This window comes from Notamacropus eugenii, chromosome 6 (assembly GCF_028372415.1).
Source record: "Notamacropus eugenii isolate mMacEug1 chromosome 6, mMacEug1.pri_v2, whole genome shotgun sequence".
Taxonomy (NCBI): Eukaryota; Metazoa; Chordata; class Mammalia; order Diprotodontia; family Macropodidae; genus Notamacropus; species Notamacropus eugenii.
Genome location: NC_092877.1, coordinates 133,441,791 through 133,513,879, shown reverse-complemented (window position 1 = coordinate 133,513,879; position 72,089 = coordinate 133,441,791).

The following is a 72,089-nucleotide window of genomic DNA, read 5'->3' as shown; positions in this document are numbered from 1 at the left end:
TCCCCTCTTTTCCTCTCCATTGAAAAAGTTTTTTCTTGACTCTTTTATGAGAGATAATTTGCCCCATTCCATTTTTCCTCTCAATATATTCCTCCCTAATCCTTAATTTTATTGTTTTAGATATCATCCTTTCCTATTCAAGTCACCCTGTGCCCTCTGTCTATATGTATATAATCCCTCCAACTACCCAAATATTGAGAAACCTGTCAAGAGTTACAAATCTGATCTTTCCATGTAGGAATGTAAAATTCAACTTTTGTAAGTCCCTTAGGAGTTTTCTTTCCTGTTTACCTTTTCATGCTTCTCTTGATTCTTGTGTTTGAAAGTCAAATTTTCTCTTCAGTTCTGGTCTTTTCATCATGAATGCTTGAAAATCCTCTCTATAATTGAATGACCATTTATTCCCTTGAAGTATTATATTCAGTTTTGATGGGTAGGTGATTCTTGGTTTTAATCCCAGTTCCTTTTACTTTTAGAATATATTCCAAGCCCTTGATTCCTTAATGTAGAAACTACTTGATCTTGTATTATCCTGATTGTATTTCCACAATACTCAAATTGTTTCTTTCTGGCTGCTTGCAATGTTTTCTCCTTGACCTGGGAACTCTGGAATTTGGCTACAATTTTCCTAGGAGTTTTTCATTTTAGATCTCTTTCAGGAAGTGATTGGTGGATTATTTCAATATGTATTTTACTCTCTGGTTCTACAATATCAGAGAAGTTTTCCTTGACAATTTCATGAAAGATGGGGTCTAGGATCTTTTTTTGATCGTGACTTTGAGGTAGTCCCATAATTCTTAAATTGTCTCTCCTGGATCTATTTTCCAGGTCAGTTATTTTTCTAATGAGATATTACACATTGTCTTCTATTTTTTCATTCTTTTGGTTTTATTTTGTAATTTCTTGGTTTCTCATAAAGTCATTAGCTTCCATCTGCTCCACTCTAATTTTTAAAGAACTATTTTCTTCAGTAAGTTTTTGAACCTCCTTTTCCATTTGGCTAATTCTGTTTTTTAAAGCATTCTTCTTCTCATTGACTTTTTGAATCACTTTTGCCAATTGAGTTTGCTTATTTTTAAAGGTGTTATTTTCTTTAGCATTTTTATTTCAGTTTTCCTTTAGCAAGACATTGACTTCATTTTCATGCTTTTCTTTCATCACTCTAATTTCTCTTCCCAGTTTTTCCTCCACCTCTCTTACTTGATTTTCAGAATCCTTTTTGAGCTCTTCCATGGCCTGAGACCATTACATATTTATTTTGGTGGTTTTGGATGCAGAAGCCTTGACTTTTAAGTCTTCCTCTGATGTTATACATTGCTCCTCCTCATCCGAAAGGATGAAAGAAAATACGTGGTCACATAGACAGTAACCTTCTATTGTCTTATTTTTCTTCCCTTTTTGGGGCATTTTCCCAGCCAGTTACTTGACTTTTGAGTTCTTTGTCAAGGGGAGAGTATACTCTGGGGACCTGTAAGATCTCCATTCCTCCAAGCTGGCACCATCAAGGGAGAGGTTTTTACTCCTCTCCTGGACTGCACTCTGATCTGGGAACAACCACAACCTTTTCTTTTTCCAGATCTGCTAATAGAATTCCCTTTCCAGAGCCTACACAAATTCTACCATGCCAGCACTCCTCCTCACCCCAGGGCCACCACTCAGGGCTGAGATCCAGGTCAGATGTGCAATTGCCCCAGGGGCTTTAGACTGAGGATTCCTAAAATGGATGCTGTGCTGCAGGGACAACTGCAACCCTGGGACTACTGGGCCAGACAGCATTCCCTTCTCACCCAGGTGAAAGTGCTATCTTGCTGATCTTTGAAGTTGCCTTTGGCATTTGTAAATTGAATCATCCGGGAACTGCAGCTGCTGCCCTAGATTCAGCCTACTCTAGTCCTGTCCATGTATTATCGAGCATCCAAGCCTGGGTTGTACTCTGCTCTGAGCCCAGTGTGATAGACCTTTCCTGTTGATCTTCCAGACTATCTTGACCTGGAAATCTCTTTCACTCTGTCATTTTGTGACTTCTGCTGCTCTAGAATTTATTTAGGGTCATTTTTTACTGGTATTTTAGGGGTTTGGGGGGAGAGCTAGAGTAGGTGTGTCTTTCTCTTCTGTCATCCTGGCTCTGCCCACCCTGAGCAGCCTTTAAAGATTGCACTGTTCACCTCCTGGTCTGAGAAAGGGACTAGTAAAGATGCCCTAAAAATTGTCTGTTTACCCAACCCTGGCCCAATTACCATGGCAGGCAGTGAATTCTGCTCTGTGGTCAAAACACACACACACACACACACACATGCACACACACACACACACACACACACACACATACAAATGTACAAAAACACCTGCAAAGACAATTTTGCTCACCGTCGGGACAGGGAATATGTGCAAGTGTATAGACAATACATAATCCAGTAGAACTGAAAGACAAACACCTCTTGTTGCAAAAGAATTAGGATTCAAGTTGGAGCTAGATACATATTTTTCTGAAGGGGCCACAGTGAACGGGAACATCATAAAGTTGTCATAGGTTTTGTAATTAAAACTAATCTAGTCAACAAACTTCTATACCTGTCAAAAGCCGTGAATGATAGGCTCATGTCAATGTAATTACAACTTGTAGGAAAATGTCATGCTATCATCAGTACCTATGTTTCCACCATGAAAAACCGTGATGAGGTCAAAGAAAAATCTTATGAAATTCTAGAGACCTTTATCATCAGTTTGCCAAAGGTGCACAAGCTTCTAATTCTGGATGACTTTCATACTAGAGTAGGCTCAGATTACCAGACTTGGCAGGGAGTCCTTGGGAAGCATGGAGTTAGAAAGGGCAGCAGCAACCGTCACTCACATGATAGTGCATCTCATGATCTTTTCTCATCACACACACTGTCTTCAGAATACGTAAGTGCAATAAAACTTCATGGATGCATCCTCACAGCAAAAACTGGCATTTAAAAGACTATGTGATTGTAAGGAGGAGAGAAAAGACAGGATGTGAGAATGATGAAGGCAGTGTGTGGTGCAGAGTGCTGGGCTGATCTTAGACTTATCCTCTCCAAGCTAAATATTCACATTCAACAACAGCGGAGATCGCAAGGAAAAATGACTACCTGGAGAGTTAATATCAACAAATAGGCATGCTTATGGACAACAGAAAAAGAGACATTAGACTGGGAGAGATTGAAGATAACTTAGAGTAGGGATACTTGATGAGTCCATCTGCTGGAAAAGTTGGAATGCAGTGGAACGGCTTTGGCACATAGAAGAATTCACTAGGGTAAAGAGAAAGGTCCCCACTTCTCCTGAGATGGGCTGACAGAAAAGATGATAGCATAAGTCATCTGTGAGAAGTGATGTGAGAAGGAAGAAAGAGGTAGCTCTTGATAAATAGTCTCATTTTTTTTCAGTGAAATTTGAGGCCAGATTCTCACCTAAAAGGATGGAGGAAGGAGGAGTCAAGGAAGGTTAAAGGAAAGATAAAAAAGGTGTAAAAAAGTCTTTGTGACAAGTGTGATAGTGAGTAATTTTGGAGGTATAAAAGGATTGCCTTCCTGTAGTGAGGGCCTGTTTGAGATTTTGTAACATCAGTTTGTAGTGGATCCAATCAGCATGTTTTCACAATGTTCATTAGACTTATTTATCAACATATGAATATGAATGAAGGTAATAAGTAGATTGTAGGAGTAATCCAAGGCTGAGACTTGGCAGGCTAAGATCAGTAATGAGACAAGGAGCAAGAGAATTGAGAAAAAAGCATAGAGTAGAGGTGAACTGCTTTCCCAAGGGTCAAGTTGAGCAATGGGAGGCAAGTGAAATCAGTTCAGGAATGATGACGTAGGAAATATCTGAGGGCTCAGGAGGTTTGAGGTCATAGTAAAGATGACGGCTAGGGGTTTAGGTTTGCAAGACAGGAAAAGACAAAATGGAAATCGTTTCTGATCAGATAAAGAAATTTCAGAACTCAGTACCATGGAAATTGAACACTTGTGCGTGATAGTATAATCCAGGTTCTGACCATCTCTGAACCAGTTGCAGATGTGTATGACACAATATACACACATATTTGCATGCAATTATATAAGTATTCATTTAAATGTCTGTATTATTTCTATGTGTGTATGTAGGGTTAGGGAATGCATGAATGTTCACACACACACACATACACACGCACACGTATGTGTGCGTGTGTATGTGTGTGTACCAGTCCCCAGAAGATAGCTATTTGTTCTGCTGTCTCTCAAAATATATTAGTATATATATATATATATATATATATATATATATATATATATATATATATATATACACATATATTTATAGTATACATATATATGTACACACATTGCATGTAGTATGTGTGCATACCCACCCCATATAACACACACAGTATATACATATATAGAGATATATCTATCTCTACCTATGGAATAGGTAGAACCACTCTCTTTAAGTACCATTATTGCATCATAACAAAATTAAAGACAGAGTTTATCATCTAGGGGCAAGAACTCTGTACTGCTTTTGTCAATAATCACTTTTTAGCAATGATACCACCTTTATGAAATATTGCAAAACAAAAACAAACTAAAAACACAACATAACATATAAAATCAATTGAAGAAACTCTTGTAAGAGCCTTAGAGGGAATGAAAGCTTTTGCCTTAAAATTAATTAATGTAAATATGATTAGTTACTAAGCTAGTATTGTTATTTGTATCAATATGTAATTTGTTTTTGGCGATACAACTTTTAGTATTCTGAAAGTTATATGTCTGTGTAATTCCACAACTCCCTTCCATTCCTACCTTCCTCACCTCATTTCCCAATCGATCTTCAACAGTAAGTGTAATAGAGGTAAAGAGAAACAATTTTAAAACCTTCATGTAGAGAAACTTCAACGCAGTTGGTGACCGGAAGTCACAAAGGTCTAAAGGTGTTGTTTAATGAGGGCATTAAGTCTTTCATAAATGCTGGATAAAACTCTATATAAATGCAAATCAGTTCATTGTAAGTGTGACAGGAGAACAAAGCTGAATCTACCTTTTACTTGAACTCTCCCTGTTTGTTTTCTCCATTCCTGGCTAACTTGACAATCTCACAATTTTGCAATACCTGGCTCTCTTTAACCCTGCTGACATCAGTGCTCAGGTGGATTTATGCTTATCCAGCATCCAGTTAAGAGAAGATAGTCCTCTTGCTTCTGCAGTCAATATTGAGATCTGAGACACAGCTACCATTTTTTTGTAACCTGGTTGTGTTTGCTTATCTTGGTTTCTTTTTTGTTTTGTTTTCTAGTAATGAAAATATTTTTGGAAGAGAGAATGAAATGAAGCTTCTTCCTTTTTTAATGGCACAGGATGTATTTGTGACTTCAATTCTGGGAAGGACTGAATATGCAGTCTGAATAGTAAGGGCTTAACATTTCAACTCATTTTTATCAATGACATGTATGACAGTATATATGACAGTATACAATACAATAACCCCCAAAAGACTAAGGTAAATTTTAGAAGAAAAATATAGTTAACCTCTTACATAATTAAATATTTTGGTTTTGTAGTTGGAAGATTGTGGCCTACAGTAACAATGCACATAAAAGAAAACGCTTATAATAGAAAACCATCAGTGTCATTGTCAACCCCAAATGATATGAGGTAAAATGAGTCTCTAAAGAGTCATCTGATTGATCTATCATTGTCCTTTCATTTCTTTACTCCTTTATTTACTCATTTTCACAAGACCTGTGATTTCAGGAATGGAAGGAACTTTCAGCAAAGAGCTTCATTTATCAATGCAATTTTCTGCTATTTTCAGTCTTAGAGAATCATTTAGTAACAGACAGAATGACTTGTCTCTGATCGTAGATCCAGTATGTGTCAGGCAAGATTTTAATCTTATCTCCCTTGACCTTGAGCTTATGTTTGTATCATTATATCACATTACTCATTCCTTTATTTACTTAAGTTTAAAATATTAAATATTAGGTATGAGTGACAATATGGCAGAGTGGATAAAAGGTCACCATGGAATTAGGAAGAAATGGGAACAAGTCTTAGCTCTGACTTATACAAAATGTCCTTTATTAAATCACTTAATCCTTTCAGTACTGAAGCCATTTTGTAAGACTGTGAGTTAGAGAAGAATAGTTGTGCATTAGTGGAGTGAGCTTTCAAGTTGGGAGTTACACACACTTGTGACCCTGGACAAGAAATTCAATTCTGTCATAGTAAGAGCAGCTGCAGTAGCAGTAGTGGTTGCAGTGATATCAACAGGCATGTACTTGACCTTCTTTCTTCTTCTGTCCTCTAACTGTTCAAATGAGAATAAACTATAGGAAAGGTATCCTTCAAAAGTCACTTTATAGTTTCACTACTCTGTGTGCCAAGATTGCTAAACAGTTTTTAAAGTAATGAACTCACTTGATGTCTTCTATGTGTAATCTCATATTCACAGTTTTATCTTGGGTTTCTTTGGCTACGGAGTTATAACACTGCCCTTGATACTTTAATTTCAAAGCTCACAGCAGTCAATATCCATTGTCTATCCTTGAAATCAGAAGTTGCAGAGAATGTCCGGATAGGAATGGAACCAAGGACAGAGCTACCTTTCATAAGATTAGTTCTGCTGCTTTGCTTTCATCTGTGATTATTATGCTTATTAATGGCTTTATCGAATACTAACAATGAGCTAGGTATTGCACAATAACTATAATTTTATGTATGTGAATAGCACTGCTGTATGGTGTTGTTTGCTGTGTTGAACGTAACACTTTTAAAAGGCACGCTCAATAGTTTTTTTCTTTCCATTTTTTTCATCACCATGCAATAGTTTACATCTCTACCCTATATAATAAAAGAATTAATCAAGTCTAATGCTAAAATGCCAAAATATTTTGTTATTTTTTTTTAAAGAAAAGACCCTAATTTGAAATTAGGCTCAGGAGAAGTGAGTTTGATACTTTACTCCAGCCTTTATAAGCTGGAGCAATGGACAAAGTCTCACAATTTCTACCTGCCTAAGAGTTTTCATTTTCAATATGAGCACAAAACTGCTTCCACAGATAACTACAGGAATGTGTTAAAGAAAATGCTTCATAGTTCATGAAGTACATGGAAATGGGAGCTGTTCTTAGTGATAATGATCTCATACTAAAACAATCCAATAGATCTGAGATGTCATCATTGTGAATGTTCCCCCTGATGCTGCAGATTAGACCATTCATGTCTGTGTACTCAGTGAGAATCTTCTTCATGCCCTGTCATCATTTACTGGTTGGTTGATGTGTTGAAGGAGACCAAATTGATATCAGTATAGATAGAGTTAAGTTATAATATATCTAACTGTGGCTACTCAGACCAATATGAACTCAGAATGTACTACCACAGGTCAGGCACAAATAGCCCATATGAACATTTAAGATCAATATTATTTCTAAATTTGTACATTTCACATTTCTTTTGAGCTACTGCCATTCTGCTTTATTTACTATGGAAGGAATAGGGGGATGAGTTGAAAACTCAATGTGCTGAGAGCTTTCATTTTTTTCTTAAATCAGAAAAGATGGTAGTATAGCACATGGACTACTCATTATTTATACTTTACTCCTACTACTTGAGGGGGAAGCTTGGTGGCATAGTGGATAAAATGCCAGGCCTGAAGTCAGGAAGACTCATCTTCCTGAATTCAAACCTGATCTCAGACACTTACTGCATTACCAAGGGCAAGTCACTTAACCCTCTTTGCCTCAGTCCCTCATCTATAAAATGAGCTGGAGGAGGAAATGGAAAGTCATTCTATTATTTTTGGTAAGAAAACCCCAAATGGGGTCATGAAGAATTGGACACAATTGAAAAAGGACTCAAGAACAACAATTTGTCACTTGATCAGCAAATTTCTTTTTTTCATTATATTTCTTCATTGATATTATTTACTTCAGTTCTTTCTCACAATTCCATAAATAATTGTGTTTTGGTCTCTTACACCCACCATATGCCTCTCCATCCATTACTCTGTGATTGATATTTTAAATGTGTTAGAGACCCTACTGTTCTGTTCTGAGTAACCAAGTGATATTAAATGTCAGTATTGTAAAATGGTTCTTTGTTTCAAAGAGACCTTCGGGGTCATAAGTGACAAAACACCATTTATATATGTCATAAACCCTTGTTAGAATCTAAACTCTTTGATATCCAGTGTCCCCAATTTACTTTACATGTGCTGTCTTATAACAAGATGCCTCTCCCAAGAGAAGCACATTATCTCTAAACTTATCACCATGCTACTACCTTTAGCCTTGATTGAGTCTACTTCCCTCAGCCTCTTCTCTATTTTGACTGGAGGATTAGAGTGTTGAATATCAAACTCATTCCAATGCCATACTTTACACAGGGCAGAAAATGGACTTACGGGCTCATTCCATTCTGTGTTTGCTTCTCTGACTGGATTTATGTCCACAGAACAAGATGCACTGGTACCAGGTACCCTCATCCCTGAAGATATTTAGAATCTACTTCAAAGGTAGAAAACAGGGCACATGGTAGCATATCATTTCAAAACCTGGCTTATAGTTTTTGCTTTTTTTATTCATCCACACAGGATTAACTTTTTTTTTTGCTTTTTTAATTTAAATTTATTTATTTTAAGTTTTCAACATTCACTTGTACAAAATTTTGAATTTCAAAATTTCTCCCTGCCTTTCCCTCTTCCTACCCCATCCCCTTCCCTTCTATTTGCTTGTAGATCAAGATAGATCTCTTTACCCCATTGCCTATATATCTGATTTCCTAGTTGCATATAAAATCAACTTTTAACATTCATATTTAAAGCTGTGAATTCCACATTCTGTCCCTTTCCCCCTCTCCACCTACCCTCACTGAGAAGGCAAGCAGCTCTATCTAGGTTATAAATATGTGGTCATGCAGAACACTTCCATAACAGTCATGTTATGAAAGACTCATTGTTATTTCCCTCTATCCTGTCCCACCTTCTGGTTATTCTATTCTCTCTTTTGACCTGTCCCTTTACCAAAGTGGTTGCTTATCATTACTCCTTCCCCCAATCTTCCATCCCTTCTATTATGTCCCCTTTTCATATCCCTTTCCTTCTCACTTTCTGGTAGGGCAAGATAAACTTCCATATCCAAATAAATGTGTATGTTATTCGCTCCTGAAGCCAAATCCAATGAAGGAAAGGCTCACTTATCCTTCTTACCTTCTCCCTCTTCCACTCTATTGTTAAAACTCTTTCTTGCCTCTTTTATGTGAGAAGATTCTCCCTCTCCCTTTCTCTTTCTCCAAGTACAATCCTCTTCAACACTTAATTTTCTTTTTTAGATATCATCCCTTCATATTCAGCTAACTCTGTACCCTCTCTCTCTCTTTCTCTGTCTCTCTGCCTCTATATCTCTCTCTATCTCTGTCTCCCTGTCTTTGTCTCTCTTTTTATATACATACATGCATATATATGTACATGCATGCATGCATGCATACATATACATATAGACACATCCAACTATCATAATATATCCTAATACTGAGAAAAGTCTCATGAGTTACAGATATCATCTTTCCATGTAAGAATGTAACCAGTTCAACTTTAATAATTCCCTTATGGTTGCTCTTTCCTATTTACCTTTTCATGCTTCTCTTGATTCTTATATTTTAAAGTCAACGTTTTTCCCAGCTCTGGTCTTTCCAATAAGAATACTTGGAAGTCCTCTATTTCATTGAAGTTCTATTTTTTGACCCTGAAGCATTACACTGAGTTTTGCTGAGTACGTGATTCTTGGTTTAAACTCTAGCTACTTTGAGCTCTGGGATATCATACTCTAAGTTATTAGATGGTTTAGAGTAGAAGCTGCTAAATCTTGTTTTGTTCTCATTGTGTTTCCACAATAGTTGAATTGTTTCTTTCTGGCTGCTTTTGATATATTGTCTCTGACCTGGGAACTCTGGAGTTTGGCTATAATATTACTAGGAGTTTTCCTTTTGGTATCTCTTTTAGGAGGTGATCAATGGATTTTTTTTTCATTCCTATTTTACTCTCTGGTTCTTGAATATTAGTGCAGTTTTCCTTGATAATTTCTTGAAAGATGATGGCTAGGCTATTTTTTTTTCATCATGGCTTTCAGCTAGTCCAAAAATTTTTAAATTATCTCTCTTGGATCCATTTTCCAGGTCAGTTGTTTTTCTAATTAGATATTTCACATTGTCTTCTATTTTTTTTTCATTCATTTGATTTTGTTTTGCAATTTCTCGATTTCTCATAAAGTCATTAGCTTCCTTTTGCTCCATTATAATTTTTGAGGAATTGTTTTTTCAATGACATTTTGAACCTTTTTTTGTCCATTTGGCTCATTGATTTTTTGGTCCTTTTTTGCCATTTGGGTTAGTCTAATTTTAAAGGTGCTATTTTCTTCAGCATTTGGGGGGCCAGTTCACACTCCTCTCTCAGTCAGGTGAGAGACCCTTCCCACTGACCTTCGAGGCTGTCTTTGGCATTTATACATTGAGAACTGTAGAAACCACAGCAGTCACCAGTGATTCAGTCCCCTAAATCCTGCTGTGGCTCCTTCCGTGCTGCTGAGGGCCACATCAAACTGTACTCTGCTCCCAGTCTGGTGCGATAGAACCCTTCTGTTGATCTTCCACATTGTTTTGGTCTGGATGTTTCCTTTTATCTTTTGTTTTGTGACTTCTGCTGCTCTTTAACTTGTTTAGAGTTGTTTTTTACAAGTTTTTTGAGGGGTTTGAGGTGGGGAGAGTTCTAGAAGGTCCCTACCCTCCCAGGATATACTTTTATTAAATAAATAAACTTTTATTTCTCAGCTTTCCTGGGAATAAAAGAACAATTAGCACATCTTCCACATCTAATATGTCAATACTGCCATAGTTGATTTTCAAATATGGAGCCATACTAAGTATTTAATTGAAAACTGTTGCAATTAAGAAATTCTAAAAGAGGTATAGAGTCACTTCCTTCCTTGGGGCCTTAAGTTTTTTATCTGTAAAATAAGAGATTTTGAGTACATGAAATGTAGGGTCTTTTATTTATTTCTTTTCACACTATATACTATAAAAATAGAAGTCATTTCTTATGCGATATAACAATTTAGCATTTAGATTATTTTTCCAATAAAAACAATTTTACTCTTTGGTAGAACCAACTCTGTTCAAAGAAATTTTATGAAAACCCCCAATAGGCCCAAAGCTGCTTCTTGTTACTTCATTGTTTTTATTTATTTATTTATTTTTAATTGTGAAAAAACTGACCTTTCTTCTGTCCTGAATGCCAAAATTTAGTAGACAGAAAACACTGTTCTGAGGGGTATTCCACTGGTAGCTTTCTCCCATGCTTATTTTCCTCAGTTGTAAAATGCTCTAGTTTATATATATATATGTATATATGTATATATGTATATACATGTATATATAATATACACATATATATTCATAAATAGGCAGATATTTATGTGTATTAGGAACATATTCCCATAGCCAAAAGTCAACATCAAGTTGGAGAACAAATAACATGATAAAGAAGGTTCCTGAAGAGAACTTCACGTAGACTTTTTTTTTTTCCTGTTATGAACTCACAACTTCTTAAATCTTCATTATAGTATTTAGACTAGAGGAGAGGAGTATAGAATAATTAGTTGTTGCTGTTTAGTCATTTTTCAGTCATGACTGACTTTTCATGACCCTACTTGGGGTTTTCTTGGCAAAGATATGGGAATGGTTTGCCATTTTCTTCTCCTGCTCATTTTTATCCATGAGGAAGCTGAGGAAAATCATGTTAAATGATGTGCCATGTTTCACACAGGTAATAATTGTCTGAGGCTGGATTTGGTGAGTTTTCCTGACTTTAGACCCAGCACTATCTATTTCACCATCTAGCTGCCAGGGATAATTAATATGGTGGTTCTGTACTAATAAGTATGTTATTATATTATGGCATATAACAATCAACATTTAGGGCCCACTACATTTCCTCTGAAACATGATTGAACAACAATAAACATATTCTCTGGCTCTGAGTAAAATGGTAGGAACAACCTATATGCTTATTTTCCCATTTGGTGAGTAAAATTCTAACAAAGACAAGCTGAGAAAATTTTCTGCAAAGCATTATAATAATTTATTAATATTGATGTAGTAAACTGTTAGTAAAGTGAGTCACTCTGGCCATCCCAAAAAGCCAAGGACGCAAGCATCATCAGATGTATTATCTTAACAACAATCAATAAACTGACCTTCTCAATGATCAAAGATATTAAGTGAGGTCTAACAGGGTCTTTTAACAAATGTAGGTCTTTCTTCTGATTGACCTGACAGTATATATTTTGGACCTTCTCTAGCAAAGGTAAAACATTTTCTTTGTTTGGTAGACATTTTAGGAGTTATCTAAGCTCCTTCGTATTGCTTCCTTATTAGGAGATGGGAGTAATATTTATGTGATATGATTAGTCTGCAACTGGGAAAAGTGGATTGGCCTTCAGTTGTGGCTGATCATACCCCTCTCTGGCAATTGAAGAATGTGCATTGTTTTATGGAACCCAGCTGCCTCTAGTAATGTTAGTCAGAAAATCAAAACCATCCTGATCAGGTTCTCCCTGGTTTAGCCTCCTCCTAGAAGATTGAGTCATTCCTACTTTTGACAGTGAGACCAAAGGACAAGAGAATTGAGCCTGGGGAGGACCTACCTCAAGTTTCAAGTTTTCTCTGCCTATCTGTAATCAGAAACAAGGGTAAGCAAATAAGTGACCTGGAGGCCAGGAGTGATCACAATACTTATTACACCTTTAGAGACTCTCTTCTGTCTAGAGTAAGAGATGAGGTTTTGACAAAATGAAGGAAAGGATGGATTATAGGGCAAAATTAATTACAAAATGAGACAACATAATATTACTTTTCTTTACTCATCTCTATAATTTTCTTTTGCCAAGAAAATCTACACTTGTATCAAAACCATCCTCAAATAAGAAATAAAAAGGAAACAGAATTTTTCCCCCACAAATGATGTTCTAGAACAGATGATTTTTTTTGCAGTCACAATAGAATGAGAGGTAAAATTAAAAAAAAATATAACTGTGCTTAATGTCTGTTGATTATTAAAAAAAAAAAAAGCATTTAATATGCTAGGGCAAAATCCTGCCTTAAAACTTTCCCCTAAGAAATTACCTTCCTCTAATGTATTATAATCATTATAACAGATTTCATGGGAAAAATTAAAAATAGATAATATACAAAATCATAACCTCATTTGTTTGTCATTTAAAGTTTTTTTTATATTTTCAAATCTATTTACATATGATTCTCACACGCTATGATCCAACCATTCTACATGACTTGATATTAATGACTCATAGCTGCCCATTTTCCATCTCTGTCTTTCGCACTAGCAAACACCTAAAATGATTTCTAATCACACTTTCTACCTTCCACAATCAATGAGAAGAAACTAGATGGCCTAGAATTGTGTTACTCTTAGAGTCAAAGACCTGAGTTTGAATTCTACCTCAGTCATACACTATTTGTTTGGTTAAGTCACTTAATTAATAACTTCAATATTCTGAATACAAAATGAGGTCATGATAATGGTAGCACTTACTTCTTAGGGCTGATGTGGGAATTAAATGAAATAAGATAAAATACTTTGCAAACCTGAAAGCACTAGGTCAAAGATAACAGTTGTTATTATTATTTTATGAATCATTCTCTATAGGTAGCCTTTCCTGTTCCTCACACTACTGGCACCTTTGCTTCCAAGTATTTAATTAATATATGTTTTGTACATATCTTTATTTGGACACAGTTTCTCTCTCATTAAAATATGAATTTTAATTACAACATTTAAAATTCATTATTTCAGTTGCATGAAATTGAAAAGCTTTTGTAAAAAAAATACAGCTAAGACAATAAGATAGTAAGGGAAGCTATAAATTGGGGGGGAATCTTTGTTCAAAATACCTCTGTTAACACTTAGATACATAGTAGATTATGTAAACAACTCACAGAAATATATAAGACCTATATAGCGAATGCGTCAAAGGATATGAATAAATTGTTATCAGAACAGGAATTACAAACTGTCAGCCAAATGAAAGAATTCTCTAAATCATTAATACATAAACAACTGTAAATCACGACCAACCTGATCTTTCACTTCACAGTTAATATACTGCCTAAAGTGAGAAAAGATGGAATTAGTCAAAGTTGGAGGAACTGTGGACAGACAAACACATTTTTGATGGTGCTGTGCTTTGGTCCAGCCATTCTGGAAAGCAATTTGAAATCATGTAAAATAAAGTTATTAAAATGTCCATACTCTTTGACCCAGAGATTTTAATGCTAGGCATACACCCCCAAAATATAACTGACAAAAAGAAAGACTCCATATTAACCATATATTTATAACAGTACCTTTTATAGCAGCAAGCAACTGTGAATGAAGTAAATTGCCATTGATTGGGAAATGGCCGAACAAATTACAGTACATGAACATAATAGAATTTTACTGTGCTATAAGAAATTATAAGTGAGATGAAAATAGAGGAATATGTAAAGACATGCAAAATTAGCTAATGCAAAATGAAGTCATCAGGGTCAGAGAAACTATGCACAGAAACTACAAGAATGTAAATGGTAAAGGGCATTGATAATGGAACCATATTACAAAATCATAATGATAAATTTGAGCCCTAAGGAAGAAATAGGAGAAGACACTTCCCTCAACTCATTTGCATAATTTTGGAATTTTTTCCAATATTTGTATTGGTTTCATTACTTTTCCCCTCTTATTTTTGATTTTTTGTTATGAGATTATAATTTTGTTATAAGAGATTATCATTTGTAATAAGAGATTATCTCATATAAGAGAATATCATTATTCACCTTTGTTTTTATATCTCTAATCTTTAACACAGTGCCTGGACCATAGTATGAATTTAATAATTGCTTATTGATTAACTGATTATAAATATTAAACAGCAGATAAATGCATTTTTGAAAGATTTATATAATTCACATCAGTGAGGCAAAGCATATAGTTAAAATGGATTTGTTAATTCATAGAGATGATGAAACTCTTTGGGTCCTCCTATTTGTGGATAACATCTTGCTGATCACACCAAGTCCAGCTATATTGCAATAATTCTGAAATGATAATTCTAATTATTTAAAATGATTTGCTCTAATGCGTCACATGCAACAGCATGGTGTAGGGATAGAAGATTGGATCCAGAACAAGTAAAACCTTGTTTTGAGCCTCACTTCTGGCACATGTTAATTGTTTGACATAACTCAAATCACTTAAGATCTCAATACTTTAGGTCATACTATGCTCTAAGATTTTAAAGTTTAGAATAATTGCCTATCTGAATCAGTTTCATCCCCAGGTATAAAAATCATGAGTCTTTTCTTCCTTCACAACAAAGAACCAGTGGATGGATAGAGCTGGACTGGATTAAATTTAGGAAATCGCATGTTGATTTTAATGATTTCAATCTTCTTCCTAACGCAAATGCAAACACACACACTCACATGCACATGTACATACATATATACATACACACATATGTATTCATGTATACATGAAAGCTCCTCCAGATGTGCTATATAGCTATGGATCATGAAATTTTCCATATTCTGAGTAATCAAAACCACAGATCATCCAAAGGGCAGTGGAAAGACATTAATGAATGAGAAGTGGTTGCAGCATATTAGCAGAGAAGAATTAAGTAGAAGATAAATCGGGCTTATCATGTGAGAGGAAAAAAAAATAAACTTGTTAACAGCATATGTGTTCTGGAATTTAAACTATGTTGAGAAATCTGAAGAAAGGTCTAGTGTGTGTTTGATGTGGAGTTCATGGATAAAAGTCATAGATTGACTCTTTCATCTTAAATGAAAAACTTACATCAATGAAAGAATCAATAAATTGAATATTTAGATATCTTCCTACTAGACTGGAAATTTTGTTAGGGCAAGAGTGAGTTGCTAAATAAACTTTGTATTTCCCCTGGCATCTAGCACAGCACTCTGTAGCTATTGTATAAATCCCCCATACAACCCTACACTTCACCACATTAGAGAGATGTAAAAGCTGCAGTGATAGAGAATGCCTTCATGAAGATCAAATATCTAGCAAATGGACCTGAACAACTTTTATTAAATATTTACTATGTGGTCAACACTGTGATAAGAGCAAGGGTTACTAACAGAAAAATAAGAAAGTCTTTACTCTTGAGAAGTTCACGTTCTAATATTCAGTTTCATGAAAAATGGAAAAGTGAAGTAATATTTAGAGTGTGTCAAGGCCCCAAGTAACAAACTGCATGATGACAAAGCAAATGACAGAATAGGACTAGAGGTCTGGTCTCTAAAACACAGACCAATCCTCTCTTCATAATACCAAGTCTTATCAATATCACATATGCCTAAACCTCTTATGCATCTACTGTTTTCAGGTTTATTTTCATTCCTTCAGGGGAAATTTTTTTTAACTTTTCTAGGAAACATTCCAAATCTTATCTAACTCGTTGCATCAATCTCAGACTCCAAAAGTCATAGGAAAGGACAGAAAAAACAAACAAAAAAACAACAATGTGTGTTATTGTGAGGAATACCAAGGAAATTGGCAGAAAAGACTGTCCATGCAGAAGCAAAATATCATTGCTTATGAAAACTGATTTCTCTACAAAAGAACACAAACAATAAATAATGATACTGTAGATGTCACATTATCTATCAGGGATGTTGTGGTCAATAAGTGGTTTGGTTAAATGACCTTCGGGATATACTCCCAGATCCATAACTCTGTGACTCAGTTTCTTCATCTATAATACACACACACACACACATACACACACACACACACATGTATTAGAATTGGTTACATTAAGCTCTGGAAACCTACCTTGACATTCCAACCACTAAGCCTTCAGGTACTCTCGGTTGTGACTCTCAACAATGACAGCTAATCCCAGGAAAAATTACCTAAAGAAAAACATTCTGTAACTCTTCAGTATTGAGGGAAGAGTCAAGATGCACACGGGAGAGGGAAATATAAATATGGCACACTATTTTTCTATTTGGTCATACAATAGCCATCCACATCAAAATAATGACTAACCAATTGAGAATAATGAATTGATCCTTTGGCATGAATTAAAACTTCCAAGGCTGCAGACTGAAGGTCTAGGCTATCTAGTTCTCAGACTTACTGAAGCTGACATAAGTGAGATTTTCTTTTTCATGGATTTGGATTCCCAATTATTAATAAAAATAATTTTAACTGCCTACTTCCTGGAACAACATATTTCAGCTTTTCCATTTCTTTCTTTAAGATACTGTCCTTGCTGTGTGAAATGCTATGGCCATATTACATCTGAAAGAGTACTGTTAAGGGGTGAGAAGTCCTGAGGTTAAATTTAATTGTGATACAGCTTAAATATGTGACTGGATACAGCTTAATTACCCCTAAAATTCAGTTTTCCCATCTGTAAAATGGAAATAGTGATACTTGAACTATGAATACTGAGGATTCATTAGAAGCTTCAAAGCACTGGGAAAATTTGAATTATAGTTATTAGTGCAAAAATTATATAGGTCAGAGTCCACTTGAAGGCTTTGAGAAGTTATATGTCTGTTTTTGCTGACAGGGGCTCTTTGGTAGAAAGAAATGAGAACCAAGTAATTCAGTCAATCTGCCGTGCCATATTATCTATCAGTCCTCTGGAGGGGCTCCTTTGGTCAGTAAGTAGTTTGGGTTATATGAGCTTTCAGATACACTCCCAGATCTACAACTCTATGACTCAGTTTCTTCATCTATAAGAAACTCTTTATTCTCTTGACAGAGTTTTCTAGTTGCCTAATATCATAAGAAATCTCACTCACATTAAATTGGGCACTTCCCAATTTGGTGAATATTATCAATAAATTAGTTTGAACACAGAGAAGGGCAACTTAGACATGATGACATATGAGAATCCTTTGGATGACATAGGGCTCTTTAGCCTGAACAAGAGGAAAAAAATAACATCTTCATTCAAATATACATAGCTTTAAATATTTCAAGGGCTGTCAAGTGTTTTGTTCAGCCTCAGAAGAAAGTGAAGATCACATTACAAATTTCAGGATGGCAGATTTTTTGACTTGTTGTAAGAAATAATTCCTTATTTTTCATAGAATGTCCTGCCCACAGAAGTAGTGAGCTTCCAATAATATACATCTTCAGATGAAATCTAGATGACTACTTGTCAAAGATGCTATAGAGGAGACATGACAAGGAACTTGTAGAGGAGACTAATAAAGATTATACAAACTCTAAAATCTCTTCCATCAAAGAAGTTCCATGATTTTAACAAAATATTGCCCAGGCTATAGTTACTATGAGAAAAGAAAAAGTCAGATAAATGAAAAGTAGACTAGAATTAGTAGAAAAATTTCTGGGCAGGTAGAAAAACACTAGACAGGTAGAAATTGAGGAGAATTTTTTTTTAAAGATGTAGAATTAAGATTGTCACCATTTGATGGGAAAGACATAGCAAGAAGCAGAATCCCTTTTAATAAAGGCACAGAGGCATGGATATGGTGAAGGGAAAATTGCAAGAAATGAAATCTGACTGATCAACTAAGGTGAGGTTGGAGGGATTAGTTAATAAATGACTTTGAATGCCAGAGTGAGTAATATGAATTTTTATCACCTAGGTAACAGAAAATAATTGGAGGCATAAAGTAGGCAAATTACATGCTGAAGCCATGAAAAAGCATGCTAGGCAGGGAGCAGTCAAAACAACCAGGGAAGGAGAAAACAAATACACAGACGCAGGTGGAGGGAAAAGAAGCAGTGAGAGTCAGAGAGAAAGAGTCCTTATCAGGTAGCAACTACCCCTAGTGACTGAAGCAACAGACTGGAGGAGACAATAGTGATTCCAGTTTGTAAGTGATTATCAGAAGTATCATTCAGTTTACATTTGTAGGGGACAATTTATTAAAAACTATGATAGATTCTTCAATAAGAATGCACATTCACAGACTTTAGCTGAGAAAGGACAGATATATAGGATATTAGGCAGGATAGTAAGTATTATTTTAGAGACATGAAATATAGATAAATATGCATATTTACATATATTTGAAAGGAAGGAATAAGTGAAAAGGAAAATGCAAAAAATGCTGGGAAAGAACATTGGCTCTGAAATAAGGGGACTTGCAGTTGAATCTAGCCTCTGACAATGTGTGATCTTGGACAAGTCACCTAAAATCCATTAGGCTCAATTCCTTCATCCGTGAAATGAAGGGGTTAAGCTAGATGATTTTGGAGTTGATTTTTTACTTGTCTGATTTTGTTTTTCAAGTCCTAGATCTATGGGTATATGATCTTGCAAGTAAGAAGAGAAAGCAGAGGGATCCTTAAAGAAGAATTCTTCTTAGCTTTCTAAGGGTACTCTCTGGATAGAGAAACATTAACTCATAGGATTCTTCAGAAAGAATCCTTGCCTAGATTTGAAGAGAACTAAAACATTTCAAGAATACCTTATATTGCTGGGCAATGTATGTCCACCAATAATCTACCAAAAATAAACAAGCATCTTGAGGGGAAAGGATGCTTTGTAGTATATTGTTTTGCACATAATAAAATCCTTAGTCAATTTTTAATTGAATGATATTGCTCTCTCTCTCTCTCTCTCTCTCTCTCTCTCTCTCTCTCTCTCTCTCTCTGTTTCTCTTTCCAAAAAATGGAAAATTTGTATGGTTGAGAAATGTTGAGAAACACAGGTGCCATAGAAAAAAATAGCAATATAATTGAAATAAAACAAAATTGTGTAACCTACATAATCGCTTAAAACAATATTGTGCTATACATGTCATTATATGGCTGAAAAATTCGAAATACAATCATTTGGACTGGTGTGATGGTGTGTGGCATGAACCATATGCAATAATTTCTGATACTTTTTAAAATTTATTTATTTGTTTTCAACATTCATTTCCACAAAATTTTGAGTTCCCTTCCCTTAACCCCATCTTCTCTTTTGTCCTTTAAGGTAAGATAAATTTCTTTACCCCATTGCCTGTATTTCTTATTTCCTAGTTGTATGCAAGATAAATACTCAACAGTTTTAGGAACAACTGTTCCTAAAACTTTGAGTTCCAACTTCTCTTCCTGCCTCACTCCCCACCCATCCCCATTAGAAAGGAAAGCAATTCAATACAGGCCATTTCTGTGTAGTTTTGCGAATGACTTCCATAATAGTCGTGATGTGTAAGACTAACTATATTTCCCTGCATCCTATTCTGCCCCCCATTTCTTCCATTATTCCTTTTGGCCTTGTCCCTCCCCAAGAATGTTGACTTCTAATTGCTCCCTCCTCCCATTGCCCTTCCTTCCATCATCCCCCTACCCTGCTTATCCCCTTCTCCCCAATTTTGCTGTATTGTAAGATAGATTTTCATACCAAATGAGTGTGCATGTTATTCCTTCCTTAAGCCAAAGGTGATGAGAGCAAGCTTCATATTTTTCCTCTCACCTCCCCTCTTTTTCCCTCCACTGAAAAGTCGTTTACTTGTCTCTTTTATGAGAGATAATTTGCTCCATTCCATTTCTCCCTTTCTCCTCCCAATATATTCCTCTCTCACCCCTTAATTTCATTTTTAGATATGATCCCATCCTATACAACTCACCCTGTGCTGTGTGTGTGTGTGTGTGTGTGTTTGTGTAATCCCACCAACTACCCAGATACTGAAAAAAGTTTCAAGAGTTACAAATATTGTCTTTCCACATAGGAATGTAAACAGTTTAACTTTAGCAAGTCCCTTAGGGTTTCTCTTTCCTGTTTACCTTTTCATGTTTCTGTTGATTCTTGTGTTTGCAAATCAAATTTTCTTTTCAGCTCTGGTCTTTTCATCAAGAATGCTTGAAAGTCCTCTATTTCATTGAAAGATCACTTTTCCCCTGAAGTATTATATTGAGTTTTGCTGGGTAGGTGATTCTTGGCTTTAGTCCTAAATCTTCTAGAATATCATATTCCAAGATGTTCAGTCTTTTAATGTAGAAGCTGCTAGATCTTGTCTTATCCTGACTGTATTTCTACAATACTCAAATTGTTTCTTTCTAGCTTCTTACAATATTTTCTCCTTGACCTGGGAACTCTGGAATTTGGCTACAGTGTTCCTAGGAGTTTCTCTTTTTGGCTCTCTTTCAGGAGGTGATTGTTGGATTCTGTCAATATTTATTTTGTCCTCTGGTTCTAGAATGTCAGGGCAGTTTTCCTTGATAATTTCATGAAAGATGGTGTCCAGGCTCTTTTTTTGATCATGGCTTTCAGGTAGTCCCATAATTTTTAAATTGTCTCTCCTGGATCTATTTTCCAGGTCAGTTGTTCTTCCAATGAGATATTTCACATTATCTTCCATTTTTTCATTCTTTTGGTTTTGTTTTGTGATTTCTTGGTTTCTCATAAAGTCATTAGCCTCCATCTGTTCCATTCTAATTTTTAAAGAACTATTTCCTTCAGTGAGCTTTTGAACCTCTTTTTCCATTTGGCTAATTCTGCTTTTTAGAGCATTCTTTTCCTCCTTGGCTTTTTGAACCTCTTTTTGCCAATTGAATTAGCCTATTTTTAAAGGTGTTATTTTCTTCAGCATTTTTTGGGTCTCCTTTAGCAAGTTGTTGATCTCCTTTTAATGATTTTCTTGTATCTCTCTCATTTCGCTTCCCAATTTTTCCTCCATCTCTCTTACTTGATTTTCAATATCCTTTCTGAACTCCTTTTGAACTCCTGCATGGCCTGAGACCACTGAATATTTACTTTGGATTTTTGAGATACCTTGACTTTTATGTCTTTCCTTGATGATAAGCATTGTTCTTCCTCATCTGAAAAGATGGGAGAAGATATCTGTTCACCAAGAAAGTAACCTTCTATAGTCTTATTGTTTCCCCCCTTTTTGAGCATTTTCCCAACCAGTTACTTGACTTTTGGATCCTTCATCAAGAGTAGGGTATACTCTAAGGGTCTGTAAGATCTCAGTTCCCCCAAGGTGGTACAATCAAGCCTGTACAATGGTCTGGGAGCAAGAAGAAATTTTTGTGCCTGGAATCTGAGTAATAGAGTTTCCTTTTCACAACCGCCTCGCCTTCAGTTCTGTCAAACCAGCACTGGGGGCTAGGATTCAGGTAAGCTGTATGGGCAGGGCCACCATTCAGTGTGAGAAAAAGATCAGCTGCTTAGATCCCCCAGGAGTATTAGGTGGGGGCAGGGCCTCTACAGAGTGCCCCCAGGTGTTTTACCATCCAACAATGGATGCGGTCTGCTGTAGGAGCTGCTGTGGAAGCTGCTGCTGCCCACCCAATGAGGCCTCTGGGGCTTCCTCCTGAGGCTGGAGCTATGGGAAGGCCCTTCTCCCTTCTCAGCCAGCTGAAAAAACCCTGTCCCTGACCTTTGGCACTGGTGGCCTGAGGGATCTGGGAATCTCTCCTACTGAGACTGGGTATTCCGCCCTTGAGGCCTGCTCTCATCCTCCTCCCAGAGCCAAGTCATGTGGCCAAGGCTGGGCTAGGCTCTGCTCTGCATTAGGTGTGACAGACATTTCCGTTGGCCTTTCTGGTCACCCTGTGCTGGAAATCTCCTCCACTCTGTTGTTCTGTGGCTTCTGCTGCTCTAGAATTTGTTGAGAGTCTTTCTTTACAGGTGTTTTATGAGCTGTGGGGGAAGAGCTAGTATATTTGCCACTTTCTACTCCACCATCTTGGCTCCATTCCCATTTCTGATACTTTTAACCACACTTAGTTTCGTTTTATTAATTAACCAACCTCAATAATTTTTTTTTTAAATTTCATTAATTACCTAGTGTCTGCTTTTCTTTTTTCCCATAGTTATTTATTTTTAATTCATGAACTAAAACAAGCATTTCTGTAGCATAGTATAATAAAAAGGTGATTGCACATAAAACTTCAACTCTATTATTTACAACATGTTATTCCTTTAAATTTATGATTAAGTTACATACATTTCTCCTGTTTTTCTTCCCTAATATTCAGGAGGGTCTCATTATCAAAGGCAGGGTTACAGAAAGAATACCACAATTATATTCAGAGGACATGGGTTCAAATCTCCATTCATCTACTTGCTATCTGAATAGTCTTAAGTTACTGAGTCTCAATTGTATGATATATAAAATGAAAAGGTTGAATTAAATGAAACTTTTACGGTTCTTTTTACCTCAGAATATTAAAGTATGTTCTATCATTAAAAAAATATATCTCTTATATATACATGTTGACTTGCAGCCTACAGTAAACCTTTTGCTTCTTTCATTTCTTGATCATAAACATTGTTTTCCAATTTTTTAGTCACTCTCATTTGTCTTCCTTTATATTGAAGTCATGAAAATAATTTTTAGCTAAAATTGGAATCTTAAGTTCCTCATAAAATTTCTCTTCTTTTTACCTACTGCATCAGATGTTGACATGAAAGGTGCAGTTTTCTTCTCAATAGTTCCATTCCTTATTCTTTTCATGAATTCAAGAAGACAAAATGTCCCATTAAATATCCCATTAAATGCTTCTTGTTATTTTTTAATTTGTTTTGTTTTGTGTAGCACATATGAAAACCACCTCCTTTACCTCTTTTACTGATTTCTCCTAGGAAAGAATGTTAACTAGTATCCATTTGGTAGGACCCTCTTTTCTTTTATCGCATTTCATTTTATTTGTCATGACACCATTGGTAGAGATTTGGATTCATACTAAGGCTCTGCCACTTACTACTTGCGTGACGTTGTTCAAGTTAGTTATGTCTCAATATCTTTATCTGTAAAATGAGGGAGTTGGACAAGCTGGTTTGTGAGATTTGTGATAGATGCAAATTTATAATTCTGTAATAAACATTTGGCAAAGACCTCACATTTTGAATGTTAGATTTTAAATTAATTTTTAGCACGTTAGACCTCTGTAGTTTTTTCTGTGTACTAGTTCATGAAATAGGGGAGTGTAAATATGGAGAAAAATAGCACTCAATCTTTTCTAGGTAACTTTTCAAAGAGCTTCCTTAATCTCAATACAATATTTCACAGAATCACTTAATTTCAGAATAAGAAGGATCCTAAGCTTCCATTTAGCTTTCCAAACCTGAAGAAGAATCTCAAATACAATATATGAAGCAAGTCATTTTCTAGTCTTTGATTGAAAACATCCATTCAGTTTTTCTATAACTTCCTGCAATGTAATCTAGTCTGGGATAGGAAGAAGCTTTTTTTGTTTGGTTGGTTTTTTTTTGGTTGTTTGTTTTTTTCCCTTGGTTTTGTTTTGTTTCTGCTGACATATAGCCTAAATTTTCAACTTTAACTGATTGCTCCTCATTCTATTTTCTGGGGGTTAGACAGAGTATGTCTAATTTTATTTCTCCACAACAACCTTTCAAATAGTTGAAGGCCATTATTATGTTTCCACTTAAATTTTCTCTTCACTACACTAAATATTCCTAATTCCTTCAGTTTTTTCCTCTTATTTATTAGCATAAGAGGAAATTCAAGGTTGTGTTATTATACAGCAGTATGGTTTTTTTTTTTTTACATTTCCATATATATTTTCTCCCTATGGATGTATGTTTGTGTTCATACCTCTAAATGTCTTCCTTTGATAGCTCATTAAGGTATGGAGGTGATCCTGCTGTCATGAAGATTTTGCCACTTGAACACAAACTTGGACAAATCTACCAAGTAAGAGATGTGTCAGGCATTGCCTATTTATATATTTTTTGGTGTAAAAACCATACCAGATAAGGTTATAGGGGCTTACAACTTTACCTACAAAGAAATGAACTTGCTGGCCACAGAAATCTCAAAGACTACCTAATATGAGAATCTATTATCAGAGTCATGTGATGTAATAGAGAGAGTGATATATTTGGGATCAGGAAAACAAATTCAAATCCCATCTCTGTAACCACAGACAAAATGTTTAACCCCTCTGAGACTCAGTTTCTTCATTTGTAAATGTGCATTACCATAACCACAATACCAATCCCCAGGGATATTGGAAAGTAAAGCTATTCAAAATTTAAAGTTCAATAGAAATGTAACTGTTATCATAACTTAAATACAGATTGTCCAAGTTCTCTGTTTTGGAAGGAAATATCACCTATAGAGTGTCAAGATATTAGGAGACACCCCATTTCCCAGAGCTAAGGCCCAGCAAGCAGGGTAAGCCCTGAGCTTGGCATAACACCAATTTTTTGCACTCACTCTCTGGTTGATCTCAGCTACAACAAAAACCCACAACTGGGACTTATGATTTATCTCTTTCCCAGAGGATCCTGGCCTGAGACCTGGGGCTATGGTCAATATGCTGCAACAGAAAGTGATCAATCACATCTCCTGACGTTCTGAACAATCCTGGTGCCTATAAGTGATAAGTGAACTAAGCCATTTACTACACACCTGTTCTCATCACACTAACTTTGGTTGTGTATTGGACTGAATGACCCTTATGACTTGTGACAACCACAAGGCTCAATGATTCTAATTATCTGGAGACTGTTCCCATGGGACCTGAGAAAACCTGTATTGTCTGAATAAATGCTTATACACATGGGACAGCTTTGAAAACTGTTAACTCAAGACCGAAGAATGATTGTGTTGGGTCTCCCCCTTTCTGTGGTTTTCATGTTAAAAATCTCAATCCTTGCCACAAGCCACAAGCCCTCCTTCTCAGGAAGATTTCCACTTGCAACATTTTCCTCACTTTGAAATTAAGCTTCTATTTGATTCCTGATTCTTCTGTCTCTGTCCCTTCTGTCTCTGTCTCTGTTCTGTTGTTGAACTCTGGCCACCCACAAGTTAGAGACAGGTTTTGCTTTGGTTGACATTTAAATTGCTGTCAAAAGTGAGATTGGACAAAGAACTGGGTCATTGAGCTTTCTGGTACCAGTAGGAACAGAGTAGGCACTGGAAGAGATTTATTCCTCTGAAGTCCAATAACTCCTCATCTGGTGAGCTCTCTGGCCTTGTTCATGCTCTGCTTTTGTTCTCAGGCCTTGGATGAGCTCACCTTTGTTTCTGAGGAAAATTCTGGGACCCTCTTCTTGACCCAGCTCATCATGGATCACTCTGGTAAAGATATCCTTTTTTTTTAACTGAACACCTCTTAACTGGTTTTTCTGCATGCTTTTGCTCCTTTATCCCATGACCCTATTAAATTTGCAATAGCATGTGCCTCAGTAACTTTTCTTCCTCAGATAAACTAGCTAATTGTGATTGTGTGCTTTGTTAAAACTGACTGTGTCATGTTTGTTCTGTGAGATAACCTGCTGTTCGTATTTCTCTTGTCATTTTGTCTATCTTTATAAAATGTAAAATGTCTGTGTTCTGTTCGTGTTATAAGCTAGATTCTGTTGCTTTGAAAGATCTAAAGTGTAACCAGTCTGAAAAGCTTTAAGGGCTGAAGCCAGAGAATTCAGAACACTGGAAAAGATTAATAAACTTTCATAGTTGAAGCAATTGCCTCAGTAAGTTGGACTACGATATTTCACTGCATAATCACCACATCATCACACCCTATTTTTTCAGTCCAAAAATTGAATTATAATCTTTCATCACATAATTGTCACATGGTATAACTCTGTTCTTCATGCTGCTTAAAAGGTAAACAAAGCAGCAATGTATTCACCACAGACATGTGGATGTGAAGTTATCTCTCACATACTGAAAGCCATGAGCCTAGAATTCTTAGCACATGTACATTGTCAGTATGTTTCCAAAAGCCAACTTGAATGGATTGTTTAGAGCTCTGCAGTAGTAAAGGTATTATCATTCAACCTAATGAAGAGCCATAGCCATAAAGGGCAAGTGAAGCTGCCATGAATAAATCATCTTATATGATAAGACTTGCATCTTCCTGTGCTAGCTAAACTGTATAGTTTGTTTGCCAGCAATACAGTTCAGTAATAGATTATTTTTCAGTGACAACAGAACAATGTTTTTAAAGCTTTACATAATGTTCACACACCATTTTTTTGTGAAAAAAAAAGCACCAAATCTGTGACAATTATGCTGTGAAATATCCAACTCCCACTTGGGCTTTCCAAGGGAGATTAGGTTATAAGAAAAGAGGGGAAAAAAAAAAAAACCAAGCAAATCTGTAAGACACTTTTCCCCTGCCATTTCAGTTTTGTCTATCTTGGGTTTACGGAAATGAAGTTATATAATCAAACTTGTGGAAATGCTAAAGAAAAACATCTTAGTAGATTAAGGAGTTTGGAGATTAATCATTTTAAGATTGTAGAAGAGAGCTCCTGAGACTTTGGATAATTCCAGGAACTCACTCCCTTCTAAAATAATAAGTTTTGGGGTGCCACTCTGAAGATTATGTTTTAAGAAAAAAATAAGGATCAAATTTAATGTTTCGGAAGTAAATGGCAAGGTCAATAACTTCATCGTTCTAAGGCAATGAAGGAAGGCAGCTAGTTTGGAAGTAATCCTATAGTGATGAAAGAAAAGAAACAGGTATACAGTTTTCACCTTGTAACAACCTCTTTTTAATTCCACCTTGAACCTCTGTTTAAACTACAGATCCCATGTGATTCCCCCAGGTCAGAGACCGTCTCCCTCTATTAACCTCTCTTATCCCAGATTAGATGGCCAAATACAGATTTTAAAAAATAAATGTTGGAAAATATAGGGAAACTTGAATTACATTCTGTCCTAACTGGGGGCAGCAGTTGCAGCAGGGCCCTCCACTGGCAATGTCTCCTGCAGCCCTGTGCCCTTGAACATCCTGCAATCCACCCCTCTAGGCAAGCCTAAAGTTATCACTCAGGTGTCATACATCCTGGTCTCAAAGCTGCAGTTGTCAGGGGGTCAGGCCTCACAGCTAACTTCACCCCGTCACCAGGAACTACCACCAATGGGAAGATCCTAGCAGCAGCCATCCTAGCTCCTGTAATTCCCATTCTACCATCAGCCAATGTCTCCAATACAAGCCCAGTCTTGGTGGGCTGTGAGGCCAAGTAGGATCTCTTGGTGTTTTTGTTTTAGTATAATCAAGAAATATGATGTCTCCATTTGAATTTGATTAAAGAAGATCTTCCCCACCCATTGATGGGCCTGCCCATTGAGGGAAGCTTGATTAAAGGAGTTGTTTTGTAGGAGAGTCCCAAGTATCTTTTGTTTTTTTCTGTTGAGACACTGAGTCAGAAGTTCATGCTCTGTGGCTCTGAAAAGTATATAAATACTCTGAGGGTGAGGTTTTACTTTGGGGATGAGTTTTTTGAAGAACATTAGAGTGCCAGATGAGAGTTTGGGAAGCCATTAAGCAGCACCCTGGCTTTTAAACCCAAATGTAGGTGCTTCCCTCTCTGGTAAAGATGTATGCATGTTAATGGTCAGGCAGTTTGGAAGTGCTATCTGTGGATTTTTGATTTTTCTGAAATTTTTAGTTTGATCTTCTCTGATACCTGTGCTTGATTAAAGTGACTGTTAACCTCTCAGAAGTTGCCTTTCCTTTTAGGGAAGCAGATCAAAGAACCTGTGGTAGTAAGTACCCCTGTGTATGTTGTGGTGGTGACTGATACCTAGGCCCAACTTTTGTCTGGGAAGGTCTTGGTGACCCTGGGGCAGCAATAGGAGGTGGGTGCCAGTCAACCTTTGCCTTTGATGAACCTATCTTTCTCTGTCTCAGTTGCAGAAATTCGTTAGCAATATAATCTTAGGCAAGTTTTGTTGTCTCCATGTGCCCCAGTTCCTTGATCTGTGAAGAGAAAAATAACAATTGTGCTGACCTCCCAGTGTTGCTGTAAAGATCAAAAATAATATAATGATTGTAAGGTGCCTAACATAGTGACTGGCATATGTTAAGCAGTACATTATTATTATTATTTCTTTAATCAAATGTAATTGTTTCAAACCTGAAAATTCTAAAGGTAGTAAGATCAATTATTTTTACATTTGCTAATTTGGAAATGCAATTGATCTCATCTGAAATTTTGTGTCATGTTTTAAATATGTGATTTTTTGCATTATTATTATATTTCTAATTCTCTTATATTATGAAATTTGAGAGACTACTGTAACAGAAATATTGTTAGACAAAACAACCTTTTTATCTGGATGTTGTTACACATAAATTGGGCCTTTAAAAGAATGTGATACATAAAAAAATATATTTGAAAACTGTTAAATATTTAATGAGGTTTATTTTGCTATACAACAGATAATAATAATAAGTTTACTATAATACTGAATTTTGATTTGAAATTCTTGGCTATTATAAAAGTATATGGGACAGTTTAAAGGTGGAGCTTCAACATATTAATGATGAGTCCACTATCAGGTATTTGCTTTATATCTGAAACCCCTGAATATGTGTAGATTTAATTTATTGCTAAAGGATAAATGAAATGTTAACTGTTAGGGAAACATCAGAAAAGATTCAAGCTTTAAGTTGTGATTAGTGAAATTTTTCTATTTAAGGTAAAAATTGCTGGGACCAGAATTTTGTTTGGAGCTTGGATTACAGGGATAGTTGCCTGAATTGTCAGGAAGTCAATATTAGAAAATGGCATGTGCTACAATCTGGGAACTGCTAAAGGTAGATGTCTGTGCCTGGAAAAAGTTTTGGGGAGGACCACGGACTCGGCCTGGGTTGGATCCTCCTGACTCTATTTCCATGCTGTGCTACTTCCTTTCTGAAAAGGAAAATTCCCAACTGGTTAATTCTTAGCCTTGTTTTTAACACCCTGTGACTACATGATTGCCTGTCACATATGACTCATGTTTCAAATCAAATAGAAGTAAGAAAGTTTTTCCCCTTTGTTTTGATTTATGACATTGTTATAACTATGTCCCTCTTTTTCCTTTCACAGTAAATTTTTATAATCAAGAAATATTGTAAATATAATATTAAATTTACTATATAAGACATTGATACTAGAATATTTTGAGTAACTATAATAAAATGCAAGTATGAACCTCTCACAATTTAACCTATATTTGTGGTCAAATTATACCATAATGATGGTATCCTCCTAAAATAAGACAAATATGTAATGTGAAGGTTTTCTAATGAAATGGAATAATAAATTTTGAGAAAGCAACAGGATTAGACTATTTCCCTAAGAACTATATAGTGCTGTATATGATTGGCTTCCAAATTTATTTATCCACTAACTCCACTCAATTTAGCTAAAAGGAGAAAATGTCAAGATTTTAGGAGACACCTTGTTTTTTAGAGCTAAGGTCCAGCAAGTAAGTTGTGCCCTGAGGTTGTCATAACAGCAATCCTTTGCACTCACCCTCTGGATGATCTCAGCTACAGCACAACCTCATGATTACAACTTATGATTTCCCTGTTTCTCAGGAGATCTTGGCCTGAGAGTTGTGGCTATAGCCAACATCCTACAGCAGAAAGTGATCAATCAGATCTCCTGACACTCTGAACAATCCCTTTGCTTGTCATTGCTAAGTGAACCGAACCAGATACTGCACTCCTGTTCCCACCACACTAACTTTGGTTATATACTCTGCTGAATGATCACAAGGCTCAATGACCCTTATGACCTATGATGACCACAAGACTCAATGATTCTAATAACTTGGAGACTGTTCCCATAACACCCAAGAATGTCTATATTGTCCCCAAAATGCCTGCATATGCGGTCCTGCTTTGAGAGTTGCTTATTAAATTTGGAATCAGGAGAGACTTGGGTTTGAAACTAGTTTTTAAGAATAGCTGAGTGTCACAAATGAAAGGATAATTACATTTGGAGTCTAAGCATCCAAGTGTAAGATCTTAGCTCTGATATTTACCACTTGTACAACTTTGGGAAAGACATTTAATCTCTCTGGTTCTCAGTATCCTCATGCAAAGGTAGCCAGATCTCTTCAATGGTCTCTTCTAGCTCAGATCCTAGAATTCTAAATGATGCCTTCCTTGAACTCCAGTCCTCATTTACAAAATGCAAGCAATAACATCTCTAATGCTTCTCAGGATTTTGAGTTAAAATAACATAAACCACAAAGGACTGTTTAAGTTTCAGTTAATGACATTACCTCTGTGACTCGGAGCCTTCAGTTTCCTTATCTTTGAAATAATCATGAAATGGTCAGAGTATGCTGGATGCCACATGACTTCCCATCCATTGTCCCTCTAAACACTATGATCCTGTATTTGAATAAAGGCCATTGAGGTCAAGGGAAAAAATACACACACATAAACATACATACATATATGCATGCATGATGCATGCATATATACATACATACATGTGTGTATGTGTAATTTTTCTGTGTATATGCATATGTATATATGTATATATATTTGTATATGTATAGGTGTCTATGTGTGAATGTGTGTACATACCTATACATATGAGCATATATATATATATATGCTCATATGTATAGGTGTGTATGTATTTGTGTGTATGTGTGTGTATGATGATATATTTAAATCTGTGATTTTTTTCAGTGTAGGGAACCAACAGTGCAGAAAATGCAGATCATCAATTTTTTTTTCAGCTTGTAGAGAGTAAACTGAGGAATAAACACTGAGAGGGTCAATGACTTCCAGATGAGCGTCAATGAGTTCCATTACTATGTGTCAGAACCCAGATCTTCCCTATTCCAAAGCTGTGCCTTCATCCACCTTGCCGTACTACCTCTAGCATTAGTAAATGAAAGAGAGCACATAACATTGCATAGCATAAGGACAAATTAGTAGGACATTACAAAAATGTTTCATTTTAAATTTATTTTATTAGATGTTATAGATACTCAAAATTGCTTTATATACAAGTATTTTTAACTTTATATGTCCTTTTTGTCCTTACAAATGCATTTTTAAATTTTATTTATTTGAATACATGTTACCTTAACTATCACTGCATTTTTAAGCCTCTTAGATAAAACCTCTACATTCATGACTAACTCTCGAGAAATGACTTTTTGCCAGACAATGTGCCTGAATATCTAAGGGAAAATGTAAATTTTTCTAGCTTTAGGTGAGGAAGAAAATGTTTCTCTCACCTGTGCCTGAAAGTCAAATAAAAGGATGATGGATTCTGGGCATTTGACCACAAATGTATAGGATATTGGTGCCAGTCACCTAGAATAGCAGTTTGAGAGTCAACAAACATTCTGACCCACATGACCAGCTGCTTTTCTTTTTCTACAAATTTCACACCCTGCGGTGAAATCCTCCCAGGCAGGATTATATGACAAAGGATTAACATGTTGAATTGGATAAGAACACTACATACCAAAGCAATGCAATTTGCAGCTCCCTTCACTTGCTTCAGCTTAATGGGCTCTTTTGTTATTTTGCAACCTGGCTTAAGAATGATTCTGAAAAGTACATCCAATCACAGTTTGAGCAGTAGATTCCAGTTCCATTTCCCCCCCTGCTGTATTTTACTGTTTCTATGTTATCGCAAACAGGATGCACAAGTCAGCTGTGAGACCAGTTTTCAGATATGTTCGTAACATGAAATTTCTTATGGTGTTTTTGTTATTTTTATTTTCATGGTAGCCAATGGATTAGCATTGTCTCAAGGTTAGATTCAATTTAGATCCAAAGACTGGAGGTTGATTGTCTCTTAATAGTATTAGGAATAGTTTTGGTAGCTTTGACTTTACTTTTAGGAATATATAGCTTCATTTTTTGAAAGTGTCAGCAAAGACAATAATTGACAACTTTCACACTGCCCTCTTTCCTGCTTTCTTTATACAGTATACAAAAGAAGAGAAAACCTAGGCTTCTGAGCTGGTGTTTCCTAAACTAGCCTTTCTAGTATGGCTGCAAAGGCAGTAGCATAGAGAAAGTGAACACATAGACACGCACTCACACACACACACACACACACACACACACACAGTTAATTTGCTTTATGACAGAGTACTCCAACTCTGTACAGTATGTTTGTCTAGTGCCTTCCCTTTGTGTTGGTGTAACTCCAGCTCCACAAAAGGCACTAGGTTATACGCTGGATATATAGAGATATACAGAGACAAAAAATGAAATGACCCTTGACCTCAATGACCTTGTGTTCTTCTGCATATGATAAAATACTTTCATAGATAAGTACAGGATCTCATCTGTGTGAGTATGACCTTACTGATGCAGATCAAATCCTTCCGTTCCTGTTTATCTTGAGCTGAAAATGTTTGACCAACATGTTGGAATTTTGTTCTTTTAGCATTGAGGAGATGTGAATAAAGTTTATTGGCTGAGCCTTTATTATCCCTTATTCTTGCTACACTTCCAGTCTTTCCAAATCCCAACCCCATCTCTCAGATAGCATCCTTTCTACCATTACTCCTAATCAATTTTTCTTTTATAACATATATCACACTTACTTACATGATTCTAAGGTGTTATGATTTGCCAGATTGCTCACTTACATGGTTCAAAGGGGTTTTTATATACAAGAATGCTGCTACCAAGCTCTTGTAAATATCTTCAAATCACAGGATGTCCCTGACAGCTTTCATCTCACATTTCCAGGTGTAGCCCTGAAACAGGGAAAACATTTAAAAGTATGAATATTAAAGATAGTCTCAGAGTGATTGAGAATAAACCCACTGTCCAAAATAGAAACAAATTTATTTGAGCTATCCTCTATGATTTATTTTTCACACTCACTCTTGGAAGCTGGGTAAATATACCTCCAAAAACTAGATCAAGTCCATCTTCCATACATTAAGTAAAGTGGTTGCATAAATTTATAACTATTAAATGTGGGAAGTAAGGAAGTTCTGTTGCCAACATTCCTAGGTTGTGACCTAGCATGGACAGGTTAGAGGTCAGAAATTAAAGTGCAGACCCAAAGAGCGGTGTGAGGAAGGGCTATCAGAGAGGAGAACATGGAGTCACATGGCCAGGAGATGGTGTTGTGGGAGATCCAAACTTCAGAAAACAGTATAAGAAGCCCCATCTTCCTGCACATGTTGTAGTCTCCCTGTAACCTTACTGAGGGAGGCTACCCGTCCATTCAGGAGGAATGGATACAAAGACTAATAAAAGCTTTCCTGATTTCACAACAGGTATTATTCTTTACTTAAGGTGAGTATGTTTCTCACTAGTGGGGGTTTGTTAAACAGACTCACTTCTAACATTAACTGCAACATAGACTTCACAAGACATGAGATCAAACGAAATAGATTATTTTGTGCATAAAGCCAAGATGGCAAAGTAAAGAAAGTGTTCAGCTAACTTCTCCCAATATATTCCTCCAAACAACTTTAAAATAATGTCCAAAATCAAATTTAAAATGACATAGTCAACAAAAGGTTAGAATGAGTCATTCAGCCCAAGGTAACTTAAGAGTTGAAAAAAAGGGCTTATAACAAGCAGGTGAAAGCTGACCCAAAGTGCATGTGGATAAAACACCAGTGGTGGGACAATGTGGTGGAGACAGAAGCAGCAACAATTTTGGCATTTCTCAAACATGAGACACTGAAGAGACCTGGCAGCTCTTCAGTCATATCACTGGGCATAGGAACAGATATTGTTCAACAAATCCATTGCCTATACTCACTTCTGAGTCATAATTCAAAGGCAGAAAAGAGCACTTTTGATCAAGAAGGTACAGAAACCCTGAGGGACAATACCTCTTTTGATCTCAAGAGATCAGAATACTTAAGAACAGTATTACTTCCAGTACCAAGGGAACAGGGGCTTTAAAGAGAAGTATCCCAAGGGATCAGGAGCCCTTTCTTGGGGAGGACTAAGGTACAGATTAAGAGAGCAGATCACACCATCTTGGAAACATTAAAAGTTTCTAAAAGCACAGAAATTGTTCTGAAAACAGTAATGCGAAAAAGTCTAAAACTTGAAAAAGTGCCCTTCCTCCTCTCCATGCTGGGAACATAATGCACCTTTATCATAAAGGTCAAGATCAAGAAATAGAATATAAAAATGAGCCAACAAGAAAGGATCCAACTATAAAAATATACTGTAGTGACAGGGGAGACAAAGAAACAAACTCAGAAGACAACATAATCAAAAGAGTTAAAAGCAAAGTCTCAAATGAAACTGAATTTGACACAATCCAAACAATTACTCTTGGAAGAGTTGCCATATCATATCACAATAAAATTACATCTAATAAAAGGTCATGGAAACATAGATTCAAGAATTGGAAACAATCTAATCCTAAAGAATGAGTGAATCAAAGAAAACACTATTGAACAACCAATCATTTCCTTAAAGCGAAAGACAAAAATGAGACAACATTCTAAAATTTGTGGGATACAGCCAAAACAGGACTTAGTGGAAACTTTATTTTTTTTAAATATGTACCTCAATAAAGAGAGAGAGAGAGAGAGAGAGAGAGAGAGAGAGAGAGAGAGAGAGAGAGAGAGAGAGAGCGAGCAGATCAATGATTTGGGCAAGTAATTACCAACAAAACAAAACAAAAACAAACAGACAATAACCTAGAAAAACAACAAATTAAAATTCCCAGTTAGACACCAAAATGGAAATCCTGAAAATCAAAGGAGAGATTAATAAAATGAATAGCAAGAAAGGCATTGAAAAAATAAGTACTGCTAGAAGCTTGTTTCACTAAATAAAAAACAAAAACCAATAAAATAGATAAATCATTGGTTAGTTTAATTTAAAATATATGTGGTGGCAAAGAATTGGACATTGAAGGGAAGCTTATCAAACTGGGAATGGCTGGACAAGTTGTGTGATATAATTGTGATGGAATACGAATATGTTATATAAAATGAATAGCAGGATTATATCAGAAAAATCTGAGATTTCTATGAACTGATGCAAAGTGAAGTTGTAAAGATGATTAATTATGATTAAGCTACTCTGATTAAGGTAATGACCCAAGACAATTAAAAAGATCCCTTGATGAAAAATACTATCCACTTCTAGAAAGAGAACTAATCAACTACAAATTAATAATGAAGCATGCTCTTTAAAAAAAATAATTTTCTTGTTTTAGTTGTGCTTTCACATGTAGAATCTGTTGGGACTGGAAGCTCAATTCCGTGTGGACAGTCTCGGGCAGGTAAAAGTGGGACTTCTAAATCTTAGAGTCTTACGAGGCCCTCCATGAACAGCGGGGGTTCGAGAAGGTCAGACCGAGCTAGCTCGGCTAGCTCGGGTATTTCCGCCTCTCCCCCGGAGATACCTGATGGGTGGAGTCTCCCTGCCCTCGAGGTCGTCCCGGATTGGAGCACACCTAGTTACCTAACAGCATGGTATTGAGATGCAAACTGTGTGGCTGAAGATTAAGTAGGATTGAGGAAGCCAGAAAGCTCTCTCTTAGCACGTGTGGAGCCAAAGAGAAAAGTAGGGCTCCGCTTCTTTTCTTTCCCCTCTCCCCTCCCCCTCTCTCCCCCGCTTGTACTTCTACTTCCATTCCCTTAAGCTTAGCCTTCTTAGGAAATCTCCCCCTCTTCGTCCTAAGAAAGAAGAGCCCCTGCACTTGTAACCGAAACCCTGTAATAAAGCTCAACCCCTGTTTGACTCTGGAACGTCCTTTCTCTCATATGTGCATCCGGCGTGGTCAGCCGAAGACCTCGGGAGGTGAGGTAAGAAAGACTCGGGTAGCCCAATACAGGCCTCTAGGCTTGCCAGTTGTCGCCCCAACAGGGATTGGGAGCGTAGATAATCCTGGGTGCTTTTGGGGTACACCCGGAAGGGGCTGTGAAAGAAGCGAGTCCCGAATCCTAGATTCGGAAGGAGAGAAAGGGGAGAGAAGCTTCCCAAACCCCTGGGAAAAGGGCAGGGATGAGGAATCAATTGCCAGTAATAAAGCCAGAGGAACAGGAGGTCTGGGCTGAGAAACTTCACAGGGAAGGCAGGGAGGCGGGGGTCACAATAGAGTTAAACGACCTCCGAGAATTTTGTAAGGAAGGGCCGGAGAGGCCAGGGCGGGATTGGAATAAGAGTGGAAGCGGAGAGAGGGGAGGGGAGGACCTTGGCGAGCAGAACCCTGGCGAGCAGAAAGTTAAGGAGTGTAGAGAAAAAATAGATTCGGAGCTCCATCTAGCGGATGGAAAAGGCGAAGCAGGGGAGAATACGCCGTGCCTTCCCTCCGCGCCTCCTTATAACCTGCTCCATTGGTCAGACAGTTCAGGGCCACAGTCCAGTTTGGAAAAAGGAATAAGAAAGGCTATAGAGAATGGAGAAGATGTAGGGACATTTCCTGTGTTAGAAATAGCGGACCCCAGTGTCCCCGGTGGGGTTCGGAGGAGCCACATACCTATAGAGTGGAAGAGAGTGGCGACTCTTAAAGAGGCTTGTACCAAGCATGGCCCTAATTCACCCTTTGTTATAGCCATGCTTGAAACTCTCAGCGGTCAGTTCATTCTGACTCCTAATGACTGGAAGAGCTTAGCTAGAGCCTGCCTTACCCCTGGGCAGAAAGAAATAAGTACAGGGAGGGGCCAGGATCAGCTTCCCATAGCTATTGCCCTTCCCTTAAGGCACTGGAAGGTCAAAGAAAGCCAGAGACCAGTGTGGGGAATAGGAGGGTGCCAAAATACCTTAGAGACAATGCACCCAGTAAAGTGGGAGGCAGAGGATCGCCAAGGGACCGTATGGCCGTTGGTGATTCCAGGACTTAGTTTTAACATCTGGGGCAGGGACATTATGAGCCGCCTTCGGGATGAAGCTATCAAATTTTTAGTAAGGGCCATTGCAGTTGCACTGGAGTCCCCACCCTTGAATTGGAAGTCAGACACCCCGATTTGGGCCTTGACTCCAGAAAAACTCCAGGCACTACAACTATTGGTTAAGGAGCAATTAGCACCCTGGAATGCTCCTGTGTTTGTTATAAAGAAAAAATCTGGGAAAGTCAGGTTCCTTACAGATGTTAATGAAGCATTTGTAAGCACCTGGCAGCAGCTATACCTAAGTAAAGAGCCACTATGCATTCTTATCAATTTTACCTTAAAGGCGATCCTCGCTAAACAAAGAAGGGGAGATAGAGATCGCCTAATACAATCAGAGCTAAGATTAAGAGGCCTAATACAATCAGAGCTTGATACAGCTGTCTCAAGAAACTCACATACTACTCCAGCTATGAGACATTTTGTGACTTTTCCAAGACAACCCCGCAAGGAAAGTAATACCCAGGCTGGATATAAAGACACATGGGCCATGGTAAAGGATATGGCCTCAGGGAAATGGAAAGGTCCGTATAAGATACTAATATGGGGTCCAGGGTATGTTTGTGTCTCCACAGGAAAAGGTGATGCGTGGATTCCCATTAGAAGGATCCGTAGGTGGGAACCGAGGTCGGAGACGACGGAGACTCAGGAGGCGGAGACCCCGGAGAGCCCAGAGACCCCGGAGAAGGATCATACACCACCTGAGCCTGCTGCTGACAGCTTTAACCTTGCTGCCCAGAGAGGAAGCAGCCCTCATCACAACCGCAGACACTGCTGCTGACAGCTTCCCATCTAGGCATCCTTTTTTCGCCAGCTGAATGAGGACTTTGATATCACAAACCCAGGACACTTGGGTGGGGAGGAGGTGACCAATTTTCCACCTGTATAGATCCATTTGCAAGATTAAGGGAGTGGTGGTGTAAGGCGCCTACACCACCTGCTTCTCTTAAAATATGCTTTGGGATTTTAGTTGATTGCACTTCCTCTGTTGTAACTCAGCCATTTAGTTTCATCTTTGTTTTATTTGATGCCTCCCTTTGTCAGTTGTGCTAGCTGCAGATTTCTGTGTGAATGAAGTCTTGTTGTAAGGTACTCATATGCTAAAGGCCTTCCTAATCCACTCAGCCTCCAGCCACTGTTTGCTCTAGAGCCAGGTGCGCTCCGCGCATAACAAAGAAGGGGATATGTTGGGACTGGAAGCTCAATTCCGTGTGGACAGTCTCGGGCAGGTAAAAGTGGGACTTCTAAATCTTAGAGTCTTACGAGGCCCTCCATGAACAGCGGGGGTTCGAGAAGGTCAGACCGAGCTAGCTCGGCTAGCTCGGGTATTTCCGCCTCTCCCCCGGAGATACCTGATGGGTGGAGTCTCCCTGCCCTCGAGGTCGTCCCGGATTGGAGCACACCTAGTTACCTAACAGCATGGTATTGAGATGCAAACTGTGTGGCTGAAGATTAAGTAGGATTGAGGAAGCCAGAAAGCTCTCTCTTAGCACGTGTGGAGCCAAAGAGAAAAGTAGGGCTCCGCTTCTTTTCTTTCCCCTCTCCACTCCCCCTCTCTCCCCCGCTTGTACTTCTACTTCCATTCCCTTAAGCTTAGCCTTCTTAGGAAATCTCCCCCTCTTCGTCCTAAGAAAGAAGAGCCCCTGCACTTGTAACCGAAACCCTGTAATAAAGCTCAACCCCTGTTTGACTCTGGAACGTCCTTTCTCTCATATGTGCATCCGGCGTGGCCAGCCGAAGACCTGGACAGGTAAGAAAGACTCGGGTAGCCCAATACAGGCCTCTAGGCTTGGCAAGAATCAATATCAAATTATTTGTCTTTTTAAGGAAGATGGTGGGGAGAAAGGGAGAAAGAGAATTTGGAACTCATTTTTTTAAAAGTGTTAATCTTTTGCATGTAATTGGGAAACATTTGATGAAATAAAAATAAATTTTAAAAATAACTTTAATCAGATCAGCAAGAGACACCACCCTTTTAATTGCTTATACTTCCTTTTTTATTTCTTAAAATGATTCTGAAAAAATGATTCTTGTGGGACTTTTTTTTCTTATTCTCTTCCTTCTTCCTTCATTCCCTTCCTCCCCCCCCTTTCCTTTCCTGTATAGTAGCTAAATATTCCAACAGCATGTATCTTAGTAATGCCACATATGTGCTACTTAAGAAGCATGACCTGAGAATCATATATACCTACATTAGTCTTGTCTCTGAAATGTATGTCAGAGCCATTTGACCAGGGGCCGGAGACTTTTCCCCCACAAATTCTCTAAGGTTCATTATTGTAAATGAAGTTCTGATTTACATCAATGAAGGGAGTCTCCAACTTGAGAGTTCTTATATTGATGAAATCACAGGTCCAGACAACTCTCACTCCCCTTCCTTCCTGTCAAAAAGAAAATTTTAACTTGTCTGCAGATTTGGAAAACTTTCATGGTCATGATAATATGTGACAATTAGGAGCATTATATAGAATGATTTGTCTTGATTCTGTTTGGGTTAGTTAGGAAGGAAAGTACCTTGGGAATCATACCCATCTGTTGCTTGATTGCAACTGCCCTTAGAGTAATTTCTTGTCTGTCAGTTTATCTAGCCTTCTAATTATTTTAACAGATCTTCCCTCGTGAATGAGTATTAAGATTAGAGTTTGTTTTCTAGTATATTAGTTTAAGCTGCAAGTTGCTGCTGTTAATTGTGTTAAATCATTAAGATGTTTTTTTTTTTTATTTCACTCTGGAGTAAATATTGAAGAACATACTTTTAAAGCTTCAGTGAATAATTCAACAGACACTGAATTCAACTTTTGTTTTGTTGAATGTTAAGTACCTACTATGTTGCAGTTACTATGCTATGTGCCATATATTCAAGAAAGCCAAAATAGAAACAGTTCATGCCTTTCAAAGTGCTAGGAGTAGGGGAGGGGATTTATGGGGATAAGGAAATGCAAAGCTTATGGGAAGAAAAAGAAAATAATTTTAAAATGATAAGAAGGCTAAAGATGGAGGAAGATGTGGTCCTGAAGGAGAAAGGCATCAGGTTGGAAGTAGTTATACCTATTCTATGCTTTCTTGAAAGTCAATGATTCTGTCAGGTGGAAGCAAGGAAAGAATATATTCACACAGAAGACCAATTTTACAAAGGCATCAAAGTGGGAGATGGAATGCCCAAGAAGTACAAAAACTAGCAGGAAAGTTTTACTGGAATATGAAGTGTTTGAAGGGGAATAATATAAAACAAAAACAAAATAAAAACCAAAAACATATCTTACGATAAGGATCTAATATGTTTTATGTACTTCCCTATTTATTCAATGGGTCGCTGTGAGTCCTTTATGTGTCACATAATTCTTGTAGAATTAATACTGTCCTGTATCTGAAAGTTATTTAGTACATTTTGAGTACCCATGTGGGAGTTGTGTCCCTTCTTTTATTTACAAATGAGGAAACCTACCCAGAGTCCTTCACATCTACTGCACAAGAAATTTGATTTACATTTGATCTGTACAGACTGACCAAAACTAGAACGATTGGCAATTTCCAAGTCTCTGCTCCCCTCATGACATAAAAACCCTCATCTTTCTCTAAGAAGCATAGTGTTAAGGAAATATTTTTCATCTGTCCATATGGAAGGGCACAATCCAGACTTTTGGATTTGGGAGCTTTCAAATTTGAAATTACCCAAGAGATAATCATAAGGTTATAAGAATTCTCTTAATCTCAGCTATCCGGTCACATACATACTTTATATTTCTCAGTGGATGGGAAAAGAAAAGGAAAGGGCTAGAGAAATAAGGTTGGCAGAGAGAGATGGGAGTAGTAGGAAGAATTAGAGAAAGGAGGGGGGATACGGGGAGAAAGAAGAAACAGGGAAGACAGAAATTGTACCTACTCTATGTCCTCTCAGCAACTTCTTCTGGCAGACCTGTCTATATGGAAGATGTCAGGTAGATGTTTTTAACAAAATGTTCATATGATTAGGTTTATGAGGAAATTCACCAAATTCATGATAGAACTTATCAGATCAATTAACCCTGATAATTCTACTCATCTTACATTTAAAATAGAGGTGTTCAACCAGATGAACTCCAAGGTTCTTTTCACTTGTGATTCTATGATATCTCTGTCTTTCTGGACAAGATCCATGTGAACTATAATTTAGGAATAGTTGGTTTGGGGAAAAATGTAAATATGTAAAAACTCCTTTTTTTAGAGATTCTAAATGGAGAGAAAGGGAGTGAATTTCCACATCTAAAAGTTTGGACTTTTATGACCTGACTAGACAATTGTGTTTTCAGACCATGTAATACAATATAAAAAAGGGGAAACAAGTCTGATGTAATATAACAGTCTTAACAAGGGCAATTAAGATTTCTAGGCATAATAAACCAGTTTATTTAATCATAAACCTGCTTTTTTCTTTATCATGGAACATCTGTAGTATACCATATTTTAGCAAATCATCACTGCTCATATAAAAGGGTATTAATGTAAGCTTACACTAGTTAAAACACACACACACACAAGTAGGAAGGAACATGAGGATAGAGAATCAGATCTAGGGAATTATGCTGGGTGTTTTTTTCTAATACTCTACCTACGGCTACATGGAGCTCTGTTTAAGCTCACCATGCTGTTTGTGTCTCTTAATCCTTCTTTTATTAACTATACTTATGAGAAAATTACACCATTCTTTTCCTACAGCCTCAAGCTTTGACTAATTTGTGTCATCTAAAGGATTTGGAAGTAGCCTTTGCTTTCATGCTAAAATACAATTCGTACTGTGTGTCTCAGTTTGATTGAATATGAATCTCATTATCCACACATGAGCAATTTATTCCATTTTTATTAATAAGTAAGCAGAAAAGCCCAGTTACGAGGCCACTGCAGATATGGCTGATTAACCACTGTTCTGAAAGGAAGTCATTTTATTTCACCTTCTTTTCCCACCAGTGTCAACAGCTCCCTCCATAGATAGGAGGTTATTATTGTAATTTCCTTTACTTAGAAGGCTTCCTCTAAAACAACTATATGAAAGAGCTAATTTTATCTGTTACGGAAGGACACAGAAAGCTATATATGCTGCTGAGGAAAGAATATAGAATTAGTTGTCAGGAGAGCTAAGTTCCAACACCAGTTTTGCAATTTACTATCTTAGTTAATTTCAGCAAGCCAGAATTTCAGGTTCCTTATTTGTTAAATGAGGGACTTAGACTACATGATCTGTAAGATCCCTTCCACCTATAAATCTATGAACCTCTATGTCTTTTGTTTCTCTGGAAACTTCTCTTCTATTTGCAAAGTAAATCTATTTCAAAGTAATGACATAGTGGGATTATTGATTAAGAGATTAAAGGAATTCAGAAGTCATCCTGTCTACTCTCCATTGTGCAAATGAGGACATTGGGGTCCACAGAATTAAAATACTTCAGTAACATCTTACAGGAATACATGACAGAACCTGGATTCAGACTCAAGTTCTTCACTTGAATGTAGTACTCCTTACAATGTACCACCACTCCTCTCACTCAGAAACCTAGATTTATTCCAAATGTTTTTGGATTCCACCCACTTCTGCCAAGATGCTATGGGGAAGAAAGTTGATGTGCATGCTTTTCTCCAATCTAACCAGTACTCTGATTATATGTTTTATGTTTAGCAAATTATACTTTTTCCTTGTTTTTATAATATTTCTAAGAAATACTTCTCATCTCCACAGGTACGGCTCAAACGTTAGTCCTGATGTCCAGCCTGTACTATTGCTTCTCCTTGTAAACAGTATTGTTCTTCATTAACATAGGTCTTCACCCATCTAATCCAAGCTCCAATAGACAGATATCTCCATTTTTTCCTACATTTTGAGCAGCATTTCCAGTGAATTGGTTCATCTTCTGATTATCTTAAAATGATCTTTGCTTGTGAGATATCAAGCGAGTCTTTCTGAGGTGTCTATGTGAGATCTGGTGTTTCCATCTGTTTCAGCTTCCTCTAAATACCTTTCACACTCAAAATTGGTGTTGTTCCTAAAAATAAAACCAAAACTAGCAAAGCTGTTTTTAATACTAGGAAGAAACTGTCATCAACCTCTCATCTTTGGACCTAAACCTATTCCAACCTTCATACAATGCTAATTTGTTAGACATCATAAAAATAAACACACACAGTCTCAAGGAATTTCATCTTATGAACATCTTTGAAGACTGAGCTGATGATGAGGGTTCAATTACATGCAATAATTGCAATATGACATAAAGAAAGATTTTTAAATCAGAAGAACTGGATTCGACATATACTTTCCCTTACTACCTGCAGAACCTGGGGCAATGAATGCATGGATGAATGAAAAAGCATTATTTTAACCTTTGTAATATGGCAAGCACTCTACTAAAACATAGGGATATGAATGCAAAAACGTAGTCAGTCCCTGCTTTAGATCTTTCCAAGATCTTTATGTTATTTTCTAATTGAGTAGATAATATACAAAGAGTGATTCTGTAGTGCTGGGTGAGTCACTTCTTAAGAAGTTTGTGAGCAAATTTTGTAGTGGGCAAGGATTTGAGTTAGGAGGAATCTTTCCTTCATTCTCATTGTGATTCACTCTGTTCATTTATTCAGTAAAAATAATATCGGATATCTACTATGTGCTACAATCTATAGTGGCATGAACACAAATAAAAAAAACATGTGTGTTACTCCAATTTGTTTTATCCCTAGAAAAGTCCATTGGTGTGTTATGCTCTCCTTATTGGTGGAGATCAATGTCCTGTGATGGAGCAAAGTTGATGAGAGTATGAGAAGAACTCTCTAGCAGTCTTAAAGCTTTGAGTCACTTCTGGCTCAGTCATCAATTCAGGGGCTTCTGGCTTTCAACTTCTGTAGGGAAGATGGATGAAGTCAACCCCACTTAAGATTCCTGAAGGAAGAAAAAACTCACAAGATATGAAAGCAACTGATAGTCTCCATCATGTTCCTATGTCCCAGATTACTACAGCAGAGAAAAGGAACTTCCCCTAACATCCAATAATTACTTTCTCTTTCTTTCTTTCTGTCTGTCTGTCTCTCTTCATCTCTGTCTTTCCATCTCTCTGTCTTTGTCTCTCTCTCTTTGTCTCCATCTTTCTGTTTCTTGGTCCCCCTTCCTTTTCTCTAGTAAATCACTCTGTCTCTGTCTGTCTGTCTGTCTGTCTTTGTCTGTCTGTCTGTCTGTCTGTCTGTCTGTCTGTCTCTCTCTCTCTCTCTCTCTCTCTCTCTCTCTCTCTCTCTCTCTCTCTCTCTGTATGTGCTGTCTGTATCTCTGTCTCTCCTCATTCCCAGTAGGAGAGCTACTTCATTCTGTATTATCTGACTTATATATTCTTATACATATAACTTCCCTAATTTCTGTCTTAATCCCAATTAGTATAAATGAGTTTTCTTTGCTAAGCATTTTATGTGTTCATTTTAGATTGCATATTCAGTGGGAAAGAGGTCAAGCCCTATCCCCGATATTGAACAGCAATCAGAAATTAGGCTGACTCAATAAATCTCATTCCATAGACTAGCAATATTTAAGGGAACTAATAGATAAGAGCTGTTGCTGGTTTCTTCTCTCCCTTTTCTCCCTCTGCCCCCAGGAGAGTCAATTGGTCTCTATCTCTAATTTCCTTTTTTCCTTCTTGGCAGGAATAAGGAGAAGGGTAGGAGGAAAGGAGGCAAGAGATATTTACCATGCCTCCCTTCCAGCCATGCACTAGCACCCTATGCTATATTACAGGGGATAGACCTAGATAGACTTGGACCTCATAACATATTTAGGAAGTTATGATTAAAGGAGAGTCAGAGAGTCTAAGAGGAAAGTCTAAGGGAAGGAGGAATAAAGTTTAAGAATGATATAGAGAAAGAAAAGGAGATAATTCATTTAAAAACCACATGTACTAAGCACCAAACTTAGAAATACAAATAAGAAAAAAAAGAAAGCAAGTCCCTGTCCTCAAGAAATTTATAATCTGTCAAAGGGCTGGAATAATTCATTTAATTCATAATAACAAATGAAAGGAACCTGAAAGGGAAGAAGTAGAGCAAAAGATCAAGTTGGTTGGAACAGAGAATGAAAATAGAAGAGTAATAAATCTGTAATGTTAGACTGTAACCAAGATTATGAAGAACTTTGACTATTAGAGAAGTTTTCAATTTACCTGAGAGTTTATTGGGAGCCCCTAGATCTTCTTAAGCAGAAGAGTGACACCATTAGATCTCTGTTTTATGAATATCAGTCTGAAAGCTGCATGGAGGTTGGATTGAAAGCAAAGGACCTAGAGATAAAAGATCAACTATGAGGAAATTGCAATAGTTCAGGAGTCAAGTGATGATGGCCAGAACAACAGTGTTGGTCCAGGGAACAGGAAAAAAAAAGATGAAAGAAACAAAATGTATTGTAGAGGTAAAAATGAAACCAAGCGTGAGGAACACAAAGGTGGAGTGGGAGATGCCTGTGGTACATGGTAATCAGATCATGGGTATGATAGTTTTACACATTAACTCAAGTACTTTTTTATTTTGCCAATCTCCCACCTCTCAGTCCCTCCCTTTATTTTTCAAAACCTTTGATTCTACCTTTACAGACGGAAGTAGAAAATTCCCTCTATAATTTCTGTTCAGGTAACCACCACTCTTAGTCTTGAAGAGATTCTGAGGCACTGAGAGGCTAAATTACTTGTTCAAGGTCAACCAACTAGTATTTATCAGAGGTGAGGTCAGTTCTCTATGGTGTGAATTCCATACCACATACTTAGTACATTCTTAACATTTAAGTTAATATTTGGAAAAGTCTTGTTTTCTAGGATTTCACTCTGTATTTTTCTTATTAAAGTTTAAGTATGTGCAAAGCACAAAGCTCATGTGAAAGCTACAAAGATTAAATGGTGTTCTATTGAATTTTTCAGATGAGAATTGTTTACTTTGAATTCTGCATATCAGTAAAAATTCTGTGCCTGTTCCCCAAGCCTGGAATCCATTTTCTCCTCACCCCTACTCTTAGAATCCCTAGCATCCTGACAAGTTTAGGGTTAGGCACCACATCTTACATGATGCTTTGTTTTTTCTATTTCTTCTCCCTCCAATCATTGATACCCTTCCTTCAATTACTTTATATTTTTAATGCATTTTTTCTGCTTTTTTGTGTGCCTTTGGGGCTTACCACAGTGCCTTTGCACATAGTAGCTATTTAATCATTGCTACAGGACTCCATTGAAGTATCCCAGGGGCTGGTGTTTGACCCCATTGCTTTTTTTTAACATTTTTGCAATTGTTTGGATAAAGACAAAGATGGCATGCTCATATAACTTTCCTACAAAGCTGAGAAGAATAACTTGCACACTGAATAACAAGTCAGGAGTTAATGAGAATATGGCAGGCTAGAATATTGGGCTGACTATAATAAGACACAATTGAACAAGGACGAATGGGTTTAAAATTCAAGTTCAGGAGTACAGGATGGAAGAAGAATGGGTTGATAACAGAGAGTCTGACAATATCTAGGGATTTTTGGTGAACTGCAAGTTTAATATGAATCAGCATTGTATAGCACACAAACATACAGGTAACAATTAGTATGCTTTTCAGTTGTATTAAGAAAGGAATAGATTCCAGGAATAAAGACATGATAGTCATTCTGTCCTCTGCCATGATCAGAACACATGTTCAATATTGTATTCAGTTCAGTGCTACATTTTAAGAAGACCATTGATGGATTTCAGTATCCAGAGGAGGTTGAAGGGTATGTTTATTTGAGAGGTATTTATTTTGAAGGATATTGAATTTACACTATATAAGAGGAAGGATTTGGGGTTGTTTAACCTAGAGAAGACTTGGAAGAAATATTGGAAAAAGGGCAGGTATGACAGTAACATAAAGTGTAAGTACTAAAAGGACTGGATCAGGGGCAGAGCCAAGATGGTGGAGTAGAAAGACACACATATGCTAGCTCTGAACCCACAGCCACCCACAGGTGACAATGGTCGGTGAGAGGGTCTCAGGCCCAGTTCCCTCAGGGGGTTTATGTAGAGACCTTCAACAATGGATCCAGGCTCCTGCCTTCTTGGGGAGCCCTGATCTGCTCCCGCCTCTGCTGCTGCCTCCCAAGGGGTCCTGAGTTATGGGGGCACCCCACTCCCCTCTGGACCTGCCAAAGAGACCCTCTCACCGACCTTTGTCACCTGTGAGTGAAGGGACCAGTGCAGCCACTGGAGATTCTGCCCCTGAAGCCTGCCTGGATCTGCTCCTCTTGGAGCCGCAAGGCCAGGGCAGGGCTGGGCTTGGCTCCGGGTCTGCAGCATGACGGACCTTTTGCGAGAGGTTTTCAGGCTCTCTGGAATAGAAATCTTGTCCGCTCTGTGGCTTCTGCTGCTCCAGAATTTGTTGGGAGTTCTTTTTTACAGATATTTTATGGGCTGTGGGTTCAGAGCTAGCATATGTGTGTATTTCTACTGCGCCATCTTGGCTCCGCCCCTCTCCTTTACTTTTGTGATGTCACTGGGCCTATCCACTTTTTCACCAAGAATGTCATCATGGATAAACTTTATGCCACTACCTTTTAGTTGAATATTATGAAAGATATTTAAATTATATTAGGGGTTTTGGGGAATGAAGTATATTATGATTCAAATCTCTCCTCTAGCTATTATCAACTTGCCATCAGTTTCTTAGATTATGTTTTAGACTCTTCTGATCTCAATTTAATGATTGAAGAAAAATAAAGAAAAATCAAAGGAAAAAAAACTAAATCAGAAAAACCAACAACTCTACCTGATTTCTCTTTTGGGACACAACATAAGGAAAGATTCTTCAATTAAAATAAAAAAGGAAAAGAGAGACAAATGGGAATGCAAACTATCATTTTGCCAGCTGCAATAAATATTTTCTGTACTAGAACCTCTTAGTAGCCAATGGTTAATATTCATTGAGTTAGAAACAGAGGTCATCAAGTAACAATCTGTCATTTTTCACATGAAACGTGAAATAGAACACAGTATAGAAGGATAGAGGGAGTATCTGCCTTGGAGTCAAGAAGGCTTAGATGCAAATCCAGAGTCTTTCTACTTAATATCAGTATGACCTGGTGAAAATCACTTCATTTCTCTGGTCCCAGTTTCTTCAGCTTTAAAAAGAGTAAGTTAGACTTTATTGTGATCTTTATCCAGGGTCCCTTCTGAATCTAAATCTATGTTCCTATGAGTTAGTCTCTTCTAGTAATGTACTTTTCTGGGTGCATGGTGCATTGCCAAACTTAAATAGAAAAATCATGCAGAGGACAAGAATATAAGTCAATGACAATGACAGTTGTCCGCATTCTGGTTGAAGGATAATAAGGAACAGTTCAGTAAATCACTTTCCTTCGACATTCTGATAGATAATCTTGAGGACTGAAATCAACTTCTCTTGCTTTGGTTCCAATACATTAATTTGTGCTGCTAGATTTACCTTGTGATGCAGTGGCATTCAGTGACTGCCCTCCTGAAATCTTTCTGTTCTTTAGGACAAAAACTCCCTAGTGTACAGGTCAGAAAGAAAGATTACAGAGGAGATACTATTATGCAAATATATACTAAGGGCATTGTCTCTTTCTGAGCCAAGGTCAGCAAAATGAAAATCATGTTTATTTCTTTCTTTTTTTTTTTTTCCTTTGTTCTGGATTGCCTGTAAACACAGAAGGTAGCAGGGTAGCAGGGAAAAGTGCTCCAAGAGTCAGGATCACATTCAGCTATTGTTTGCAAACAGTTCCAGGGGCATCAAGAGGAAAATTCTTTGGTAGCCCAGCTGATTAGTCTCTTTCTACATAGACACTAAATTCCAATTAACAAGTGTTTATTAAAAGTGTCTACTAGATGCCAGACTCTACTCTTGGACACTGGGGACATAATGACAGAAAGGAAATAGTTCCTCTCCTAAAAAGGGCTTATTTTGTGGTAGAGAAATATGACAACAATAGGAACCTACATTAAATATATGTGTGTGTGTCTGTGTGTATGTATGTATATACACATACATATGTACATATATACATACACATATGTATACACAAACACATACATCCGTATATCTGTATCTATAGTAAATACTAAATTATTTAAGGAAAGAAGAAAGACTAATAACTTAGGGAACTAGGAAGGGCTTCATGTAGGAGGTAGCAATTGAAGGGAGACTGGAAAGGATACAGAGACTCTAAGAGGTTTGGGTGAAGCTCCTGAAAATAATTTCTGAACTGCAGCATAAAAATTGCATTTATTGTAAATTAATTTCATCTTATTAGATTCAGCCCATTCAAGAATACAAATATTTTTAAAATCCTGACTTTTTCATTCAATACATTAGCTATCCCTCCATCTACATTTTGGGCCTTCTACCAATTTGCAATCCTTGAATTTATCCAAGACATTGATGAAAAGATTCAATTGTATAAGACTAAGAGAAGATTCCTGAGGCACTTCACTGGAAACACTCCACCAAGTTTACATAGATGTTTAACAACTGCTCTTTACATCTGGCCATTCAAACTCTTCTCAGAACCATCTCATTGTGCTATGAAACAAATGATAGAACTTCTATCATGATTCCATCGTTTCTGCAAGAATAGTTATTAGATGCTCTGGAATCTTCATTTGCTAAAATTTAGTCTAAATTTTTTAAACAAACTTTCTTTGATCTGTTCCATTAAGGTAGTTCAGTAACTGACACAAAAGAAAATAAGGTTCGTCTTCCATGTCCTTTTCTCGATGAAATCATATTGATTCTTTGTGTTCACCATTGCCTTTTCTTGGTATTCAATAACCTTGTCTTTATTAATATGTTGTACAACAGAGATTCTTAACCTGGGATCCACAGACTCACAAAGGGATTCATGTATGACATTCAGGAAATCTATGAACATACACACACAAACATACAACGTATGTATGTGTATATATACACACATGCATATTATACATATAATATATGTGTATATATACACATACATGTACATATGCATGTGTACATATATGTGTGTATGTTCACCAGTCTTTTTATGAATTTAAGTAGTTCCTTCAGTGATGAATATGCTACAAATCACAGTGTTATTAGGCTTTACTAGAAAACCAAAGAGGCCCATGGCAAAAAAACCAATTAAGCGCTGCTTTCTAGAATCTTTCCAAAATTTATTGTAAAAATTTCTTTGATCTCTGCTCTTTTTTGAAAATCAGAACAGCATTCATTCTTTTCTGGCGCTGTACTCACTACCTCTCCTGCTCTCCACTCTTTATTAGTTGCCTGATAGTGGCTCAATTACATCAGTCAAGTCTTACAGTAACTAAGGATGTAGTTCATTTGGGTCAGGTGACTGAATTCATTAAGAAGATTTATTTTGCTATGGACACAATAAAACATGCCTTCTATTATTGCCGCTTCTTCATGAATTCAGACAATTGGCAGAGCTGGTAGAAACCTGGGAGGAGATCACTTTGTGAATGGTAGGAGAATTTTAATTATTATTTCTCTCCTGTAATATTACTATTATTTAAAAACTTTATGGGCTTGGGTATTTAAAAATTCTCAAAAGAAGCTGTGCACAATGCTGCAACATGTTGTCATTGTCCAGAACCTAAAAGTTCCTTGGGTTTGATGTTCAAATACCTATTTATCTTAATATGCCAAATCCTTCAAAGGAGGCAAGACACTGACACATTTATAAACAACAACAACAACAAAAAAGAAATCAGAGTCAGATTGGGAAATTGTAGAGAGATTAATCATTCCATTGGAAATCAAGTTTGCCTGCTCTGAAAATCAGATTTACTGGAAGAAATGTTCATATTGCAAAGATCTGAAAAGGGTTATTTAAAGATTAGATAAAAATGGATAGAAAAGTAAGCGGGAAAATGCCCACGAAATCAGGAAAGCAAGAGCTCATATGAGAGACTTAAACGCTTGATCTCTCTTGCCATTTACTTAATTTGCTCTTCATGGAGAGAAAATGTAAAAGACGGATCATGTTGTATTTTGAATACCTGTGTGGAGATCATTATGGATATAGTGTTGGTTAGAATGAAGAGAGACCAAGTACTCTGTCTTTGCAGAGGAAAAGAAAGTGTCAGAACAGAGAAGGATTCTAGTAATACAACCTTCTGAATGTGAATTCAAAGGAGAAAACTAATGGAAGCAGATCACTCTGAAGTCCTTAAGAAGAAGAAAATATTACATCTCTTGGGGGTGCTACTTCTTCAACTTAACACAAGTACTTTATGAGTAGCTAATCTATACTAGGTATGGCACCAGGCATTGTGGAAGATACACACAGAATGCAATTTTTGTCCTCTGGCAACTTACAATCTAGCAAGACAGACAAGAAAATAACACAAATGTTCTTCCTCCTCCTCCTCCTCCTCCTGCTCTTGCTCCTGCCACCGCTGCCAAGAATTAATATCATTAAATTTCTCTTCAGAGAATACTCCCTGTTTTCTGGAGCTTAGCTAAGTATGTTAAGTCAGAGAAGATCACTGTTGCTGGCTGGTTCTACAATCAGGACTTCACTCAGGCCTTGAGGACCCTCTAACACTGAGTTGGTTCACTATCCAATGGAGGTGCTTTTGTAGTACTGGCCTCTAAAAATAAAGTGCCCTATGTTTGGAACCTGGCTTTCCTTTCCTTGATATTTCCATAGATTATCTTTCATGTCGTCCAAGTTTGCAATCCAGGAATTATCATGGACTCCTCACTCTCAATCATTCCTCTGTTTTCATTCTGTTTCCAAGTGCTATTGACATCTGTCTCTTATATACCCACATGCCACCATTCTAATTCAAGCCCTCAAGCACTCTTGCCTGGACTATGAAATAACCTTTTAATTGTCTTCTGTGCCTGAAATCTCTCTCGGTCCAATTCATTTTCCACACAGCTGCCAAAGTCATTTTCTTAAAGTCCACATTTGACCATATCATGACTCTGCTCTAAAAGATTCAGTCCTTTGGTTGTAAACTCTGTTTGGCATTCAAAGCTCTTCACATACTGCCTTCAAACTCCCTTTCTAGATTTATTATATAGTATTTTCCTTCAGTGCACATCCCAGCCAAACTGACCTACTTTCTGACCTCACCTCACTTCCCTTCCCTGTGTCTTTGTGGTGTCTATCCTCATGACTAGAACATATTAATTCCTCACCTCTGGCTCTGCAAATCTCCCACTTCCTTCAAAGTTCAGCTGGAAGATCACCTCATATAAGACTTCTTGTGATCTCTTTTATGATAAACAAAAATGACACAATGTTTTGCAGACGATTAATCCTACATCCAGCCTAACTGTCACAGCCAACATCTGAAAAAACAACTCCTGTGGAGAAAGGAGAGTTGCATCCAATATCTAGGGAAGGAACTTTGGGTAGAAGGGGTCAGTCACCCTCATCAAGTGCCAATAAACTGCCACATACAAGGCAGGCAAGCCAATCTACCTGAACCATCAAGGCACCCAGAGGGAGGGACAAAAGAAAGGTTAAATCAAATCACCACCACCACCTTGATCCACCATTTCCACTAAGCCCCTGACAAAGACATTTGAGTTTTCTAAGCCCAAGCGCCTTGAGAATCTGTGTCTCCTTAAACCACCAGACCTCATTGAGCTGCTTCTGCCCCAGCCATCATCAACATGCGTTCCTTGTGAAGAAAGGTACCAACTTCCTCATCACAACCTGCAACAGCTGCTGACCAAAGGCTCCAAGTTCGATAAGCAAGGAGCTATAGGATTGGCAGCATCTTCTTTCTTTCTCAGTCCTTATAATCATCACCCAGGTAAGTACAGTGATGGGTCAGATAGTCCAACCAATTGCTAACCAGCTGGTATCCACAGCTGGAGCAGGCAAGCCCCCCCCTTCCCCACCGCACCCCTGCTAAAGCAACAAGGCACCTCGAGGGGAAGATAGGAGGCTGCATGTACCAGACATCTGGACTGCCGTCTCCCACTCAGATCCTGCTGGTGACAATCTAGGATTCCAAAACCAAGAGCCTCAGGAGCAACCATGCTTCAGACTCAGTGTCAGCCCTTCATTCCATCCTAAGGCCCACAAAGTCTTTCTGTGTGACTAGTGGTCGTCATTGTCATCATTGTTGTCGTCATCGTCATCGTTGTCATTGTAGTAGTAGTATCAGCAGTATATTTTGTTATGGAAATATTGCATAAATTAAAAATAAAATTAATTAAAATTGTTTCCATCTAACATATTTGCCATCTCCCCAATTAGAATGTAAGCTCCTTGAAAACCCTGTCATTTTTCTGTTAGTACCGCTACTGCTTTACACACAGTAAGTGATTAATAAAGGCTTCATTCATTTATGAGAAGAAGGATCAGATAAAGGATGGAGAATTGAACTTGGAGTCATGAAGACCTGAGTTCATATCTAGCCTCAGACACATACTAGTAGTATGACCCTGGTAAGCCAATGAACTTCTCAGCCTCAGTTTCACAACATGTAAAATGAGGATATTAGTACCTACCTCCCAGGGTTGTGGTAAGGATCAAAGTACCTTGCAAATATGAAGCTTATATAATGTAAATAAATAAAGATATAAATAAATATACATAACAACAATAATTATTACAATTATTCCAGATGCTAGTGTTTGCCCACTGAAATTCCTTGTATCTGTTTTGTATTTCTGCACATGAATGCCAACAGATTAAAAAATTAAAGAAATCAGACAGAAAATCATGTTGTCAGCTGCTTGTCCAGAGGTGTGTGCTAAGAGTATGGTCAGCATGATCAGTTTCCTTTAGGTCCTATTCATGTGAAAGTATGTGACTTGCAAAGGCATCAGTTTTGGGGATGGTAGTTTGCAAAATGGTGATGTGCAGAGACCTCTAGAGACTGCAGAGTCTAACTGCACTTAATGATATGCAGATAGGGCTCTGTGCTGAACAGTCATGCTGTAGCTGGGGGAACCATAAAACTGGCCATAAAATGAACAAGGTAACATTCCATTCCTGCCGATGTGCTTAAAACCAGTGTTCTCAAATGTCTGACGGTTTTCACTTCCACCCCCTCCCCAAATGAGTTAATTAAGGTAAAATATGCTTTGCATTTGCTGTACTGCAAAAACAATGATTAAACAACAGATGTTCGCAACCAAAAAAAAAAAAAAAGCCACATGCTTCATGAGAACTTATCAACGTGTCTGGATGTTTTATTTTTAGAAAAAAGACACAGGGAATCTTCGAATGGTATTGTGGCTTCGGTGATATTGTGTTTCCTTTATCATTTAGCCTTAAATTAAAAATCTGACAGCTTGTAGACCCTGTGAATATCCTTGTTTTCCTCTCAGACACTCTGGACATCTTTGTGGTTGGTAGAGATCTTTAATATCCGCTAACTGATGACACAGGGAACTAATTTTGGTTCAAAGCTGGTTAAAGTGATGTATAAATGAGTCAAACCACCTTTTATGAGACTGTTATCAGTGATGTTTTCCCCTTCAGATGAATTTCTTTTAGAAGTAAAACTGTTTATGGAGATACTAAGAAAAGTGTTGTCACACAGAAACTTTGCTGATTATGACTGTATGGTTAAATATTGATGCCAGCTAATATAGCAAATAGGGAAGAATAATTATAAAATTTCTGAATTATCTTCCTGTTTATGTGTCACCTCTCAAAGTCACATGACAGTGTAAGAACCTTTATGCCTTGATCAGAGACTTCTGTGTATGAAAATATGAACTAAACTTAGCTTTCTGGTATCAGACTCAAGACTCACAAAATAAAAATTATTATGTAATCTAGACATACTTTGATTTTAAAAATGCTTTCAAATGAGCAAACTTATTAGAACCTAGACATAATTCTTCTGATGTTTTACTTTATTAAAAGTGTCTTTCATGCTAGTTTTTTAAATTTTCTTTGTGTTCAGTGTTGTACAATTACTTCCACATAACTTAGATTTTTTCCCCTCCCTCACCTTCCTTGCCCCCTCCATACCCTCTCCCTTCCTGAGATAGCTTACAATTTTATATAGATTCTACACATACATTCCTATTAAATACATTTTCACCTTAGTTATGTTGCACAGAAGAATTAAAATGAATGGGAGAAATGATAAAACAAACCAAAACATAATGCAAAAGAAAATGATCTGCTACATTCTGCAATTGAATTCCATAGCTCTTTCTCTGGATGTGGAAGACATTTTGCTTTAAGAGACCATTGGTAATTTTTTAAGTCCTTGCAATTAAGTATTCAACTTTCTCTTCTGTTAACCTGGGCAATTTACATCTTTTAAAATACTCATCCTTCTCATTTAGATTGTCGAATTTACGGGCATACAGTTGGGGAAAGTAATTTCTTATTATTGTTTTAATTTCCTCCTCATTGGAAGTGAGTTTGCCCTTTCAATTTTTGCTATTTGTAATTTAGTTTTTTTCTTTCTTTTTAAAAATCAAATTGACCAGCAGTTTATTGATTTTATTGATTTTTTTCATAAAACTAACTCCTAGTTTTATTTATTAGCTCAAAACTTTTCTGAATTTCACTTTTATTAATCCTTCCTTTGGTTTTCAGTATTTTTAATTTGGTATTTATTTGGGGATGTTCAAATTGTTTTTTTTCTAGCTCTTTCAGCTGCATGCCCAATTCATTTATATCCTTTTTTCTCTATTTTATTCATATAGGCATTCAAAGATATAAAACTTCCTCTAAGAACTGCTTTTTCAGTATCCCATAAAATATGGTATGTTGTCTCATTATTGTCATTATTTAAATGATGTTGCTGACTGTTTCTATAATTTGTTGCTTAACCCATTCATTCTTTAAGATTAGATTGTTTAGTTTGTTTAGTTTCCAATTAGTTTTTGGTTTATTTTTCCATGACTTTTGATTACATATAAGTTTTATTGCATTATGATCTGAGAAGCATGTATTGACTATCTCTGCCTTAGATTGTGAGGTTTTTATGGCCTAGGACATAGTCAGTTTTTGTATATGTGTCATGAACTACTGAGAAAAAGGTATATTCCTTTCTATCCGCATTCAATTTTCTCCAGAGATCTATCATATTTACTTTATCCAGAGTTCTATTCACCTTCTTAATTTCTTTTTTGTTTATTTTCAGGTTAGATTTATCAAGTTCAGAGAGGGGGAAGTTGAGGTACCCCACTAGTATACTTTTGCTTTGTATTTCTTCGTGTAACTCCCTTAACTTCTGCTCTAAGAATATGGATGCTGTACCCTTGGAGCATATATGTTTAGTAATGATATTGGTTCATTGTCTGTGGTGCCTTTTAACAGGATACAGTTTGCTTCTTTATATCTTTTGATTCGATCTATTTCTGCTTTTGCTTTGTCTGAGATTAAAGTTGCTACCCCTGTTTTTTTTTACATCTGATGAAGCACAATATATTCTTCTCCAACCTTTTACCTATACTCTGTGTGTATCCACCACTTCAATTGTTTTTCTTGTAAAAAACATATTGTTGGATTATGGTTTTTAATCCATTCTGCTACCCCATTTTATGGGAGAATTTATTCCATCCACATTCACAGTTATGATTACTATCTGTGTCTTTCCCTTCATCCCATTTCCCCTTCTTTATGCTTTCAGTTGTGCCTTCTCCTTTCCCCTCCACAATAGAGTTTTAATTTTTGACCAGTGCCTCCCTCAGTCTTCCTTCCCTTCTTTCAGCCTCCCCCCCTTTTCCTTACTACTTTTTCCCTCCCTTTTAGCCTCCCCTCCCTTTTCTTTCCCCCTTCCCCTCCTACTGCCTCTAGAGCTAATTGTATTTCTATACTTAACTGAGCTTGTTGTACCCTCCTTGAACCTAATCAGATAAGAGTACTTCTTAAACAATGCTTATCTTCCTCCCCTCTTTCCCTCTAATGTACTACATTTTTGTGCCTCTTCCTGTGATGGAATTTTTTTTTTCCTGCCTCCTCCTTTTCACATCTTCCATCGCAATCCCTTTGCACCCCTAAATCGCATTTGTTATCATAACACCATTTAATTTATACCCACTCCCTCTCTCTATGTATATCCCTTTTAAATTTCATAGTAAATATACAGTTCTCAAGATTAACAAGTATCATCTTCCCTTATAGGGATGTAAACAGTTTTCCCATATTATGTAACAAGTATTTTTTTTTCCTGTTTACCTTTTTATGCCTCTCTTGAGACCTGCATTTGAAGATCAAATTTTCTATTGAGTTCCGCCCTTTTCTTCAGGAAGGTCTGGAAATTCCTTATTTAATTGAATGGCCATCTCCTTGCCTAAAATATTATGCTCAGTGTTGCTAGGTAATTAATCCTTTGTTGTAATCCCATCTCCTTTGCCTTGTGGAGTATCATATTCCAATTCCTGATGTTTTAACATAAAGCTGCAAGGTGCTGTGTGATCCTGACTGTAGCTCCCCAATATTTGAATTGTTTCTTTCTGACTACTTGCAGTATTTTCTCCTTAACTTGATAGTTCTGGAATTTGGCCATAAGATTCCTTGGTGTTTTCAGTTTTGGGTCCCTTTCAGGTGGTAAATGGTGGATTCTTCTGATGAGTATTTTGCACTCTGGGTCTAGAACTTCTGGGCAATTTTCCTTGATGAATTCTTGGATAATATTGTCCAGGCTCTTTTTTTAATTGTGGGTTTTTGATAGACCAATAATCCTTAGATCTTTCTCTCCTGGATCTATTTTCCAGGTCAAGTGTTCTTCCAATTAGATATTTTGCATTTTTTTTCTGTCTTTTCTTTCTTTAGATTCTGTTTGACTGATTTTTGAAGGCTCATAGATTCATTAGCTTCCACTTGCCTGATTCTATTTTTTATCAAATTGTTTTCTTCAGTTAACTTTTGCATCTCCTTTTCCATCTGTTCAATTGTTCCTTTTAAGGAGTTATTTTCACCAGTTATGTTTTGTACTTCCTTTTCATTTGTCCAATTTTCCTTTTTAAGCAGCTATTCTCTTCCATAAATTCTTTTTTTTCATTTTTTTAAAAATCATTGGCTAGTTTTTCTTCTATTTCTAAAATTTGATTTTAAAATCTTTCCTGAGCTTCTCCAAGAAGACTCTTTGTGCTTCAGACCAGTACATAATCCCTTTTGAAGTTTCAGAAGAGAGTGCAGCCTCAATGCTGACCTCTTTGGTATTTGTATTTTGGTCCTTGTCCCCATACAAAGATTCTATGGTCTTTTCTTTTCTGTTTTGTTTCTTAGTCATTATAATAACCCTTTTCTGGCTTTTAAAGTAGATCTCTGCATATGTGGTACAGGGAGCTCTGTACCACAGTTCTTGGGCCTAAAACTTTAGGCTTTGTGAGTTGTGGCCTCTGGTTCTTTCAGTTAGAAACTAAAATGCTGCCACTTATCTCATGCTGAGCTGGCTGGTGTTTGAAAGCAGAGGCCAGATGATGTCTTTTTGAGTTTTCCCCACAGTTACCCTGGTGCAAGCTCATTAAGTATGAGGGAGGGATGGTCTGGATGTCAGAGGCTCCTCTGCTGAGCTAGAGCATAGGCAAGTACAGCTGTCCACCTTAGTCTCTTCCCAATTCCACTGGGGTTTTGAAGCACTCCTGGGTTCCTGGTACTGGCAGTTTCTGGCTTCATCCTTCTGGGGTTCAGGATCTTTTCTTATTTTTTGACGTGAGGCTGTCTGGGACTGCTCTGATCCTGCACTGGTTGCCTTCAGGTCACAGCAAGAGGAACCCTACTTAGCAATCTTTCTAACCTCATGGGCTGAGGGACTGTTTACCCCTTCTGCTGCTCCCAATTCTTCAGGGTATTTCCCAGGGAAATATTCTCTGGGCTCATCAAGGTCAACAAGGGGAGGGAAATTGCAATTACTGATCACTCTGCCATCTTGGCTCTCAGAACTGGAAAAAAATCTAGACGTCGTTTTTCAAAAAATTATTGAGGAAAACTGCCCTGAGATTTTAGAATGAGAGGGTAAAGTAGATATTGAAAGAATTCATCAACTGCCTTGTGAAGGAGATCCTAAACACAAAACTCTTAGGAATATTGTAGTCAAATTCCAGAGCTCCCAGGTCAAGGAGAAAATATTGCAAGCAGCCAGAAAGAGGCAATTCATATATTGTGGAAATACAATCAGGATAACACAAGATTTAGCAGCTTCTACATTAAGGGAGTGTAGGGCTTGGAATATGATATTCCAAAGGTCAATGGAGCCAGGATTACAAAACCAAAAATCAGCTACCTAGCAAAACTGTATGCAAAAAGAAAAATGATCATTCAATGAAATAGAGGATTTTCAAGCATTCTTGATGAAAAGACCAGAGTTGGATAGAAAATCTGACTTTCCAACACAAGAATCAAGAGAAGCATGAAAAGGTAAACATGAAAGAGAAATCAGGAGGGACTTATTAAAGTTGAGCTGCTCACGTTCCTATGTGGAAAGAAGATATTTGTAACTCTTGAGATCTTGCTTACTGGGGTAGTTGGAGGATAGATAGATAGATAGATAGATAGATAGATAGATAGATAGATAGATAGATAGATAGATAGATAGATTATATTATATTAGATAGTGAGTTGAATATAAAGTGATGATATCTAAAAATAAAATTAAGGGGTGAGAGAAGAATATATTGGGAAGAGAAAAGGGAGATAGAATGCAGTAAATTATCTCACATAAGAGAGGCAAGAAAATGATTTCACAATGTAGCAGAAGAGGGTAGAGGTGAGAGGGAATGAGTAAACTCTCATCATATGTAGCTTAAGGAGGGAATAACATACACACTCAATTGGATATTTTACCCTACAGGAAAGTAAAGGAGAAGGGGTTAAGAAGGGGGAGATAGAAGGGAGGGAAGACTTGGGGAAGGGGTAATCAGAATGCATGCCATCTCAGGGTTGGAGGGAAGAGAGATAGGGAGAAATTTGAAACTCAAATGTTGTGGAAATGAATGTTTAAACTAAAATTAAATAAATTAATATTGAAAAAGACAATGTTTTTCCTTCCTAGAGACCCCAGAGAAATGTTCTTGTCAAGGTATAGGAACTAAAAGTCCAATTGAAGATAATTTTTTTCTTAATGGGAAAAAAATTGTAAGGGATGAACTGGTCAAATAGGACCCAGTCCTTGGGTACACATGCATTATTCTCTGATTGATAGATAACCAAATGGAGCCAACTTCCAGAAAAGAGTAATTGTGCATAATGAAGTGGCCTTGGCCTGTTTCAGAGTATACTCAGTATTCTGCAACTGTTCCCTGCCAATTTACTGTGTGACAAAGTAAGAAAATGTTTAATTGGTTTCTAAGCCAGAAGTGAATGTGCATACAAAATGCATAAAAAGACAAAATCTCTTTCTGTGTCTGGTGGTTGTCAAGGGTGATGAATTTCTGTGAGTCTTAGACTCCTGATCCTACTCTGGTTGTGAGGATGACAAAACAAAAAGACACCTGTCTTTTTCTTTATGTTTGTCCTTTCCTGATTATATTTTTGGGAAGGGGCAGACCAAGCCTTGTTCTTTTGAGCCCTGAAAGGTAGTAAGAATTATTCTAAAGTGTAGTAATGGTTGTCCATGAAAGAAACTGCTGTATCCACCATGTTCAAGTTATGTTTGAAACATATACCACCCTACAGAATGATATGGGGCTGGTCTCTGACGCAGAAGTTAATTTTTAATATTATTATTTTCGTTGTAATGCCCTACGGCATAATGATCACATTTGGGAGAACAAAATAGAACAGAGAGAATAAAGGAGAAAGGGGCAGAAAAAACATGATGAACATGATCACTATAGGTAATAGGGCATAATATGGTAAAAGGAGACAATTAAATTTGTAATAATGGGCCAGATTAAATGAAAGGAACAGACTGGAGGCAAGAAGGCTATCTAGAATAGTTGTGAAGACAGGTGACAAGGACTTCAGTTAGCATGGATATCAATGCTGAGGGAGAGGAAGGGATGAGAATGATTGAATCCATAGTGTTTAACTAGACATTAGAAGATGGGATGAGGGGGGAAATCAAATAACTCTAAATTTTTCATCTGCATCTTCGAAGGAATAATGGAGTCCATCATTGGACAGACATAGAAAATTGTGAAACTAACCTAAACTGAGAAGAGAATAAAGAAGACATGAGTTTGGGAACAGGAGGACTAGAACTCGATCTTGATTTAATTCAAAGGGCATTTGAGCCCTAACTAAATGCTGAGAACTTTGTTATATGCCATTAGATATTTGATTTCCTTTCTTTTTCTTCTTTTCTTTTCTTTCCTTTCCTTTCTTTTCCAATTTTCCTTTTATCCCCTACTCATTGACATCCTAGCTACTTTAAAATATCAGTGATTTGATTTTAAAGTTTTACTATCAACTTTTCTTAAAAACTATATCCCACAAAAAAATAAAAAATCTCATTATGTCCTTTTTCTAGGCCTTAGAGATCGTGACTATGATAATAAAATATATGAGGTTCACAAACACCACACATGCTCCTACTTAATGCCAATGAAAATGTTAATAAAATGCAGCTACTATTGGCCATATCTCAAAGATTTAGAATGACTCTCCCAGTTCAATCCTGTCATGTTCAAGTTAAAGACCATCTGTTTGCATTCAGTACCAGTCCTAGAAGATCTCAACTGTTGACTTCTTGCTACACTGCCAGAATATCCTCATCTTGCCTGAATGATAACATGAAAGTATAATAGAAAACCTTATCTTTGTAGTCAAAAATACATGAGTATACCATCTGAGGTGGATGATCACATTTTCCAAGGATCCCATGGGTCTGGAAGTCCCTGGTGCATTTTAATTTAAACTTGCTCCTCAGAAACTCATTATAGAAAATGAGATTTGCAGCCATTCTTTCCTTTGTAACATAAGGTAATGAGCGTTTCAGTTGCACATAGGCATCTTTATGCTGGGTATCCAAATTTAGTAAATTTAGCATTCTCTTCTGTTGAGAAGCCCTTGCATGTGTGACTAACACTAAAAGCACTCAGATGGTGCTTGGCCTAGAAAGGAATTGTACCTAATTCAGTATGGAAGTAGCGATGTGGAATCTCTCTTGTAAAAAGAAAATAATTTCATTGCAATGAACCATAGTTGACTTAACAGCAGATTTAGAAAATGCTATTTACACTCATCTTGCAAACAAACCATTGGGAATGCACAAATTTTATGTTCCTGCTAACCGTTTCATCACAAGCTATTCCCAAGAAGATGTAAGACAATTAGCGAATGATGGAGGTTAGACTCTTTATTTCCATGTAATCCAACAGTTCACATTTCTAAACTGCCTTTTTTTACCTTTATTCCTTTAAATTGGCCAGCTTCATTTTCCCACTTAGCCCAGCTGTTTCTTACAGAAATGATAGTGAAATCTGGGAAGGAGTCACAAGGGGATTTTATAATCTAACCTATAGGCAATGAAATTTACTTCAGTTGGAAAATGGCAAGGGACTGTCCATGATAAGAGCAAAATTAAGGGCACTGACATACCATTGTCCTAAAACACTGAACTTAAGGAAACAGATGAAGATTTGTGAGGATGGTGTCCTTCATCATCAAACGTTTTTTTTTGCTGGGAATTTTGATTTTTGTAGTACATTCAAGTGTTGACATAATTAAGGTTGACTATAGATCATAACACCTTATTTTCTTTTTAGGTCCTCAAAACAGGAGAAATGCAGTTTGTCTCAGCTATTTATGTTCCAATTTTTTTTGAAAGTCTTAAATTTTCCTCTTGTGGTAGCCAATCTACATTCTTCACACTGTGTAGTGTGTATGAGCAGGAGCAACAGAAAGACAGAAATAGAGAGTGTGAATGATACATGACGTAGAGTTGGCAGATTTGGGTTTGAATACAGGCTCTTTTGCTTACTATTTCTATGACGTTTCTAGGGTGAGTCATTTCTTTCCTTTGGTCCTCAGTTTCTGCTTCTATTAAATGATTGAATTGGACTAGTTGACATTCAAGTAGGCTTATTGATTCTAATATCCTACAAAAGGTGAAAAGAATCTCAGAACCTTTATAGTCTTTTTATAGATTCATCTCCTAACTCTGTTTGAGGTGGGCCTAGGATAGAATTGAGGACCTGAAAACATCATTAAGATTACAAAAATTCTCTTTAGAGTGTGTAAGTTGAATTAATCCTTTTCAGATTAATAAGTGCTCTATCCTCAAATTCCTGACCGCATTTGATATCCTGTGCTCAGCTATAACATTAAAGAAATATGAGTACTGATAGAATATAAGATCCTAGAGGGTAGGAATTGTTTCATGTTTTTCTTTGTATCTCTAGTATCTAACAGAGTACTTGACATATAGTAGAAATGTCAAATTATTAATAATTTTTATATCTAACAGTATATATGATTATAATAAATGTATCCATAAAATATATTATAAATTAAATGTATATGTAAATATATATAAAATATATAATAAATGAAATTATTTATTCCCATATCAACCATGCTCAAACTCTGTCTACACAGAGAGAAAAATGCAAGCTGCCCAAAGGAAAACAAATAAAAGATCCAATTATCTGTTAAGCATAATATAGATCTCAGTATTTTTTTTTCAAAATAAATAATGCAATTCACAGTGGCTTCACTTTAATTCTTAAAATAGTTTGAATTTATTAAAAACTTACCATTCTGTGTTTCCTTCATTCCATTCCATCTGGGTGAGGGTGTTCATTTATTCATTTAACACACATTTGCATCATCTAATTTTCTTACAACTCTTTTTTCTCCATTTACAGATGAGGAAACTGAGTTTCCAAAACTTATCCACACACACGCATACACACACACACACACACACACACACAATAACTCATAGATGTAGCATTTGACCCAATTATTTCCTAATTCTAAATAAAGTATTATGTCATGCCAAGCTAGTTATTTTCCTATATTCAAAATTACTTCATTTGTTCAAAAGTTCCACTCAATGATGTAACATATTCAAGTGTCACCACTAATCTATTGTTTAAAAAAGAGAAAAAAAAAGTCATGGAGAACTGTGGGCACAGTTCAGGTTTGGCAATGGTTTGTTGCCTCTAATTTAAAAAAAAATAGAGAAAGAAGGTTTGTTTCTTTTTACTTGTTTGTTGGTTTGTTTTAAGTAACAGGCCAGTGACCTTGAAGTCAGTTTGTGGGAAAATCTAACCTGAATTTTTAAAGAACGTATTCTGACATATTTCTGAAAACTCTAAACATTCTCTTCCTTTTCTCTGCCATTTTTTCTAGGCTTCCTCTTCTCCCCTTCCATTCTGTATAGTCTATGACTCTTACAACCTTCTTAATTGGTGTTTCTTTGCTTGTGACAATAGGGAAAGGAAATAAATACCCAAGCAAGACCCTATCCATACGCAAGAAACATCTGGCACCATTCCTCCACTCACCCCAGAGTATCTCTATGGTGCAGGATACCAGGTGTTCCTACACTGATAAGAATACTGTTGAGAACCTGGCACAGACTGGGAGAGTAGCCCCTTGCTAGATCACTGATTTGTTTCTTTCTCTTAGTCAGAGTCTAAAGATATTCTGATTGGAGTCCAAGATAGCTCCTAGTGTTTAGCTTGTGGATACATGCTATACTTCCAGAAATTTGCTTACATTCTTACCTCTCAAGTGACTTTGATAAAAATGTGTTCTTAGCTCTCTCCTCCTCTTGTTCCCTGCCCTTGCCAACTCCTTTCTCATATGCTTCCCTAGTTATCACATAGTAAAAAAAAAAAGGCTTCATTACTTCAATGGCAGAGGGGTTACAGAGTTTCTTTCAGCAACTCCAAGACATAAGAAAAAGGAACCATGGGGTATACATGCCTATAGATGAACTGAAACGGAATCCAAGAGATAAGAATTTAGAAATGAGACACATTTTTTTAAGAAGTGGTGTTAGAACATCCAATAACCTAAGTACTTAGAACTCCCACTCGGAGAGTCCTCTTCAGGGAAGAGAATGCAATAGGAAACTCCAAAACAGAAAAGAAAGTGAAACTAACACCAAGAAAACATATCTCACAAATATGATTATAATCACCACTCCAAAGAGGGGCTGAAGTTGGGGGTAGGAGAAGGAAGTACATCAAACAAAGGAGAGGAATTTGAGCATTATAAAATAAAGATCTAATTTTTTGAACAACCTTGACTAGTTTGCTTCTCTAAGGAAATATTAAAGTTCTTCAAATCAAGTGCAATAGATTGGTTTAGTGCTTTTCATTGTATTTAAAATATAATAAGAACAAAAACAACAGTATCTAATATTTATCTAACACCTGCTATGTGTTGGTTAATATGCTATGCATTTTACAGTTATCTCCTGTGACTCCCACAACCACACTACCAGGTAGGTGTTACTATTATTTCCATTTTACAGATGAAGAAATTGAAGTAAGCAGAGGTTCATTGACTTTCTCAGAGAAACACAGCTAGGATGGGACTGAGGTCAGATTTGATCTCAGGACTCCCTTACTCCAGGTTCATCACTTTATTACACATACTACCTTGCTGACCTCTTGATCAAGGATTAAATGTTTGATTCTGACAGATGTTTGATTTTGACAGATGAGGAGAAACTATTGTTGAACAAGAAATAAAGAGAACCTGAGGAACAAGTAAACATTCAGTTTTGGAATGTGGGATGATAAAAGAGGATGTGTTGCTGGAATAGCTCTCTAGGATGTGCATACTACCACATATCCTCTGGAGATGAGTCATTCTTCCCTCACTTAACTTTTTCTAATGTATGATTGGTTCAAAGTCTTTTAATGGATTTCATTTGTGAGGATCTGAAATGTCCCAGGTCCTATAGTGAATGGGGCAATATACACCGACTAAAACCAAAATGGCCTCAAGGACAAAGGATCTATCCTCAAAGAGCTTATAGACTATTGAAAGTTATGTGAAATCAAGGAATATAGAAGAGTAAAAACAAAACACATACAAAGTACTTAAAGACACTTTCAGTGTGGAAAGAACTAGAAAGTAGCAGGATCTAGATTGGTTTTCTCTAGGAGCCTTACTTAACCAGTATTTGAAATGAGCCACACAGATTCTTTAACATGTAGATTAGGAAGAAGGACATTCCAGGTATGGAGGGGAGGGAACCTGTGGAAATGACAGGAGACAAGAGTTATGATGTTATAAATAAGGAAGAGCAAGTAAACTAGTTAAACTAGAATGGAGGAAAGTGAAAGAGTAATATGAAGTAGGACTAGAAAGGTATTGTTCATCTTTCATTTTTGAAGAGGATGAATGACATCACAGCTAATTCCTTCACTTGCACATGAATTGGATTTAAGTGAGACAGAGTTGCCCTAAGACATCAGCCTCATTGTCTTACAGTCATTGAAGTCCAGTGGTAGGACAAAATCAAGATGACTAGAAATGATCTTGGCATTGTTGATGTCTGACTAAGCTCTAAGCACTCCTTAGCACCTACTTCACCTGCCTTCATGACCATTAGAACATTATTTTCTCATCTAATCGTTCTGCTAAGAAAAGTCTTCACATGCTTGAGGTAGACATTCCCTTAAATTAGCAACAGCTTTAAGTCCTGTAGGTTGCCCTCAACCTGGTTTAGTCCATCTATTGAGATGGTGTTACTGAGGTGTAGCTACTATGCATGTTATAGCTTTATGGAGTCACAGTTGAGGGTTAGATGAAAGGTGTATACCACAATGGATGAACCCAAGAAAAGCCTTAGCAAATCTTGACACTTTAAATAATAGTCCTCCCTGAACACCCCGCATACTTTGGAAAGGTAGTGTGTAGACAAACTGCAAAGGTCTCTAAAAACCAAACTTAAGAGTTTGTATTTTATCCTGAAAAATAAGAATCTGTGGTAGCTTCTTGAACATCCAAGTAACATATTAAGACCTGCAATTTAGAAATACCAATGTGACAGCTAGTGAATAGGATAGATTGGAAAGGAGAGAGAGTGGGGACAAGCAGAAAAACTAGGAGCTTATTTCATTATTTCATTATATATAGATGAAAAGCATTGGAAGCAATGTTGTCATGTAAGTATAGAGAAGAATGAATGGGATAGCAAATATTCATACGTACAAACTGTATTGCCAAGGGAATATTCACAGCACCTATGGTGACTATGAATATACCAGTGTAGTTCTAAATTGCAAAATGTAACAGAGTTTCCATAGAGAAGGCAGAAGAAAAAACATTTATTCAGACACCACACCAGAAAGCCAAATCTGTCATAGTAACCATGAAGTCCATATATATTAGCACTGCAGGGGACAGGGCCATTCCCAAGCCTTCCCCACTCTGCTGGGGCCTTCCCATAAACAAACACTCACAAGAATAGCTATGCCTGCCTATGTCCTCTCTCCTCAGCCCCTAACAGCTCTCACCAACTTTCTCCCAGTACTGCTCCACTCTTCCTGCTCCATGTGTTCAGCAAGTTCCTCCCATCACATGTGACTTAGGTTTCCTTGTGATTTAAGCAAGTCACATGGGCCTATTAATGAATGACCATTTAAATTACCATTACACATACATACATTCAATGTGTATACACACACACACACACACACATACATATACCCATACATATATGGGTATAGATAGAGAATAAAATTGAAATATGAGCTATATGAGATAAATATATATATATATATATGTGTGTGTATGTATGAAAATATATATATACACAAACATATGTATACACACATCTGGATTATATTTCTATTTCATTTTAATTAAATATTTATTGATGCCTCTTCCTTTACCACTGCAGTCATTTCCAGTTGTCCTCCTAAACACCCACCCACATATCTTTCCCTTGCAAAATAAATGAAACAATAAAGCAACACCAACCAAAAGAGCAACCAATTGAGACTGTGTGTAGCATTCTACACACATAGTCTCACATCTCTCCAAGGATAAGTGGTGAATAGACTTTTCCATCCTTTCTCAAAGGTCAATATTGGTCATGACAATCAGAAATCATTCACCAAGTTCGCTAATTACACAGGAATCATTGAACATCTTATTCTAGAAAGGGTGTTACAATTCTTTTGAATTTTTTATGTATTTCAAGTGGTGCAAAGCATTTAGAAGTTCATTTATTCTGAGAAATAACTTAAATGAAAACTCTGAAGTGGAATTCAAATGGCTGGTGTACCTCTTTCACAAATCAGTTGTTTCATTTCTGCTCAGCTGTCAAGGGTATCAGCTCTTAAACAGCTGTTTATTCTATTCTCAGAGTGCCTCATTCATGTTCAAAAATGTTTTCATTGTTGAGTGATAGACTGAACAATGTAGAAAAACAGAACAATTTTATTGAGCATATATTAAGGTTAGCAACTTGCTGGTTCAATCTGAAAAGCAGTGAGATTTTGGGGCCTGGGTGGAAATTTGGAAATATACAAAGAGAAAATAAAGGGAACATAGAGATCACCTAGTTCACCTCCATCATTTTAGATGTAAGGAAAATGAAAGCCAAAGAAGTTCAATGTGTTGAGCCTGTTTGTGCATGTGGTAAAAAATTTGGAGATGCCAATCTCAGTCCTCTGACTCCAAAGTCAATGAATGTGTTTCCATTGCATTTCCCTATATACCTCATTAACATAGAGACTATTAAGAAATTTCTGTTTAGAAGTGAACAAGGAGACAAGGGGAGGGAGAGGAGTATGTAAATGGAAAAAAAAATGATTATGGAGAAACAAACCTGGAACAATATGTAGTAAATTTCACAATATACTACCTAGAAGTAAAGCAAAGTGTTTTTTTTTTTGTTTTGTTTTGTTTTGTTTTTTTAATAAACTTCAGAATGAAAAGACACTTAAATGAGGAAAGGGGAGACAAAAAATAGATTATAGAAAAGTTTCATACAGCTTTGCTGAGTCAATAGTAATGAAGGGAAAATATCTTCTATAATGTCTCAGGCTGAAGAGAATGTACAGAAGAATGAATGTGGTGGTGAAGGGAATGTTTTAAATAGGAGAAAATAAAAGTGAAAATTTTAATTTAGTGACAAGAAGGGGTCCTTTTAGGGTTTCAACCACAGATTATCCTTTTACCAAGCTGTTCCCCTTCTATTGTGAAAGTCCTCCAATGGCCTCCATTTTGGAGCCCAACAAACCAACTTTCATTTCTGTTCAACTGTACTTCTGAATTTCTGGACTTCCAAAACATGCCTCAACTGCACTCTAATTCTGCAACCACCCTCACCACCAAGGGCTTTCTCATGTTTTGTCAACCATCTGCTCATATGACCTTCTTGCCCTAGAATAATCTTCTGTCAAACTGGACCCTTTTCTCATTGATGAGTTTCCGGTTTTGGGATGGGACATAATTCCCTCTTGACTGTGCTTCTAACTTTTTAGTGTATTAAAAACACTAACGAGCATAGGAATAAATGGAGTCTTCCTTAAAATGATAAGTAGTGTCTACCTACAATCATCAGGAAGCCTTACATGTAATGGGGATAAGTTAGAAGCATTTCCAATAATTTTCTAATTGTAAACATCATGCCTCCAAGGGTGGCACCTTAATCATCCTTTCTAACCCCTGAACTATTCAACTTCCCTCTTGTGTGTCAAAAAAGAAGTTGAAATTATGTTACCAGAGAAAAAATAAACAAACAGTATAGCTACATTATGCCAAAAGAAACCATAGACAACAAACTAACATTAATACAAATAAAAGAAATGCACATTAGATAGGAAACAGCTGAATGGAGAAACAGTGTTTAGATAAAATTTCTCTGATGACATTTTGGTATCCCAGATAGATAAATACTTAGCACACACATGCATACATACATACATACATACATACATATATATATATATACACATAGATAGATAGATACATAGATAAATGGATATAGATATATAGATATATGATATGTTTTTTTTCCACCTTCAGGAAATCAATTGTTCATATTGGTCTTTGCAAGTGCCTCTATATTTTTGTGAAAGGTATGCATTCCACTTATTTTTCACAAAATCACATGAGACTTTAAAAATTGACCATGTATAGAGCAAATATTTATTGCAAATAAATGTAAAAAGAAATAATAAATAAAAATAAAAACTGGTTGTTTGAGGAAAATGACAAGTTTTTCTTTCTTTTTTTCTATTATATAATTTATTTATTTTCACTTTTCAACATTCACTTCCACAAGATTTTGAATTCCAATTCAAAATAACTACAAAATGCAAATACTGACACATATGTATGTATGCACATATACATATCCATGTATGTATACATATATGCACACATCAAAGAACACAAAACTTTATATTTTCAATTTCAAAGTGCTACTTAAAAAAATAAAGAACCATGTATATAACTTAAGGAATTTTCAGTGCTCAATACTGGGCTATACCAATATAACAAAATAATAATACTAAGTAAGTTCATAATTTTACTGTCATGTTCATCAAATAGCTAAGGAATACTTTACAGAAGCTGACAAAGTAATTAAAAGATCAATGTGAAGAGAAAAAATCTAGAACATCAAGGGTAATTATGAAAAGAGGTCAAAGTAAAGGGTGAATAATATTTCTATTCCTTAAGATATTATAAAACACCAAGCATCCAAACCATTCACTATTAGTTAAAAATAAAAGTCTGATCAATAACACAAAACAGATGAAGTTGAATCTGAACTAATGGAACTCAATAATCAAGCGTTCAATAAGCTAGAAAAAAAGTTGCTTAGGAAGGAAATCCCTCTTTTATAAAAGCTACTGGAAAAAAAATTAACAGAAATTCAACTCAGACCAGCAACTTATGCCATACTGCACAATAACTTCTAAGTGGATTTTGTGATCTTAATAGTAAATATTATATCCTAAAAAAAAGAAGAGAAATGGAATGTATGCCTTTCACTATACAGAAGCAAATACAAAAGATAATATAGAAATTTTTATTACCTGAAGCTGAAAAAAAGCTTCAGTGCAAACAAAAAAATGCATATATCATAGGAAGTAGTTGAAGAGGGAAACAATCTTTGGATCAAAAATTTTTGATAAGGGTTTGGTATCCAAGACAGAGAAATATTTATCAGATTATACACATATGCATGTACATATATACACTTATATAGATAGGCAAATATGTGTGTATATATACGTATTTAAATGTGAGTATGATAAAAAGGTATTACCCCATAGATAAATGGTCAAAGGGCATGAACAAAAAGTTCTCAAAAGAAATATCATCTCTTAATAACCATATGGAACAATGCTCCAAATCACTAAAATTAAGAGCAACACAAATTAAAACCATCTTGAATTTTACCTCATACCTCTGTAAGTTAGCAAAGATGATAAATGATTGGTGTCATGAATGTTGGAGTGGTTGTGGGAAGATAGAAACATTAGTGCATTTTTGGTAGAACTCTGAATCAGTATGAACATTTTGCAAAGTAATTTGTAATAATACAAATAAAATTAATGAAGTTTCCATATTGTTTGGGCTAGTGAGTTCATCCTTATACGTGTACTCCAAGGGGGTCATTGATGAAAAGAACG